We start from the raw sequence: 72,089 nt of genomic DNA, 5'->3' as shown, positions 1-72,089 counted from the left end.
TCGTCATGCGCGCTCATTGTTGACGGGACATACTGTCGATTCAACTCAGGTACGCGGCATGAACATCAAAATCATGTATACAGGCAAGATTTGGGCAGAATATCTCTGTCAAATTCGTAAACATCTCACGGCCACACCCGTTTACGGTCTTTCAATGGATTTTCTTGTATTCCACCGACTCATAATGCAATTGATGAATAGGTTAAGATGTGGCAATATTTAAAGAAAAACAATTTTAAGTGTATTCATGAGAATTCGTAATTCTTACAAACCGACATCAATTAGTGAACATTTGTGTTTACTTTCTTTTTGATGAGATTTTTCATTAATAAAATGATTGAAACTACAGGAGAAACGAGTCTTAACATAAACAAAATCCTGATTTCTGACAATGTACATGACAATAAAATATCAGTTACATCATCAGAATAGATTCAATATTTATATTAAAAAAGAGAAAACATAAATTACCGTATACGAACTTGTCCCTGAACTAGACTGAAGACATAAATTAACTACTGGATACCTACCTGCTGTATAAAAACGTACATCAAATGCATTTGAATACTTGATCAAAACGTCTTGTTATGAGGCTAATATGTATATAAAAAAAGAATCAAAATACAGGCGTTTCCAGTATATTGTGTTAGATTAGCACCCCTGTTCCACCAATGTACCTCCACCAATTTGTATGCGCCCTTAATAAGATGGCACATATAATGGATTTATATCTCGTAGGATATAGGCTGAATATCTGAGTCAATATTGTTTATATTCGTAAAAAAAGACATGATGACCTAGTCACATCAGTTTATGGTCCTTAAATTGTTTTTCTTGTATTCCCCTACCTTATAATGGTCGCGCTGTGACTCTAATTATCACCAAAATATGTTTATGGACAAAAATAGCTAGGTCTAGCTGTATAACAATATGTGTACTCCAAGTCTCTTTACATTTCTGGCTTTTGAATTACTTTAATTCCTTAAATGTTAATAAACAAAAATCTAACAGGCGTAATTTACTTACATTTTTGGGCACTGCGAGTGTTTTTCTCGGTACCTCCATATTCAGTTTCACGTTTCAATTGGTTATCTATATACAATGTGCAAGCAACAGTTTCGCTGTCATTCGACGGTTAAACTGTTCAATTTATAGTATTCACAGTAAAATGTTTCTCCCCTGTAACTTTTAACTACTATGGGCCTACGGGCTAGGTCTTAAATAGCGCGAGGACCTCCTTGTATCTCTCTCTGTTTTTTTAATATCCTCCTATCTGGAAATGAGACAGCCAATGTATGCCATTTAAAACTTGCGTCAACTGTAGTAAACAATAGTCGTTACAGTACACGGCGGGTGAAGACATATTGCAGAATATGCATAAGCGGCGGCAGACCTATTTCAAAGGTATCATTTTGGATTAAAAGGCATATACTTAAAAAAAGTTGCGATCCACTACTCATGCAGGTATATGTTAGCTTGTTTTGTTTGTTTTCATGTATATATATGTGTATACTCTTTTACAAGTTCACTTGTTTCGCATTATCTCCACTATCTGGATAGTTGTACGGTCTAGCTGCCTCGATGTAGTTAAAGCTTCATTGTACCAATACCAATGTTCTTGTTATACCATGTCACCGGTCGTTTTTTGTTCTCAAAATTACTTAAAAATTCAGGTTCCCAGACCGGGGTAGTATTTCCAAAGGACCATGATGAAGGGTCCGACGATAATACAGGACGACTCAATTTAGCTACGAAAATACCAATCAAAGTTTTTCCTAGCTCCAAAATATCAACTCTATCATGCTAGCTTTTAAAGTTACTTTATGAGCTGATAATGGACTCGAAATAGAGATGCGAAATAAAGAATGTGAATGTTATTTAGTTATTATACATTTCAAGCAAGGTCATGATATGTATGTCGGACAAGATATTTCTACTTTTGCTTTGGTTAAAATAACATATTAAAGAAAATGCCGTGTACAATAAAAAAACGATTATGTAGACTTCTTGTTACGTTCACCTCTAGTAGATTTGATTTGCTAGGTAATGCTTATTATTTGCCCGCAATTAACTATCACCTGATTGGTCAAACACGGTATACAAAGAGGTCGTCGATAAACTCTATATTTCTGAGAAGTGAGATATATATCACCTAAATTAGCGTCAAGCTTCTTTCCGAGAAGTGAGATAGATATGACCTCAGTTAGTGTCAAGCTTGTGGCCCACAGCTATTCTGAATAACACGTTTAATCATAGATTGGAATTATTAGTGCAGACTGGGCAAGTTATGTTTATTTTAGGGAATATTTTTGAACATACGGGTAGGTCGCGCCAGGTTCTGTTTGCATCAATGATTTAGTAGACCATAATTGCCAGATACTTTCGGGTCTCTATTCATGTTTCATGTTCGCTTTCACACTTATGATTTAATCGTTTGCATATGGGTGCTGTCTTTCAAATGTCAGGAATTATTACAAGTACTGTTGGCAATGTCTTGGCATTGAATTAATAAAAGTGTCATAACTGCCATCTTAGCAATTTCAAAATGAAATACACCTGACTATGCTTTCATTTCTTTCACAAAACACACAATCAGCAATGATGTGTTTGAGTCATTAATTAAACAGCTATTTTGCAATTACTGTTAACGAGGTTTAGTGTTATCAATACTTCGAGTAATAATTCAAAGAATCTTAGGAACGCAACTTGTATATAGATAGTTTTCTATACATTGGCAACATGTAGCAAGTCATTCACAAACAATAAATAATAAGCATATATGTTGAAAAATATCATCAATATGTTAATTAAAGTGGATGAACGAACGAATAAATTCTACAAAATTGGAGGTCCCCAAATATACGACAAATAACTATTTACTATGTATTTATTGTTTAAGCAGTGTAACCGAATATTTGGTTAGTTGTCTTACAACTTGCAGCATAATTGTTTCATAATAAGCATGAACTAACAGCACATTTATTGTACACAATTAGTTGAAAAATACAATGAGATATATACTTAAGGAACGGTTTGATAAACGTTTGTTTCTATGAAGCTGAGGTTGTTGCTATATCCCTTCAAAAAAGAATAAAACTGTTTTAAAAATGTTTCAAGTACTGCAAATAATTGGATATTTAATTCTTAAAAAAATGTTGATGAACATACTAATAGAGCAGTATTTGCATGGATAAGCCTGTAGCCAAACAATAACGACATCATAACGTTATGCTATTGGCAGTATTTACGCCATGATGGAGAGACTCAGTTTTGAATTTGTTTGTGTTTGTTTATCTTCCTGCGTATCGGAACGGTAAAAAGTAAGCGTAGCTTTAACGTGTCAAATCAATTAGTGAAATAAAGTATAAATGTATTCACTTATATGCTCGCTAGTTTTTAAATATTGTCCTTTGCACCAGGGTTCAATATTGTTACTTCACCCACTAGTATTGTGATTAAAATTATACACTCGAGCTGAATCACATTTTCTATTTCAGTAACATAGCCTGTTGGTTTATTAAATAATACAACGTTGAACCATCTTTATCAACGTAAAATAACAGTTGAAATAACAAAGAATACCACAGAACCAAACATTCGCCAACACAGGTCACATTTATGAATGTTTGTAATAAATTACCCGATCTCCTGCTTTACGTATGCACACAATAACACATTTTATTTTGACTTACTGAGAAATGATTTTGCTAACATTTGCAATTGCAAATTTAAAACAATATGTCAGATGATAATATCAGATTATGATATTTGTCAAAAATATAATTATTGTAACTGTTTTATGAATGTTGATATACAATAAGCATTACTTTATACACATATAAAGGAACAACACATACAATTATAAAACAGTTACCTTATTACTTTTATAAAAATAGTGCAGTGCCATATATACGTTTTCGTTTGTATATATTTATAACTAAAATAAATTTTTTATCATGCAGCCATTTTGTGTTTTAGTTAATAAAGTGATTGTAAACTGTCTTTAGTCTAGATGTATGCATACATACTCTACACTAGTCGTACACCGAGTCAGGTGTTCCAATCCAGACATTTGCATCTGGTAGTAAGCTTAATCACACGAGATACTCAATATTTTGTGTTAATAATATCTACAGATTGCAGAGGTTGAACATGATTTCTTATGCTTATTCAAAAGTTAAAACGTCCAACCCTTCCATTTTACGACAGATCATCCAATCAGATGTATCGTAATATTGATTCCAAACTAAATATCCAGCATATAATTTGAACGCAGGTGCATAATACTGTATCATATAAGTTTACACCAAATGTTATTTTCTTCATAAAATTCAACGTTCCTTATATACTACACATTCCTTTCCTCATGTGATAACACATGACCTTAAATAAATTATCCCAGGCCTTTTCATGTTCGTCTGTCCACACTGTTTCCAAACTGGCCTTAATTGAGCTGATGAACTGGGGACCCATCAACTGAAAACAAGCAATATATATTGAAAGGTTAATTGTTCAATATAAAACAGCATACAATGCAAGAAAAATGCATGCATGAATTCGAATTCTCGAAAACCGATTAAGTTGTCTATACAATAACTCTTTTCTTTAGTGTACCTTCTAATGTCTGTTACCTCAACAGTTAAATTGATAAACCATTGAACGAAATTGTTAAAAACTACCAGTCTTTCTAGTGCGGCGTTCCAATGTGAGTGTCATGGCTTGATACAAACACCGTAAACAGCAGGAAGGAGAACCTCCACTGAAGGCTACTGTTGTTTCACAAGTTTTTTTTTTATTCTAATCGAAGTCAGCATGATAATAGATACCATGCATGATGCCATTGTACTGACCAGCTGACTGAGACATATAACCTAGAACAAGTTTGACTTCTCGTTATGACAGGGCCCGTTCACATTCTGAGAGGCTAAGTTGAAAAAAATATCAACAATTAAACTCTGCAACTTACATCAATGAATTCAATTTTGACAGAATAGTTCTTGTGCCGAATGCCCATTTCTGTCATAAGCTCTTGTAACTTGTCCCTGTTGTCGAGTCTATAAATACACTTGTTCACTGTTCCCATTACTCGTAGCGCATGCGCACGAAGTATTGCGTTATATTCTAGGTCGGATGTGTTAACTGCCCGGAATGACATGAACGCATCGTGCACATCTGGATGGGTTTCGAACAGACTGAAAGTATAAAGAAGTTTGATGAGATGATTTAAAGGTACTTCGAGTTTCTCTTGTATAATAAACAATGAAACGTTGACTATATACTAGAAACAAAGGCACCTTCTGTTTTAATATAGTACGAATTTTTCGTTTTTGTAGAAAGAAAACTAATCATTTAATTAAGAGAGGATATTGCAGTACGATCAAACCGATATATTTAGTTGTTGAATACGACTTTTAATTTATAATTATTTGAATATGTATGACTTCCTTCAATATTATATAGACAACATTATGCTGCATTCGGGGTAATGTTATATAAAATTTTCATATTCATAATATATGTTTCGACAGCAATGTATATATAATGTTGATAAATCAAAGGCTTTTGAAATGTCATTGGCTTAAAGTTAAAAAATGAATATATTCATTCAACTCTAACTAGTTACAACAAACAAGATTACCAACAAGTACGTTTTAAGAAATCAACATTTCATTTCACGAATGACAGGCGCTTAAAACAAATCTTCGTAATAACTGTAAGATACTTGAGCATGCAGCCTTATGTCAGAAACCGTCTTATCAAAAGAAAACACAGAATTAATGCGATAAATCAAAACATAGGTTAGTGTTTGACATTTAGGAGATACTATCTTTTATCAGTTTCTTGCAAGGAGGGATCCGGTAAAATTATTCTTTCTCATGCTAACGAACAATGGCACTTTGTATGTTTATCAAATAAGCGACACTGTTCACAAGCTTCTATTTTTGGAAATATAGTTGCTTCTCTTTATAGAAGAGAAATATATTTTTATTTTATGATTATATCAATTATATCATTTAACCAAAACCATAGTCAATTCGCATGTCATTTAGCCCAATTAATTGATGGGTAATGTAGACAAATTATGATCTTGTTACGGTCGCGGTTAAACCATACAGGAAAAATGTTATGTGCTAAACAAACCAAATATAATGTATATGAATGCTTTCAGTTAATTTCTGCTTACAATCAGTTACTCCTCATCCTATAGTCAAATATCATTGAGAGTGTTGTTACCTTTTATCTAATTAAAACAGTGTATATATAGTCTTCACCATGAGGCGCACAAGTTCCATGGTACTAATAAGGCACACATCCAGATGCCTTTTCTAAAGTATGTAAGTAGATTAATTTGTTCAAAAGTATTAGGCAATAAATACCTAAAAAATCTGGATAAATTAGCTATGAGGGCCTTAAACATTTGTATCAGAAATAGGTGAATAACAATTCATCACCGAGACTGTCCTATTAAAGATACTTGGGTTGCAACACTGATTTCAATATTTATGATGTTAACAATCAACATACTTTGATAGTGAAAGTAAAATAATAGAAACATTTGCATTTTAAGCGAGCAAGTTAAAAGGTCATTTCAAAAATGCACTTGACAAAAAGCTCAAATATAAACAGCATATTTCCTTCAATTCAAAAGAGTTACATGTAATATGATACATCTCAAAAATAAAAAGTAAGTATTAAACAAATTATGACAAAAATATATTATTTCATTGTGGCCATGGAAATGAGTCATATATACGAGTAAATAAAGACAAACCTACCCTACAAAGGTAATAATTCCAACTTTTGCAACATCCTGTTGAACTGTGTTCCAGCAGTCTTTAAGAATCTCAACTTCACGCTCACTAATTTCAGGCGGTAGAATTTGAGGATCAAAAGTTGAACGAGTTTTGTTATTATTTCTACTTATCACGCGGGATTCGTAATCATCCGTTTGTATTGATCCGGTCAAAGACCTTTTAATGCGTTTAAATAACGACATTTTTAAAACCTTTCTCCGAAGCACTTTGTGTTAACACTTGCTTAAATGTTATCACTCAGATTTAAAAATAATAATACCGCAATTTTTATACATCATATATTATATAATATGTTCTTGCATTAGTATGTTCCCTAACTCATATCTGTCTTTCTAATGATATTTTCCAATACATACATCATTTCATATCCACCGAGTTTTCGTGTGTGGTTATTGGATTTTGCAATGAGCTGCGTTTTCAAATAGGTATAGGCGGATAGTTGGAATGCTTGTAAATTGCTGACTGATATTCGACTAATGGTACTGTTTCATTTGAAATTCATCGACATTGCCTACTGTAGTCAGAACATTTATTTTATGGCGTATGTTACGAAATCCATTAACACACCGAAATTGGCTTGGATTAGTACTAGCTTTACACATACTATACGGGTAGTAGGCGATAACATCAACGTCTAAAGTGTGCAAGGGTCATTCAAAATAAACGAAGGCATAGCACATGAACTACTTAACATTCATTTCGGAATATTTTTCTCCTAATGTGCAGATTAAAAGAAGGCCCAAGCAAATAAATTAAATTTAATCTTGTTTACGTTTGTTCAAAAATATGTTGTTGTTGTTTTTTTTAAATCGGACTACAGAGGAATTGAAACGGGCTCTAAACATAACATTTCCAAAGCTATATCCATTATACATCCAGGTTCTTTTTTGAAATAATATTTCTATATAAAGCAAGTCGTTTTTTGATGGGAATCCATTAACGCACGGTGGTGATTAAGCTGATAAAAATATTATGTAACTTTTATTTATGACAATAAACAAATATATAATAGGTATCGTTGTATGTACGTTTTAATCAATTTAGAACAGACAACTTAACATACATTATCTTTTATAAGTAGAATCATACAAAATCAATTATTTGCTCGTAGCCATTTCGACGCCATCCATTTATATCATTGACTTACGAAGTAAAAGCTTAGTTCTCAGAACAATTTTGTTTATTGTTATATCCAATAATAAGTAAATGCCTTGAGTCACATAGTTTTCTTGATAGGTACTATTATTGACTGACGATTCTGCGTTTGCATTTATATTATATTTTTGTGTGGTATGGTGCCCCCCCCCCCCCCTAGTCTGTACAATGATGCCTTTATTATTAGACTAAATGAGTAAATAATGCTTAGCTTTGGTATGGCGAGCTGTGTCTGATAACTGATTTGAATGCTTTTATCTTACCTCCTAGGACCTAGCTAACAGTGTTCCACTGGCTTCATTCCGTCGTTTTCAGGCTCTGTTGATATCAGGTCGTTGAGAACTTGAAAATAATTTATCAGTTTATATATTATTCTTTTGCTGTAGTCTTTATTGTTTTCGAACGGTTGCGTAATCAGATTAGGCTTCTATTTTTTAATGAAGTATTTATTGATAAATTTTCGGATAAGTGTGAGATTGTTGCAATATTTATTAGTTTAAGCTCCCAGCTGACTAGGGTTCAAGTGAACTCGTGTTGCACTGACTTTCCAAAGGGGTTAATCCAATCCTTAAATGGTAAGCGATGTAAATGAGTGATTGGTTTCTTTGTGGTGTTGGTAAATGTGTATGTAGTGTTCGGTTTTTTCTGTACTTGTGTATGAGCTGTTAACATCGTTGTGTCTCTGATTCATTTTCGATTTTGCCCTTGTCTTTTGTCCTTAAACTGGGTTTATTTTTAATTTTCGACTTCTTGGATCAATCTGAGCATTCAATTGTTAAAAGGAATATTAAAATACCAAAAGGTCAATGTGTTCAGTCTATACTTTCTTTCACGTTCTTTACAGGAACACCACCGTGCTCCATATGTTGTATATTATGAGAAAACAGCAACATCTGCGTGATGTGTATTTACGTATTCTTTAATGACCTTAGCATATATGCTTGATTAAAAAGCATTGAAAAAACACGTCGTATGTCATAATGTATTTGATTAGTAAACCACCGCGAAAAAGACTAAAGTGTTCTAAACATTTCATAAATAAAGGGATTGAACTGAACAGAGTGGCTTCAAGTTGATACGCGTCGTTTTATAGGAATTTTCCTGAAAGAAATTGTTGAATGTAAATTAAATACAACGTTGGTAAAACGGAAACATGTTCAGGTATAATCATTAAAATTAACAAGGCTACATCAATCGATACAATAATATTTTTATTTAAATGATTAAATCTTCAATTAAGATGAAACTATAAAATCCTTTATTCAGCTTTAACTTAAATTGTTTTTGTTTTTTGTTCACGATATTCCTTTGCTGTAAAAAGGTTATTTATTACTGCATATTTTAGCATTGCATAGTTTCTGAGCTGCACTGAAAGCATTTGATTATCTCTACTTTACGTTTTTGCAATCAGAAACCGTTTACTCATAGTCAAAATTTATGACTACACTAATTTCTCATTGCCTTCGTATTCCTGTCAGTCCACCTTTCCCGATGTTTAACAAAAGATTTAGGGCGTTATTTTCTAACGTGTCATATATAGTGTTTCATTTTGGATTAAATTTAAACATTGTTATAGTTAAGTATAAGTCAAATTTAAAGGTAAAATAATACACATTTTCTATAAATAGTAACAATAATAATTATCGTCTCGACCCGTGAGATTATCACGGCACGTCAGGGCGAATAAGGCATAATTGCCTGACGAAGACAAGAACGTGCACACTGACGTCATTTTCACGAAAATGAACATGGCCGCCGTATACTTGGTAGGCAATCATTTAAACATCATCAAAAGCTTTAAAGGGATTAAAATGGAACTATTGGTGCAATAATAGTGAAATTAGTTTTTACATTAATGACACCTTCCGTGTTTCTGTAACAAATTCTACACGAAACCGTTCCAGATGTTTACATTTGGTAAAGGTCATAAAACAGTGAGACAAGGAAATATTTTGTTGAGACGTTATGTTTATATTTTTTTCGCTGAGAAATGTTGTTTATTCCAGTGAAATGGCTACAGTCATTCAAGCCGAGTTTGAACCAAAAACGGCATAAATGTCAATTTATATTGTGTAATATTTTAGGAAAATACCACTTAGTCCAATTATCAGCATACTATGTATACCATTCGAAGCGAACACATAAGTGCGTAAAATGCTTATTGAAACAGTCAGTCAAGTTTTCTACTCTGACATTTAGGATTTTAAATCTTTTGATTAAAACAAATATTCGAGGAATGAGGACTATCTGCGTTTCATTATAAAAGACTGTAATACATGTACAAACGGCAAAATTTCATACAGGAGATTTTGTGTGCCTCAATTTATCAAGAACACCTGGCTGTACTAATGTAATTGGTAGATTCAATTAATTCCCAAGCACACACAGAATAATTAAATGTAGTTACTGACGAAATTTCAAAAACATACTCATTTATATATCTAAGAACATTTTTACAAAACACATAAACCATCATGTCGTCAACAATAATAATAAATCTTAATTTTGTCAAGATTGTCAATAAACAAAACAAAAGGGTCTTCGACTTGAAGGTATAAAACAGGTAGGTATTAGCTTAACGCCAAAACAATTGCTCTAGATGAGTTGGCAATTGAATATATTTCAGTATTTGTTAACCATGTTCTCATTTGTTTAAACACATCGTGTAATAACACCAGGGTACAGACAGTTTCGTAGAATATGGAGTTCATATATATTTATTATTACAAGAATTCGTGCACAGTAGAGGAAAACCAATAGACTATATTTTGATCATTCATTCTCTGCATCACATATAACAATATAACAATATTTGAGGCCAAGAATATGTCTTTAAAAAATTAACATACACATTCATAACCAAAACACCATGAGAAACAGTCTTACAAAGTATATTATCCTATATATACTTGAAGCTCATACTTTCGCTTGCTATAATTCAGTAATGGGGTCACATTAACGTGTATTATATTTGACATGGGAAAAACAAGAACCAATTAGACGGAAGAAAGGCAATGAATACGATCGACATATTGGTACGTTATTAAAAAAGCTCATAATACAAAGAAGATCATAATCCCAAGTGTAAAATAGACGCCCTAGAATATGAGATTTGATTCGAAAACGAATTCCAATATATAATATCGGCTGGACGAACAGGTTGGGGTAATCATTACTGTGATAAGAAAATTAGGTCAATACAATCTCGGGAAAAAATAATATTAGGAATCAAGCAAAATTATTTTACCAGGATCTGAGAGTTAACTCCAGTCGTTAAAATGTAATTGTGATAAAAAGCGAGATAAATACAGCAGTCTAGTGTTGCAACAATAAAAGCGTGTGTTGTGCAACAAAAGAGTAGTTTGTTGTTAGCATAGTATAACATTTAATTGTGCAACAAATTAGTCGTGTGTTGATGTCATAGTATGACTTTCAATTGTGTAGCAAAACAGCCGAATACTTTGTCCATAGTATAACATTTGATTGTGCAACCAAAGAGCAGTTTGCTTTTGCCATAGAATAACGTTTGATTGTGCTACAAATCAGTTGTTTTTTTAGCTATGGTACTCGATTGTCGTCATAATTGCGAATTTTAGCAACTCAAAGTATGGACTTTTATATATGTTTTTATTTTTTTATTAAACACCCGTGTTCATATCTAATTCTTAGTTAATTATACAATGTGTATTCAAGAAGAAAAGGTTAATCATCCTTTGATAAGATACAAGGAGTTCATAAACGCTCATGTAAAGGCGTTGATTGTGGTGTATTCGGTCTATCCGTTTTAATAGTTACTCTTTTGGAGGATAGCTACAGTTTTGTATTATATATTTAGTATTTTATGGCTTGGATGTAGTCTACAAATTGTGACATTATGTTTTTTTACTCAAGTCCTACTTGACATGTCTAGTATGCTGTGTCAATCTAAGCTTTCATCTTTGTTTCATTTATGACAAAAAGTATGATTGTTACCAGCTTCAGGATACATAAGCATTATATACACCCAGACTCAAAAGCAAATTAACACAGTTCGGTTTTTAAAAATGCTACTTCTGTTTCGTGTTGTTTATAGCATGATTCTTATATATTAACACTATGTTATTACACCTCTGCGCTAGTTGTTACGTATAACGTGTCATTCTACGTCAATAGAAAGCCATACAATATCTGTACATCACTCTCGTTGCACGTCACAACTAATGCCACTATTTTCATTTACAGCCAAAAAAGAATATGACTCCGAATAATTTGCATTGTCATGGATTTTGTGCTTCACGTGGTCTGTATTCTTAAACTACGATTATTTATGATATGATATAAAACATACCTAATTGTTTACGATTATTATATATATTATATTTAACACGAAATTATAAGATAAATATATCTAAAACACATATCTTACGGACGTATTAAACAGAGCTTATTATTATACTTATAACATTATAATTAGTATTTTTATAATTATCATTATTATGATAATTATTATTATTATTATTATTATTATTATTATTATTATTATTATTATTATTATTATTATTACAAAATATAATTATTATTATATAAAATGAAACGACACGTTGTTTGGCAGAAAAAAAGGAAAACAAAAGGTGATATTGTCTTGAAGTGACGAAAAACAAATATTCTTTTAAATATCTTGACACAGCCACGTTAAAACAATGAGGACATATTTGTTCTATAGCTAAATAGTCCCTGTTAAACAATGTATCATTCATTCGAAATTGAAAATGTGCATCTTATGATGTTTATAATCAAGTTACCAGTTATTTTTAACATCCTCATGTATGCAAGATGGCACCGAGAAAATACAGCTCCAATTTGATTGAAATATGCATAGCCACCGGACATTACTCTCTGTAAATGAAGCCTCTGTAATAACCATATATACCTCACAAGTAGTGCAGTTTATGTGATTATCCTGCACGCTTGTTGTCAAATGTTTTAAACATGGAATAAATAAATAAGAGATTGTGTGGTTGTCAGATAGCAATATATTTCATTTCTTGAACACCGAAAGTATCAATTTCTTCCACCGCTTAGCATCTCGTGAAATATTAATGTGCTCACTCAGTTGCATATAGTGTTGTCTTACGCTGTAACAAATAATTATCCACTATTTTTCAAGCACCAAACATATACATTTCGAATGTATATAAAAACACATATTGATACCATGATAAACCCAAGTCAATTGTTATCTCGAACCATTAACCTTCATTTAATGATGAGTGTAAACATCAGTTTCTAATCTGGTTGGAAAGCTGAAAATCGTCAGTTGGATCTTGATTACTTGATAACTTCTGAACGAGTTTTAATTCATCCTGCAGAGTATTAAGATCACCTCTTAACGACTAGTATAAACAACAAAGCCTGAGAACATTATGTAGTCATTAACGTGAACTTTCAGCACTTAGATGAGCCATGCGTAAGTTTAAACATACTGAATAAGTGTATATTTCAATCAGAAGCTGGCAGTTTTCTTTTCTCTAAAAAGTTATTCGAAAATTAATCGTTAGGTTTTATTCAAAAACCTTTTCAACATTCAACCTATAATGACACATTGGTATTACATTGACTAAAATAAGAATAAGCACATTCTCGTCAAGACTGTTGCATTCAGTTTCAGCCCTTATACATGTGCGAAAAACTACAGAAACAAGCCTTATAGCCAAAGGTTAAAACATGAACCGAATATTATAAAGGATCATTGTCTGATGTGTATAAAGGCGATTAAATGTGTCTTTGGGGTTTACCAATAACGCTCGTTTGCATTCGATTATTGTACGACTGATGTTTTACACGCCACGTGGTTTTGTTCGATATGTAAACATACATTTGATTGTTATTTTGGTAATCTTTCAGCTAACCAAGAGTTTCCAAAATCGACAAATAATTCAAAACCAAGTGCACGATGGTAGGCACACTGTTAAGGAATTCGTATGTGAAAGTTAATATAGAAATAATTAGGAGCATAATCGAGGCATTTGTATCAGCAATTGTTTTCTTATTTTTAATATACGTTACACATTTTCACACTGAAGAAGAGACTTATACACAGCGATAATTTAATATAAACGATAGTATGAATTGAGCTAATGGAAAATAGTACATAAGACACGGATTTTAAATATAATTCAGAAGAAAACGAGGATCTTGCTCTTGCTTATATAACAAATGGTTGACCTTATGAGAATCGACGCAAATGAGTAATCATGAAAAGTCATGATAAATGTCAGCCTAAAAGTATCATTTTAGCTTCGTTTACATATCTGTGTCCCTAAGGTGAAGTTTATGTGGAATGTTTTAGGAAAACGATATTTTAACAGACGAATCCTTCTGTACGTCATTTTGCTTCACCCATTAAATTGTTACTTCAAAAACGGTTTGAAACAGTGACAGTTCTGCGTTTGAAATTATTGTAACTATTTTAAAGTGTGAAAACATGTTATGCATCTTAAATGACCACGTATATTATCGTTATTATGAATTATCTGTATCCCAAAATATCGAAGTGTTTTACCGCATTGTGCAAGGTGTTGTTTTGAAGGGTTGTGACCTTATTGCATTATAAACATTAATTTGCAATGGAATGTCGTTGCTCCTTGCAGGTTCGTTCAATGGTATATAGGTAGCCATTGGAAATATGTTAGCAATAACATACATTCACATTTATCCCATATATCAAAATAAATATAGCTTCGCCAATACAGCAATTCGACTGTAGGGACAATCCGTTTCTTTATCAAATTTATTCTGTCATCAATCGAGGCCTCTAGGATAATATTTGTATATCATGCTATAAACAGACAGAGTCTTACGTAGCAAACACCAATAAACCATCAAATTCCATTTTCGTAGGATTCTAAGAAATATGATTACAAAATATAGCTTCAAAACGTGATATTTATCGTGTTTCAATCTTGAAAATATGCGATTCAAGGTCTGCTTCGTTTATAACGATGGAACGTAAAGTCAAGTTGAAAAAATGTTTATATTAGTATAGATTTTGTTCATTGAATAAGATAATCACCATTAAAAATGAACGCTTTTTGAGTAACAGTACATATTGTTTGGCCAAAGTTCCAATATATATCGGAAATACATACAAGTAGACTAAGATCTTTCCGAAAAATATATAATTATGGTAAAATAGTTGACATTTTTGTAATTATTCAATGTAGGTTTTTTGATATCAAGGCAAGTTATCATGAAGCCATCTCGTTTAACAGAGCATTCATAATTATATCGTTTAAACAGAACATTCATTATTATATCATTTTGATGTCAATTGCATTAGTAAATTTCTCAATCACTTAAATGTCACATACAGATATTATTTTACGCATGACACAATACATGGTCTGCAGTCGATGATGGCGTTAAGCAATTAACAATAACGCAAGATTCAGGAGAAATATGCAACAAGAATAGAACCATTACGAGACAAAGGGACCGATACTGTTTCAAAAAAGGATCCATTAGATTAAACTGTATTTGATAGTTCGACCACTTAACAAACGGGTGCATCGACTGTTGACGAACTTCATGTATTTAGGACATAATGTGTAGAAACTATGAAACAACATAAAATAATCGTGAACGATGTATGTTAAAACTCTATAATACAAGCTTTATATATTTTACTTGATTCTTGAAAACGTGTGTACGAGTTATAAACTGTTCAAATGATAGCTATTTTGTGTATTTGTACGTGGGGTTCCATTTTCAGTGTGCTTTGTTATGCAGGTATGTTCAAAAATGGAATGTACTATCCCACGTGGATAGATAAACGTACAACTTTGGAGATATGTGATCATGATCAATGACAATTCAGTGCAGTATTGTTGTGTACGTTTGAATCTTATTATATACTGACAAGTATATGGTTTTAGTGTTGACAATTTCCAACGTACGTATTTTTATGAAAAATGTCAGTACATGATAGTATAAAGTAGAGTTATTAATATGGATGTATAGGTGTATTCATCAAATTAATATTATCTTGTTTAACAAAAGTTTGTCCAGGTAAAACAACTACAACTATGGAAGCATTCAATAAGCCTTGGTTTGTTATTGCAGCAATGGAAAAGGGGATATGTTTATTAATGATTTTCATCACCTTATTGTTAGGATGCGTACTGTCGCAAACGTTTGATGAATAAAAACATTCATATCTTACATAAGCGGAAATAATTTATAACTGAAGTTGTTTGAACCAGTTGATGAAGTTTAAAAAGACGAGATGTGATCTTCCAGAGGGCAAAATAATGAGGTAAGGAGTTTTTTTAGCGATTTTATATCTCTGAACATTAACGATCAAAACCATTAACTTGCATTGCAGTTAAACATCACATTTTATAATCACAACATATGATTGGTCCAACATCTTAGTTAAAGGCATACAATAAAAATGAACATCAATGTACACGAAATGTTTTTGATCAATTATTTTGTAAATATAACCGTACTTAGAAGTTCTTGGAATATTCCTCATAGGCGGAAATTCTGTCAAAAATTGGCGAATAAAATACAGGTAATGTACGGTTTGATAAGAACTGTGAAATTAAGGATATTGCCGTTATTATTTGGATGAAAATCTTGATTTATCTGATGGTTACCGTATTCAAGGTGAACAAAACGAAACTTGAATTGATATACTGTTTACGTGTATGTGTTTCTCTAGGGCATTAAATCTGGTGAATGGCTTAAATGGATCATTATTCAATTCCAACTAATCTAGGTAAGACTAATCCATTTGTTATGTTGAATATCATCCTATCACGCTCTTGTCTAGTCAATATAGATAACAGAATAATGCATTTGCCTGAAGCAAAGGATACGATATTGTTTTGTAATGAACAGACTGGATTTAGAAGTAATATGAGTTGTTCTCTTCATAGTTATGTATGCATTATGTTATAGATAGTACGTCATTGAAGTCAATTGAAAGACATGAATTAGATGTTTGTGTTAGTAAGCGTTCGGTCGTGTACAAATAGATTGATGGTCAATAATAAAGAGTGGTTGGCATTGTAAAACAAGTATGTCCCTCATTGAATTAAGCTTTTCTGCTAAAAAACTATTTCATAAATTTGGATTGTTGTGAACATGGCTTTGTTTGCAATTAACCTTAAGAGGCTAAATTATGGTGTGAAGAATAAGTCTCAATACTTCTGTATCCTTCTGTCAAAGTTCTATAAACTTGAAAAAGGTCTGATATAAATAATTCGCATATATGTTGTCTCGGATTGGTGTCATATATGGACCATTAGTTTTAATCAAATCAAGCCAAAAGTTATTTATTTATTGCTCCAGGTAAGTTGTATATCTATCAATAAATTGGTAAATCTGCCCATTTGGCAATCTTTATGAATAATAAAACATGTTGAATGTGTATTGCCAATCCAGTTCCCTTTAACTGTTTTTTAATTGGTGGTTATATTAAATTTCATGTGATAGAAATGTATTAGAACTGGACTTAAATCTCCCGTCCAGGATAAATTAACTCGGTATGGAGATGAAAGAAACCACAAGGAACAATTTGACATTTCGCATTAAAAGGCCCTTATTGCGGTATGACATATGATATGCGTGTATTATAGACGAGATTAGCGATGTTAAGTTATTTATGAGCATATGAAACAAAATAGTCACATAGATTTTGTCATTGATCTGCCACACTTGCCTCTCATCGTCTCTATCCTCAAATTAGTAACCTTTCTCACAAACACCAAATAAAACCCGTTTTAATATTTTTCATTAAATTAAGCGCTAGATACCGCATTCCATTTTTTCCTTTACACAAACCACACTGTTTATAAACCAGTTTGCAATGACAAAAATATACTTCATATAAACTTCTAATTTCTGTCTTAAATACTTGCATTACCAATTTCCAGACATTTCCTTTCACTTTGATTATGAATTGCCTGCATTATGCATGTATAATAAGCATGTAAATGTTTAATGTGTGATCACGAAAACACCCCTCTTCTTTGACTTTGTTAAATGTTGTACGTGGTTATTATATGATTTCCGGTAGTTTTTAGAGATTTATCAGTGTAATAAAAATTATAATCGAACAGTAAAATAATATTTTGCTATATTTGATATATATTTGATATATGTTTTAAGATTTTAGCCCAAACTTTATTTCAAATCAAATTTCAGTGCACACAGGGCTGGGACAAAACATTCAAGGATTCAATTTTCGTTACGTTTGCACACAATTTGGCGCGTTCTTCTGAAAAACTACAATAAACTGTCATTTAGAATCCTTTTAAGGCATAAAATAAAAAGAGAACTTGTTTGTTTCAGTGTTAGGCTGCAATATATTGTACCTTGTGAGCACCAGAAATATTTCACATATGGCTATATTATTCGTAAACTACTGCTGTTTGTGCTCATTAAGTGAACTATACTTCGATCGTACATTAAAACAAACAATTATCCTTTATTAATTTATATCTTTTGAATGCAAAAGAGTTGAAATTATACTTTTATAATTGTCATTGTATAATGAAAATATATGCATATGTAATCAAATCATTAACTGTAGTTAAGCGTTTATTTGTCTGGAGGTCAAATGTAACGAAACAAACTATTTGTATTGAATATAGCAAAAGGTGAAAATAGAATCGCACATAATATTGCAGTGATGGACATGATATACGAGTTGAACACTAACGGTTATGAAACAAAATAAAACAGAAATGGTTATTTTCAGATATAAACTTAGACTCCTGCTGGAAGTCTGACTTGAAAATGGCTTCATGAATTGTCCGTTAACCATGCGAGGTCCGCGGGAAACATGTTATTAAAGTATCTGCTACACTCAGAAAAAAAGACATTTTTCCTGTACAAAAAGCTTTGTAAATCAGCTTGTATTAAGATAAACTTAAGATAAACTGTCAACTTTGCATGTAAACTCATGGATGAATGGCTCCCAGTGTAATGACGGAGAACTAATTGAACCTCTAAAAGTGAGCATTGAGACTATATATGGAACAATATGTGTAAGGACCAGCGCCTTTTTTACAAATACGATGTTGTTTATAACCAATGATCATATAAAAAGGTAGATACGTTACGCAAAGCGATGAAAGAAATACATTAAGCTAGTCAGTTGAAGATGAAACACACATTTTGTTTGATTATGACTTCTTAGGGGAAATCGAGATGATAGTTTAACATTTTCGTTAGAACAACTCTAATAAGGTTACAAATCAGAGGTGTGGACCAACTTAAATGGCATCTGCTATTTTACAAATTATTATAGCATATTAAATTATATTATCTTTGTTCCTGTTTTGAAGGTTTCATTTATAAGCATTGTTTTTTTCGATCGATGTATACATACAAGATTGCATGCAGTTAACAATACCAAGTCAATTAAACACTGTACTTTCTAACGACTAATTATCCTGTGTTTTATTTATTTATAATACTTATCAGATCAATCTTTCACTATTAAATAGATTAAATTTGTAATTGTCATTTTGTCAAATTACCATCATATTTCAATTTTCCTAACCCTCTGTAAACTATTTTCACATTGACCTCATCGAAATCTCTCAACGATTAATTTCAAACTGTTTCAGAACCAATATATTTTTTACACTGGTACGGATTCCTATGGCATGTTATGTTTTATATATATATATAGCTATCATATGTAAATAATAAACTAATCATTTTGTTTTCTTAATAGTTTCATATCACTGACATTGCACATTCAGATTATGACGTGAAGTGAGTATTGAATTCTGCAGCCAATCGTATACAGGTTAAAACCTGTATTAAATTTGTTTTGGTTAAGTTAGCAGATACGTGTATCGATAAGTCAATATCTATTCAATATAGTCGAAAACCGATTGGCTCGAAATCCCAAGGACCGGCCGAAATAATCTTAGCCTCGCGAATATCGATACAAGCGGGAATGCTTTTATGGCAAAATAAAAGATCGGTCATTACCGTCAAGTACGAGCCGATGAGAAAGGGTGAGTCTTGTTTCACTTGTTCTGATGTCACCTTGTTAAATAAAGATTCCACTGTTGATTTAATATCACGCACGGTTGATGTTCCATTTACACGTGTTATCGATAGCATAACACTGACCACACCGCAAACGGTCAACAACCCGATTTGTTTTAAACACATTTTGAGAATGACATAAAACTGTGAAATCTGGCCAAAAGATATCCTTCAAATTAGGTTTCCAGAGTTGTGCAATTGGCAGCTGCTACGTAATTGCAGTTGCTTAAATATAAACAGAGTATACCTAAAACGTCTTTGAGCTGCTAAATCGTAAACAATATATTTGGATATGATCATGCTTATGTCGGCAAGAAATAGAAAACACCACTTCCGTTTGGGTTGAAGTTTGATATTGTCACAGAATGAAACTACAAAAGTATCAAGTAATATTAGCATGGCCACTATAATGACAAACAACATATAACTGACATACGAATTGCTACAACTCCTTCTACATATAGTCGCTCACGTCTGTTTAACACATTCTATTTTAAACATTTACAATTGTGTTTTCAAAAAGGTAAAGTGAGGGAATTGGTATTCTGGAAGAGATATTGTTTGGAATCTCAAAGTACTGTCGGAATATGAAAACAGGAGTCTCGGTATAGTTGAGACAGATCATTGGATTAAACAATACGTAGGTATACAATTTTTAAGAAAAATCAGGAAATTCATTGTGGTAATGGTTAAATGAAAAGAAGACGTATGGTATAATGAAAAAATCAAAATAATCACAACATTAAAGAAAATGAGAGTTGAAGTTAATACTATGTGTGGATTATGTTACTGTGTTTCTAGCTGTTTATACAAGCGTAAAGGTTCAAGTTGGTTATTTATTGGTTGCAATATTGAATACGTTTGGGGTACCAAGTATAACTGTTAATTTGATGTCAGTGGTTGAAGAACTCTTGCAATGATAATATCATTCTAAGATATTGTCAAGTAAAATCAAGATATTAAAATATTAACAACGATATCAATATAGATATAGATATGCGAGTAGTTTTTTACAACAAAGTCTGTACAATGTTATGATTGTGTTACCGATTGCATGAATTCAAAAATCAGTTTAAAAAAATGTTAATTTAATTTATTGATCGCTTGATATCTTAATATTTAATTGAAATGTTGTGTCTAACCAATACATTGTTATACCGTCGCAAATGATAAAATAATGTTTTTTTCGAATATCAAGAAGTGGTTTCTTTGTTTTCTATTACTTTCACTCCCACTATAGGAACGGTAACAAGAAGAATGGGCGTAAATGTTATAATATATCAACGTCGATGATTTGTCACGCTTTTCACTTATGCAGACTATTGGTTGAACGTTGTCGTTGCCAACATGGTACAGCACAGATATGTCTCCCGCAAACCTTGTTCTGGTACCAGTAAGTATTAATTATCTTACCGTGTTTTCCATGTGATAGATCACGGGATAAATGTTATGAAGAAACTGCGCATTGATTGTCATTCTGGAGTCGAAACTGTCAATTACCTGTTCCGATTCCGCTCTCTGTTGTAAAATAGTAAACACATACTCAGGATCTTTTACAGGGATAATCCCAAGGAAATTATTGCGACTTCTATAAATCAGTGCAACCTAAAAAATGCCGTTCATAGCTTGAGAGGTCAAGTTCGAACAATCCGTCAAGCCCTTATTGCAAAACATAAAGTAAGCTCAGATTTCACGGTGTATTACCTGAATTGGATCTTATGTTAATTAACCTATAACCGACATAAATCCCCAGAGAACACATTCCCTGACCGTTCACAGTCAGGTATCTGAAGGATTATTAATAATATAAATATCTTAATGACTATTTTATCATTCTTTTTTGCTGTTATAGGACATTGTTGAACGTGTGGTTCTCGTTATGTGTCTACTAAGTACTGAACCTTGTAATGCTTCTAAACGGGGTTGTCACGTTCGAGCCTCGTGAAATACTTCGAGATAACGATTATTCGAAATAACCAAAATACAAAATTTGTATAAATAAACCGGAACAAAAAATTGAAGCATCTAGATAACAGAGTACGACATATCGAGTTTCGACTATATCTGGAATTGTATTTAGGAATAAAAGACACACAATTACTATCAAATATATATATATATATTTATATCTTTGATTAATGAGAGAATGTTTACACGATTCACTGGTATAACTATTACCTTTCGATGTAAGTCTTCTGGTCAGTAAAAACTGTTTTGCTTTCCACTTTCGACTTAGATATCATCAATCTTCTAAACCTTTCAGAAGCAATTTCCTAAAGGCAAACCGCAACTTCAGAAATAGAAACAAGCAAAACGTTAAATACTGTACAGTAATGAATGCGTTTGCGATTAAATGAGGTAGGCTGAAACTATTCAATACAAAATAATGCAATCACAAATATTTACATGTATTTGACAGTTACATGTTTCCAGTTATTGGCTTGTCAAACGATATTGCTCAATTCAATACATTGACATTAATCGGGTAATTACGTATGCAATAGCATATGCTGGCAACGATATTAATGTTTCTTCGGGGAAAACTTGATTTAAAAATCCATCAATAAATAAGGAAAATATAGTTCAAGCACTTTATTGCACATTATCAAGTTTGCATATCAAAAGATTTTTACATTTTATTTTCATTACTAGTAAATTAAATATGAGTTCTGACGCTAAAACACATTAGTCTGTTGACGATGTTTACGAAAGATTCGAAACGGGTTTAAAATATTACTTAATAAGCAAGCCAAGTGTATACAATGTGTTTCAAATAGGTTTACAGCCTATATAATTCTGAGTCTTTGTTGTTTTCGTGAAAATCATTGTTTCATGATTTTAAAGACGAGGCGAGTTTAACGGAGTTTAGAATTCGCAAAGACTTTATATGAACAAATGAACTTATGTGATATTTTGCACCGTTTTCAAATCGTGGCAACACCAATTCAACACCAATTCGCAATAAAGCACACATATTTTTTTAGCAGGCTTACGCAATGAGGATTTTTATCGCCGTATGTAATAATTCTGGCAATATATATCATGTGATTACATAATAACAAAAACGATCAAAAGGCATTCATAAGTAAGGTATCATCGATAACCTACTTAATGGCTGTGATTACATTCCTTGTACAGTGTGTGACACAATTTAAAAAAAAGCCTTTTTATTTATTCATCGTATCAAATCGTACATACGTTACGTACTTTGATATGTTGTTAAGACCGTTGTTCTCAACTACAAATGATTGTTTACTTGGCACGAACTTCCCATTTCCAGAGCACTTGTTATTCTACACAATAGGTTCACAATCATAAGATAGAATATATTGTATATCAGTATACTATGCATAACAAGGTAAAAAAAATATGGATATTAGTTTTAGAGTTTGCATTGAACTGGTAACATTTAAGTTTCCGCCCAAGATGAAGAAGTTGACTGGAGTTATTCGCACATATAATTTTCGTTAATGTTTTATATCTCGTATAGTTTTAACTCTTTTAAAATCAGAATAACTTTGCAAGAATAGTTTAATATGTTGTAAATGTTATTTACACTTTGATATATGCAAACACGAGTGAAGGTCTAATGTTCAAAACGCTGCCCTCACATTGTTCTGTAAGACGCTGATCATATACTACACATCCCCCTTCCTTATGTAGTAGCACATGAGCCTGAATAATTTCTCCTAGGCTTTCTCATGCTCGTCTATCCAAATTGTTTCCAAATGCGGCTTGATGGAGCTTATGAACCGAGGACCCATCAACTGCAAATAACCCAGAAAATCAAATTAAGCACATGCAACGGGCATTGGTATTAACATCTAAACTTAAGAATTTCATGCTCGTTCTTCATTGCTAACATAACGTTGTCCAGAAGGTGAATTAATTTATCTGAAATCAATTCCTCTATGGGTGTGTTTGATATGGTCTTTAGGCTTGACATTGTATTGTGCCATTTACATTAACAATATATAATGTATTATAACCACGTGTGACGTACATGCAACCAAAATTGTTATTGTGGTAAAGCAGTATATGTTGCAGGTATTGGAGCACCAATGTCAACGTTTGTTTTGGTGCGGGTGTAAGGTTGAGTGCACGTAGACATGTTTACAATGTCAAGGCATTCCAAGATAACAGCATTGCAAATAAACGTTTTCGGCTAATTTTAGTTACCTATGGACACAATGCGGCCAAGTAACTGTAACAATGTTCACAGACAATAACATCGGGATTAGAGCAGAACAACTAAAAATTGAGACCTGAAAAATATAGGTAATTGCGTTTGGCAGGAGAGCACATTAAACAAAATGTTGAACATACGAGATAGACATGGCGGGTGACAAAGTTCGGTTAGTCAGTGTTATAAATAACTAATGTTTAAGTTCGTACATTTTCCATTATTTATTGATCGTGCCACAGCGACATCCTTAACAATTATTTAAAACGCAGCTGATTTTTATTGTAGTGTATCATTTGTTGTTAGTTAATGCTTGGGAAAAATGTAAAATGGATTGTAGGACAAACATAAAAGAAGATAATGTATTATAAAGTGTTGGTTACATTCTTTACATAACATTTTTTTTAATTGAAAGTCGTTTGAAATCAACTTACATCCATATATTCAATATTCACGGAATAATTCTTGTGCCGAATTCCCAAGTCTGTCTTGAGCTCTCGTAATTTGATGTTGTTGCCAAGTCTATTAATACACTTATCTACGGTCCCCATCACTCGTGGCGCATGCGCACGAGGAATTGCGTTGTATTCGAGGTCAGATGTTTTCACTGCTCGGAGTGACATGAAAGCATCAAGAACTTCTGGATGGGTCTCAAACCGACTGTAGATAAACAAAATATATTAGTACCTTTTGTGTGATTCATTCTACAATATAGATGATTAAAGCCGTATTTATTCGAAAAACCTATATCGTACATGTAATTTACGTTCTAAAACTTAACGTTATTCAGTTTATGTTCTGTATAAATGAATTTCTATAATGATTAGAATGGTTAGAAATAAAAGTTTAAATTCTGAAGTTTTTTCTGTTATATATTTTTGACATTTACATCCTTGACCAAATTTAGTATATCGTTTAAGGGTTTGCAAAATAGTTATCTTTACAGTTTGCATGTCAATTTCTAAAAGGATTATGTAATGGAAATGACAATGCCGTAAACTTTACCCAGGGTTACCAAATATAAACTAGCGTTAATGGGAAGAAATTTGGTTTTGCCCTCCCAGATGAATCCATACTTTCTTCTTAATATTTATCACAATCAAATAATGAACACTAATTGCATAAAATAATTCATACAATAAAACATTATTGTTTGGTAAATACGATGAAAGAACTACAATTAAAGTTAGTTTTATATTTGATTTACAGAGAATTAATCCATGGAACGATTATTTCATGAACTCAAATGTCAAACTGTTACGAAATCAACAAAAGCATCAGATTCCTATCAACTAATACAAATACGGTTCTCAACGAAACACCTACCCCACAAAAGTAATAATTCTAACTTCTGCCACATTTTGTTAAATTATTGTCCAGCAGTCTTTAAGAGTCTCAACTTCTCGCTCAGTTATTTCAGGCGGCAGTTTTTGAGGATCAAAAGTGGTTGAAGATTTCTTATGAATACTCCTTATCACAGCAAACTTCTTTTCACTAGTTGGAGGAGATCCGGTCAAAGACTTTTTAATGCGTTTCTTTCCGAAATTTCTGTAATTGTTTCAAATTATATCCAACCTTTTTGTACAGCAATGTAAAATATTATAGTCTAAATTCATTAGACAAGAACCACTTATTCGAAAGGATGTAATACTAGTTCGTCACTGTCCCTGTCATTTCCCAAGCAAAATAATGTCAAATAGTGTACGCCTTGTGCTGCTTCTTAATATTTCCAATATATATTCACTGATATCAAATAAGACGTAGTGCGCTTGTTTATAACAGGCCGTTAGAAGTATTCTCAAGAATCTACGGAAACAAACACATTTGGTCATTTTTAAAAGCGAGCTATTGTTACATGGGTATATACAATTGTAATTTGTCAGAATTGTCCCAGAACAAAACACGCGACGCCGCTCTTCTCTGTCAAATATTTGGCAGACGTTGACCACATTGTACTCGTAAAATATAAATTGTACAAGGAGTATCTAGCATTTAGGCTCCAACATATAGCATCATGTTTAACACAATAAGTTGGAACAATTTGGTTGACAAAAAATGTGTCGATATTTCTTCATCGATATCGCAGTGCTGGTTTTAGCGCTTTAAAGAGGATTATTATTTTTTTTTAAATCACATTGATTTCTTGTGTTTATTTATGATTTGAAACATAAATAATATATATTTCAGTCAAAATTTAAAATCCATTTAAAGGTGTTATTTTTATAATTAGCATTAGACAACGCGATCAAACATCTGGAGTTCGTTTCCAGTCGTCACATGAAATTAACTAAAGTATTACAAAAAACCGTGTGTATTTTGCCTAAGAATTGATACTTTCTGATGTAATTCAATGCATTGGCGTCTCAAGATGTTCGTCTTCTAGGGAAATTCGGTTAATCACATATATAACTGTGTGATTCCTTAGACTTTATTTAGCTCAAATCAGCAAATCAGAAATATTTGTTTACTGAGAAAACATGACAAAATGGTGACATATTGACGTTTTTGGGACGGATTGCACATTTTGACATTGTAAAGTTTGTTTACCTACTTGCCAGGCCAAACTAAATGACAATCTAAAGCAATCGGCGTATAGCATTTATTACATTTAACCGAGCTTAAGCTTACAAGGGCATACCATTATATTTGCGACACGTTGAATGCATACAGCGCGATATATCATTATTAAATATTTTGTGCAATCACAACCAAACCATGAGAATTTCCACATGACTGTCCTATCGTAAGTTTGTGGATATATAACTTAATTCTTAAATGTAAAAGGAGACATGAACTGTTAAATTGATGTGTGTTTTAAACTCAGTTTTTCATTGTTTGATGTTTTATTTTAATCTGCAGGGTGATCTAGATTTATATATATAAAGTTACTTGATAATATAATACACTTATTTGTTCTGTATGTAATTGTTAAAAATGTTCAAGGGTTCTTATTTGTTTCTTTTTTAGAAAATGTCGGAAACGCATGGTTTTCATATAATTTGATCGGAATGTTTTGAGAATTGTTGTACTATGTTCTGAAACATTCTTTTTTAAGAAAAATTCTCTTTTCAGAAAAAGTCTCTTTTCGTTTATAAAGAAATTGTTGTTGCTTTTTACAAAAAAAAAATTGAGGATTTTCTGAGCACAGAAACAATTCGGAAATCATTGATGATGCACTACTCAGTATTTTCAATTTTAAAGCTCTGACCGTTTTTCGCCTTCACCTGATTAGTGTTATTCCAATTGCGTCTGCATCATTGAAAGTTAAGTAATATGTAAGTGATCTGAGAATGTCCACTATACGAAAATGACTTTCTTGTGTACTTTCATTTTATCCAATCACATGAATAAAGTTTGCATGACATTTGGCGTCAGAATTGTGCAAATTCCGCTCGCTGCCTAAATATTTTATATCTGTACTCAAGCGATATTTACATGTCTGAAATATGTCTTTATGTTTTTCGGAAACATTAATTCATGAAAGTGGCAACTTTGATTCCAGGAAAGTGTTCGTCGAGTGAGCCCAAACGTGATTGTTTATCTTAAATTCAGTCATTCATTGTTTGTTATTCTAGTTTAATCTGCATGGTTACTTAGATTTATTAATATATATATATATATATATATATATATATATATATATATATATATATATATATATATATATATATATATATATATATATATATATATATATATATATATAAAATATTATATTCGCAATATGCTTATATAAATATGTCCTTTATGTAATTGCCAAGACTTGTTGAAATTGTTCAAGGACACTTATTTGTTCCATTTTAAGAAGATTTGTAATGGAAAAGTTCATGAGGAGTTTTTAATAATGTTCTGGAACATTCTCCTTTGCGCAATTTTCTCATATCGTTGGTAGAAAACAAGTGTTGTTTTTAAAGGTAAACAATTCTAAAATCTTAATTAAATATTTTTTTGTGGATTTAGTACTTAAAATATCACCACATTATTAGTTCGGAATTGATTAATGATGCCGTACTTATCAATTGCAACTTTAAATGAAAGACAGTTTTGTTCAATTCAACTGTTTATTGTTATTTCAATTGCGTTGATATCATTGAAAGCTTTGTTATGTGTAAGTGATCTGAAAATGCCTAGTATATAGAAATGAAATTCTATTGTACTTTCATTGCACTTTATACAATCGCATGACTGAATTTCGCTTGACATTCGGCGCCAGAATTGCGCCAATTACCGCCTCTGGTTCCGCTCGCTGCTTAGAAATCCTATATCTGTACTCAAGCGATATTAACCTGTCTGAAATAAATAATTATCTTTTACGGAAACATGATTTCATGGAATTGGAATTGATTGCGGTTTCTTGAAAATGTTCGTCATTAGATTTTCATGCCAAAACCGAGTGATCCCAAATTTGATGGTTAAACGTTTAAACTATAATTCCTAACATTCTATTTCATGTTAAACAAGAAAATAAATAGCATCCAAATTCCCAAACCTTGGGATAAAGCGTTCCTGAAGGGAACATATGTTACAATGTTTTACTGTGTGTTATACCTTTAAAGCTATGGTTGCACAAACAGTATACAAAAGGATAATTTCGTTCTCTATCAAACATGAGTTTAAGATGTTATTATTGTATAGTGTTTACTGAGTTGTTTATTTATAAAGGCCGAACCTACCTGTAGACTAATCCCTCTATAATTTGGTATACTAATAATACATAATGTTGGTAATATAAGAAGTAAGATTTGACGGGTCTCTTTTTAGGAACTTTGTTTGTAAAAAATGCATACACCGCTTACTGTAAAAATGTGGGCATGTTGTATTTTTAAAAGATTTTTATATTTATTTTCTTTGACTATTTATTTCCATGATCCTTTCAGATATGGCCACGGTATTCTTGTTTTTTTGTACATATTAAGAATGACTTGTACGACAAGAAGTTGGAAGTGCTTTATGCTAGCATCAGCGAGCATACAACTACAAGTTTAAAATGAAAATTCTATCAATACAGGTATGTTCATGTATGAATAGGTTTTAATCGTCGTTCATACTTAGTTTACATTAAGCAAAAAAGTTGATTTGCATGAGGTTTACATATTTTTGTTTGGAATGTGACACAGCTATTTATTCCCATTATAAATTCTTGTTTTTGATTAAAACGCCGAATACCAAAAATGATGTATGATCGTCGTTCATTTTAGTGCATAAAGTTGCACTGCATCAGCGTCGTTATTTCCAAACAGTAATAGCTTCCCCAAATTATTTGACATTCGATAAGTTATATGTCTCTAGAGGCACGCGGCATGTCTGATGCTGTCTGTGGTTATTTCTGTTATCATAAACGTTCTGTTATAATGCTTACTTGCATGTAAAAGTACTAAATAATTTGATGATTTTATATTTCATTTGGAATATTTCGTTTAACTTTGAAGAGGAAATTTAACTTTTATACCCTGGTGTTCTTTGAAGAGATATGTTGCTTAATTGAGATGTATCTATGTTGCAGTCGAATGGATTTTTATAAGTCTGGGTTTTTTTCAAACACGAAATACAGAATTATACTAATGTAATATCGGTACAATCTGTTGCAACACTGGTGTTAAAAATTCAAATATATACTGGTGTTTCTGAACGACAATATCAGTGCAATAAATCATAAACTATTAAAAATATTTACAATGAATGCGATAATTATTTGGTCAAATTAACCAGGCGTCCCTTATCACAAGACAAAATTTAAACGTTAAATACCACAGTAAATATATGCCATTGATGTAGGGAGATGGTTGATCTAATTATGGGCTTACACTGATCAGATACGAAAGTTGGTACACTTCATTGGTCAATGTCTATAGCATACTTTTAAGTATATCAGTATAATGAAGAGTTGAAGTCTCAGCTGACCAGATATAAAACTATCACAGTTAATATCTACCTTTAAAAGTGAACCAAATTTGCTCATATTGATATGATCAATGTTTAATTTCCCAAAACGAAGATTGAATAAATAATTAACATTGTTTTGTATACTATTTGCACCTGCCAAATAATTATACTTCATTATAATTGAAATTCAACGGAATCCGTAATGAAATTTCTCCCCCGTCGGCAATATAAGTTAAAAAAAGATATTTAACGTGAAATGATTTGATTTGTGTTTTAATTACTTACAAAAACGGGAGTATTTCTGTAATGTCGTGTTACATTCAATGAAAGTATCCCAAAGTGCACCATGAAATTTGCACAATTAACCCCGTTTACAACTGAAATGTTTTATGCATCGTATTACAGTGTTACTATTTGAATGTGAGTATTGCGGTCTACCCGTTGTAGCTGACGCGATGTAAACTCAATGATTATGAGTGGCGTACGTGCAATAGTCGATGAAAAATTTACCAGTAGTGGTAATCCCTTACGTCCCTAACATCTTTGATGATGAATTAAATATGTATTGATAAAATTAAATGCGTTTAAGTAATAATTCTTTCTGATAATAAGGGTTTGTGCGATGCAGATTTCACATAATTATCAAGCCAATTAAACCATCGTGAATATAATCGTGAAAGATAACTGCCTAAATTGTTAGGGTCGATAATTTCTCAAAATATGTGGACTATATATGCATTTTTTAATTAAATAATGTTTAAAAAGTAAATCAAAAACAACGTTAAATGTCTGGATCTTTCACTTAAATGTTTACCCCAAATCTTCAAGGCGCTTTTCTGTTGTTATTTTGTTCAAACAAATGTTAATTTCAGCAGAATATTGTATCTCATAATTGTCGGATCAAACGGACATATTGTTTCACTACTTGAAATTGCCAGAACATGTATAAATAGGATCTTTGTATCAGACACATTTCGAGTAAACTACTGCATTACCTATTTAACAGCCGAATGTTATTAAATAATTATTCGGTATCCTTGCACTGTTTTCAATATATTCCAAATTTTTCTACCTTGTTACAGGGTCCGAATATACAGTATGGATCCGTTTTATTGTAAAATCCCATCTTTGTATCCGTTGTTTGTTATTGCCCATGATCATAACCAAAATCCTGATGAGACGGTTTATCCTTGCATGACCTAGATGCTCCTACTATTCCACGACCTAAGGGTATTGACAAAAGTCCAATTTTCTCGGATGTTTGGTGTGTACTGTTTCTCTTAAATTAAAGCTAATAAAAATATGCTTAAAAGTGTTGTTGTTTTATTTGAAATGTTTCCTTTGGTATTAACATAATAAGTGTATATGATTGCTCTTTCCTGTAATTCCATTCCTAAGTTCCCGTTCCGATGTGGTGTTCTGTGTTTTCTGTCTTGGATGCTCCTTTTTTTTCCACGACCTAAGGGTATTGACAAAATTCCAATTTTCTTGGATGTTTGGTGTGTACTGTTTCTCTTTAATCAAAGCTTATCAAAATATGCTTAGAAGTGTTATTGTTTTATTTAAAATGTTTGCTTTGGCATTAAAATAATAAGCGTATATGATTGCTCTTTCCTGTAATTCCATTCCGAAGTTCCCGTTCCGATGTGGTGTTCTGTGTTTTCTGTCTTTAATCTCCTGATCCGGAAGAAAGGTTCCTGTCTGCTGAGGATTGTGTTGCATTCAGTGGTAAGATAATATTGTGTTCGCGTTCGTTTGTTTTGTTGGTTGGAAGAGAATCCTTGGTACCAATTGATTATTGTTATGTATGATACAGTCAAATCGAAAGATAAACATGATTATGAAATAGGTGCACGTTATTTGTTCAACAAGGGTGATAGTGTTTTACCACTTTTCTTGCCGATGTCTTCGAATGATTAAGAAAATAAATTCATATATAAAGGCCTTAAAGGTACTGGCTTTGATAATGCTTTGATTTAAAGAGATCTAAAAGGCGTAGGTACAAACAATTGGGTGATTATTATAACATAATGGTGGAAATCGTTACTTATCAATGATGATAGGAACTTCAAACAGTTGTTATATCATTCTGCAAATCAATAACGAACATCATCATAACAAACCGATTTAAAGTTCACTCACAAAATATTTGCCTGGTTGTCTTGGTTTATATGTTGCCTAGTTTTATACAGAACTTGGTAATGTTAAATTATGTTTTGACATTAGTGAAACAAGTATTGAAATATAGCTTCATGCAAGAATGCCCTATGAGATAAAACTTGTCAAGAAGGGTAATATTTTACAATATTGTGTCTAAGTTGTGACTTCAGCCAAATATTGAATAAGTATTAAAAAAATTTGATTGACTATGATTGTCTCATTGAATCGAGAACGTGACAAACACCGCAATCAAACAATTTAACTTGAGTTTATGCACTAATAGTAACTTATAAGATGATGAGTAATTTATAAGATGAGGAGAATAACTTTTTTTTGGAATGCAAATGTTATTATGGACTAAGAATAAGATGTATAGACAGCGTACTACAGACAATGTATCGACTTTGAAAACTCATAATATGCTTATATACATGGCTTTTGCATTTAGAAATTGCATATTATAGTTTATATAGTTCACTCTATATTCTGGCTTGAACGTTAATTTCACTTTGTGGCAATCCAGATCTTTGTTAAGTCTGTTTTTTATTATTACATTGAGCATGGTTTGCTCCTACTCGGCACACCAGCGTATCAAAACCTTTATGATACCCTTGACATATCAGCTGTATAAATCTCGTACTCATGAATGATTGATAAGGTGAAATCCAGCGGCTTGATTGGTCCCATGAGACACACCTCATGCGGTGCGGAAATGGCCAGAAGTTACGTAATCTCGGTTCAAAATAATCCAATGAGATTACCTTTTTGTTATCGGCAATTTCATTGGTCGGAACATGCTTATGAATATTCAAGATTTACGAAGTTTCCCTAGCCAAATTGCCAAGGGTATCATATAGGTTATGATACGCTGGGGATACGCGAGGATGTGTTTGCTAACACTATAATGTGTGTATACTATAGCAATAACTTTAAATCGAGAGTGTCTGTTTGTTGATATTTAGTGTACGCGTAATTCACTGCTGGAATAATATGTGGTTCTTAATATAAAAGCATTGAAATGTTGACACGATTAAATGAGTGTAATGATTTTTTTAATGCAAACAGCGTTCATAAGAAAACATGTGCCCTCTAAAATTTAATTATACCAATACGAATTGATCATGTAATTTATGTTGTTATTAACCCTGATGATAAAGCATTCGTTAATGATAATGACAACTCACAACATTAACATCATCTATAATTCATGCATCAATTTGTGTCGGATAAATATACGTTTTCATTTGATCAGGTCAGTACTGAAGTCAATAGCTCACAGCCGCACTCACTATTTCTTAGATCGATATACTTACCATAGCCCGAAGCCGTGTGTACTACTTGTGTAGATACGTGTTAGTGTTAATCACATTTGGAGCAATCAATCGACCAGTTATGTGTACATTTTACATACTTAGAATGTAATAAAATAAAAGTACAAGCACACGTTTCAACTAAATACTCGTAAACACGTTTTTCATTTTATCTGACAATTGTCGCTATGGTTATTATTACATGTACATTTCTTGGTTCACAACCTCTTTAGTATATTTGACGACTGTCGTGTTCGGGATGGTTAATTTATTGTCGGTCACTTTTTGTTTATTATGTTGCTGTTACAAACATTTTATTTGATTTGTTCTGTTGGAGTCCATTGCAAATTATGTTTCCTTAATGGACGTTCAGTTTATGATATTCAAGTCTTCTTACAACACAATCGACATAATAGGCACTCCTATTTCCAACGCAGAGGTTGAACTAGTCATCATGATATATAATGTTGTAGTCCTTGGAAAAATGTGGATATTAACATTACGCTAATAAATATGTGCCATTGAGTTGAATATATTGAGGAAAAAAGTTTTATATTGATATTGACATTACATGACTTAGAGGTACATGAATATACACATTCACAGTCATCTCAAAGAGAGAACAACGAATAAACCCCGAACTTGAGTCTTGCAGAACGGCCATTTACGTTTAAAATTACTAAAAAACGTAAATATGATTATCAAACTTGAAAACTATTCATATTTTGCAAGTAATCGAAAGTGGCAAAAAGCTGGCCTCTCATGCATTTAAACGGCGATTACTGGTTTCTAAGAAATTGAAATTAATTCTATGTTATCATATTTCCATTAACAGATAATGATAGTCCAAGTTGTACAAATAATTTCTAGGCAGATGCGGAAGCTGGAGAGGGTAACTGACAAAATTGCCTCAATTTCGACTCCAGTATGACAGTGAAATATCTCTAAATCTTAATCACAATAAAACATAGAGAAGTGTGATATGACGCTTTTCTGACGGCCGTTATCAAATCGAGTTCACCGTGAACAATATATGTTGCTTTTCAATTATGAAATACTGTAAAAATATTAAATTAACTTCAGTGTGTACATGTCAGCACTAACCTATGATACGGCGTTGGAAAACAATACCGGTGATATAATCCTTTTTTGTCTTAATTATTCCAAGAAAAAGCTATTAACGCATCGCTAAATATTAATTTATCTTCAACCCTACCAAGACGAACCTACGCAATAATATATGATCTCGCTTCACGTGGTATAACTATTCATTGTTGGATAAATTGAATGTAACGATTTGTCCTTTATTCAGAAGAAAATCTGTATAATATTCAACATTGAAAATAGAAACACGAAGATGCAACATTAATTTCCGACAGATTGGTTCATGCTACTTTTGATTGCGTATATATTTTACAATTAAATCCTGACGTAATCCAGACATCAAAGAGAAATAAATAATAATGCAAAGACGTTTTGACGATTGGTTTTATTTATAAATTTATACTATAATGGAATCTTACAATCGTGCTTCTATGTGAATAATCATGATGTTGGTTTGTCTTTTATAGTAAATATAGTATCAGGTCATTAATGGGGAAAAATCTAAGAATAACAGGAAAAACAGCTTAACACAGAGAAAACGCTGCCAAGTTCCATATAAATTTGAGACGTCGATATCATATGTTGAATGTTTGTTTTAGAACAAAACGGTCTTGTTTCTATTCCTCACTAACACACGCCTTAGGTAGTGTCTTTGGCTGTCGAAATTGCTCCGTACTTCGCCCACAGCGAAGAAATGTATGGTATCGTCGTGCATTGGAGCTTGTTCACATGACTGTGTTTACGATTTAGCAGATACAGTCAAACAACTGTAGTTAGAGAATTTTATTCTGTTAGTATTTGAGGTACTTTTGTTTCGAATCAGTAGTTAATTCAACAAGCAAGCGCAGCGATTCATTGAGCGAATTCTTTAAGCTAGACAAACTTAATAGATGCAATACATCAAATATTATTGGGGAAGGAAAATGCATTAATGAATTATATATTTTCACTTCACTAAAACAATTTCAATTCATATAATTGTTGTCGTAATTAGATATGCCTTTAACCAATGTAACTGCTTAAAAACGCTTAAATGTGTTGTCCACGAGATTATTGAGCAAGATATTATTATTTTGAAGACAAACGGACTATTCGAAGATGTTTCTAAAGTTCAGGTGATCACAAAATTAAAAACTATATTCCACAATAAATAGAATCCAACATCATGTTATTTTGTATTGCATTTTGAATAACTTTGAACTTAACTGCATTTTAGTAGACTCACAGGATATGTGATGAAAATATTTATGTTATTGTGTTTACATAATTATGATCTTCGTCTTAGGGGTAAAACGTAAGGTTTCCTGCAGACCCTTTTAGAAAAATGAAATTAAAAATCCTACAATATATTAAACGACTCGCATGCCTCGTGCTATGTGACGGATAGCAAAGGTAGTAAATCATTTTAATGTTGAGACCTTCAACCTCATGACGCCAATATACCAGGGTACAACTTTGGTAAGCATCAGATAACAAGAGCCAACATTTTTAAAAATAAAGAAACATATGTTTTAGAATGTGTACGAAAGGTGTAGGTCCTACTATTTGGGAATGTTGACCGACGTTGTTATCGCACGCCCCGTAAAAAAATGCGTCTTTTTACGCATGGCTAAATGTGTTTGTTGATAAAGTCGTTCTTTTATGTATAAACTTGATAAAAAACAACAGCATGTACTGTAAGAATAAAAAACAGCAGAGCAAATAACAACAATGTTTCAAGTCCGCGTAAATACTGTGTCGATTCTTTTGACAGTTTAGTAGCGCTTTGACGTTATACAATACGATAATGAAGTCGATTGTCACGGATCAAAATGCAGAGTGTCCAGATCATGCTTAATTTCATTCCGGAATTGTTTTCTTGAAAACCAGTACTCTTTAGCAAATCAACAAGCAAATTTATTCCACAATTATTGCATTGCTTTCTTGTAAGACGTTGCAATGTTTATTAGTTTATATGCCTATGCGGTTAATGTCACATTCATGTTCAGAGATTGCAAATTATATGGTTTTATTTGTATTTGATGTTTTAAATATGTGTTTTCTAGTATCATGATTATCGTTATCGTTGTCTGAGTCGTACTCCTTCTTCTCCTCCTCCTCCTCCTCATCATCATCAGCAGCAGCAGCACCAGCAGCACCAGCATTAAATAAGTACATGCAAGCTCAAGCTTAGTAAAAAAACATTCATCAATAATTTTATGTTCCTTATTTGAAAGGGCAATTGTAATACATTATGCATACTTTGTTAAATTGGATGTAGTCCAATTTACAATCAATTAAATTGCTTCATCTTTCTTTTTATACTAGGCAAAACGATGAACATCCAGACATTAACTTACCAGGATAACACAACAAAAATACAAGGACAGTAATCATGACGTCAACTATACAGGCATTAGGTAAGGGCCCAAATGACACTGAACAAGAGACACAAATTGTAAACACACCACAAATATTCCACTTAGACATACAATAATCATTATCATACATAATGGGATAAACGCCTTTGATCGGACACTTATATACGAGTTAACTGAAGCACGAATTCACGTGGTCACAGTTATATGTTTAAGTATACCTGCTTATTTTCCTGAACTCGTTGAAACAAGTGTGTGTTATATGTCCTTTTCTACTGTAATGATCTCCTGAGGTACCGAGTTGGCTCACCAATGCTCATGTGTAATTATTCAGTGATGAAAACACGTTAATGTCTGTACAAAATATATCTTGAACACTGCATATTTTATTTGGCATAAAATATCACTTGAACGGTAGAAATGCAGATTACAACAAACTATGTAAATAAACTCCACGTTAGCGTTGTCTCGTTATCCCATGTACTAACGCACTCGCTAGAAGAGCATTATCATTCCTAATTGACCTTGATTCCAAACCAACATTATGTGTATATGAATGCATCTTTCACCAATATGTTTTATCTGCTACACCAAAAGTTTGGATTTGGATAAGTTAATTAAGTCAATTGACTATCGAGAAAATATCCTAGTGTTAGGAATTTAGCAGACGTATTTTACCACAATCAAATAGTTAACTTCAAACTATGAAATAGATCATTGAACAATTCTAATTAAAACTATTCCTAAGTTTGTAAAGTAGTTATTTAACTCGCTGAAAAAAATAATATAAGCCTATTTTTTTAATCAAGTAATACTACAATTACATCTCTTCTCGTCAAAATTGTCGTTTGTTGTTCAACGAAATAGCTGCGTCTTCTTGTCCGACACGATTATTTGTTGTGCAGCGAACAAGCCGAGAATATTATTGTACGTTGTGCATCAAAAGAGCTTTGCAAAAAGAGTGGTGTGTTATTGCCTCAATACAACGGTTTGATGTGCAAGAAAATTACCGTGTGTTGTTGCACCAATATATACTTGTTTGTTGTGCAACAGAAGAGCCGTGTTTTGTTGCCTAAGTTAACTGTATTTTCATCAACAGTAGAACCGTGCAACAAATGAGATGTGATATTGCAATAATATAACGATTTATGTTGTGCAACAAAATAACCATGTGTTGTTCTGTTTCATTAAACTAGATCCTAATGCGTTCGTGGTTTCTCGTTTCCGCATGGCCACACATGTTTGTTTACATATTTCTTTAATTTCGTGCTATACATATATTTGTTCAAATATCCAGTAACTCCAGCAATAAACTGAAAGTAAGAATCGATGAAATATTCCGCCAAGAAAACCTTGAAGACACGAAACCAATTGTTGTCTTAAATTTCTTGACAACATTAAAACAATGAAGATATAATGTTTATTTTGTTAAAAAAATATTGTAAAGCATTGTCTTATTTCTTTGAGATTAAAAGAATGAGGTTGAAAATAAAATAAAATGTGACTTAAAACACTTAAAATTTCTTTTAGCGCACAAGACGGCATCTAGAAAACTCAATTCAAATGAAATGTTTAGTTAAGTTCAATTCACATCTACCGAAAATTACTTTAAGTGAATAAAAGCTCTCCAATTATCGTAAATCAGCTAATATGTACGTCAAGACTAATGCGATTAATGTGATTTTCAAAGAAAATGTTGTCAGGATACTTAACTGAGGCTTTTGTAATATTGTTTGTCATAAATAATGCAAGGGCTTGTCATAAGTATTATCTTAATGCGTTCTAAACGAATTATAAATGTATTGATTGCTTTAAAGTATTCAGTCTTTTTGAATTATTTGCAAACAAATACAGCTAATACATGAGACTTTCCTAATTATTTGTAATGAATGTAAACAAATCATTTCCATATGCTTTAGAAATTATTGGACTGCTTGAAATCATCATTTGATTAAAGATCTTATTCGTCAATTTTCAGTTCATAAAGCAAAGTATTAAAATTTAGAATATATCAGTAGGACAAACAACATTTTTTGAGAAAAAATGCATCAATCCATATTTTTTTAACAATACGAAACAAGACTAATCATACATAGATTGAAACAAATATATATTTATTTCTAAATTTCAAACATGAACTGGCAGCCAAGTGATGATTTGTTTAATGATTATTTCTGTAAATTAAACGTGAGTCAAACGGATCATGTATGATACATTGCTTAAGGAGTTTTGTTATGCAGATAATTGACATACATTATACTGTTTCTGAGTAGCAAGAGCAACAACAATACCTTCAATTGAAAATGGCAAGTAAACAACAACAATACTATTAATGACCCATTTAATGTTTTTGTTTTATTACTTAAAGCTGCACTCTCACAGATTGAACGTTTTGACAACTTTTTTATTTTTCGTCTTGGAACGAGCCAATATTTGCGAAAATCCATGGAAACCAGTTATCTAAGACGGCTGACAAAAAATAAGATTGCAGATTTTTATATTTAAGTTCAAAAATAAATGTTTTATGCATTTTTCTTAAACCGTGAGTAGCGGTTTATACCATAAAACATGAATTTTCGAACGGAATTATGAAAATCTATGATGTGATTTTTTGTTAGCAATCTTATATCATTGGTCTGCAGATATTAACGCAAAAAAATGCACTTTCCAAGATAAAAAATAAAAACAGTTGTAAAAATGGTATATCTGTGAGAGTACAGCTTTAAACAAGCTGTTTTTGTTTCGAAAATGATATTGCTTATCTTGTTGAACTAACAAATGCTTAACCCTAAGTAAATCGATGAGGAAAAGCAACCGTGAGAAAGATACAATTATCAAAATAAATATAATTAGCCTAGAGTAGCATTGTTCCGTTCGGATGTAGTTTCGTTTGCGTAAGTTAATGTGTCAGTGTAAAGCTTAAGGAAGCAAATATTTCAGCAAATCAGATTTGCCGTTAGTCCTCATTTTTTATTTATGTTAACGTTACCAACAGTGTGATGTGGTTTCAGGACTGCATTAAACGTCACTGAAACAATTTGCATATTATCGTAATTATGTATTATGCGTTGTTGAAATACCGGTTTGTGCCAGGTTTGACAGATAGTGTTTTGCATTTGCTTTGTATGGGAAGTGTAACAGGTGACTGCAGTCTCTAACATTGCCCTACTATAATAGCTATGTTGTATTTTAAAAAAAATAACACCTGCATATTTAAATATTTAAATACTAATCATACTGCACATTTGAATAGAACGACATACGATAAGGGCACACTATTATAAAAGGATACTTCAAAAGGCTAACAAATACGATGCTACATTAAATATGATATTGGCTTTATCTATGAATTACCTGAAAATAAAGTAGTAGTCTAGCCATGTTGATAACTAGTGTAATAATAATAAAATGAAGGATAAAGCCATATCGTGTGGGTTGATCTTTATAAGGATATCGTATAGTAATATTTGAAATGTGAGTGCTATTGTCATTACTTATCTAATCAGAATAGCTCTTAAAGCAAGTATATTGGCAACCCATTTGTGTTTGAACACTGGCTAATAAGGCATCTTAATGCCTGATCATAGTCAATATCATGTTTCTTGACATATTCCATATTTTGTTTCTTGGCATAGTTAATATTCTTAAATGTTTTGAAGTCTAGAAAAAGTTCATGTTGTGGAAATACAATAATAAACTACACTTGGAAACAGAAATAGGTTGTTTTATGAAAATGTCTGTTAAATACCAAATATATTTTGCTTAACATGCCTCTGTTGTCTCAGCGTTAAACTGTAAATGCAGGTGGTAATTGAGCTCATTCAACATTTAATAATGTAATCAAGCTAATGTTTTCCGTTTTCGTTATTTACTATAGAACCGTATTAAGTAAGACGTTAAACTTGTTTTTCCTTATTGAATTGCACTATAGATACATGTTGGTGATATATATGGCATCACACAACACATTGTAGACATGCACATGTTTGACAGACCATTTTAGGATTGTACCAAATTTACACGCAAATGTATCTCGATGTTAGATCACACCTCTGACACTCGTTGAATCTTTCCAATACCAATCTCTTAATCAATGAACAATTCCTCTCAGTAGTAAATCTTGGTATCATCATCATTCGAAAACCTAGGTAAATATACCTCTTTACATCACCACTGCTTCAGTTTGGATTTTTACAGAGAAGGTGGGCAAAAGCTCGCTTTAGGTATTTAATTAGATTTAGTTTAAAAAAGGTTGTTCATCATCCACGACATATTTCGGAATCATTTATTCATGGAAAAAATCACTTTCATATGCTCTTATGGTGTATAGTCTTTTCGTTCATGACGTGTCTGTTTCAAAGACTCAAGGACGCTTTGACAGCAAGGTTAATCAGAAATAACATATTGTTACAATAACGTAACGTTAATAATCTGCCGTAGGTTAATGTTAACATGAAATTCGTAAGGTTACAAAATGGTCATTGACTTTAATGTTTTAGTTCATAACCGATTTGAATTCGATCTCTTACACTTTAAAAATATAAAAATAAAGACATAAAAGGAAAGTAAAGTGACAAGTGGCATAACCAGTATTTAAACAGTAAACTTCAATGATGTTGATTTTAGCTCACATCAAAAGCAAATTTATATAAGAAAATATTAATGAATGAAGTTTTAATTAAATTTAATGATTACCATTGAGTTATTTTAAGGCATAACGCACAATCGTAAATAATGCATTATCAATGCTAAACATTTTTTCTTGCAGTAGTTTTTTACCAAATGATTAATACCAAAACAAAATATATTGTACGTTCCTGTAAGTTTACAAAGTAAATGGGTTAAGTATAATGATTTTTTCTTCTTCATTTTAATAGGTTTTAATGTTCCATGTTCTGAACTTCAGTTGAAGTGAAAGGAGATATGTTCAATCACAGAACGATTGCTTCCTTTGTATGTAATAGACTCAATCATCATCAAGAGATGGGCAGACCTAATCACACAATGTTTATATAGCCTACAGAAACATAAAACGGATTGTCCATGCGTTATTGTGTGTCACAGATGGACAGTTTCTATACCAAACTGAATTTTGGAAAAAACATTCGTACACTCAAAAAAATACGCCTTTGTCTTCATCAATTTTATACAAAATCCGTCTAAACCGTTTTTACATACACTAAAATGTTATAAGTTGGATTTTTGCAACAAACTAGCAGCTGTTTGGATACAATAACTAGTCTTAGCACAATGCATCCTACTTAAAAAGTATGTTTTGCACTCATGTGTCATATACTGTGTGTTATTGTTTAAAATTAATGATGTAATATGATTTTTATATAAGTTGTTTTTATCCATATGTCGATGGTGGCATTTTCACTTTCAATTAGGGATCATGTGATGTATAGATTGTACTGTGGTTGGATGTCATAAACATGTACTAAAACGCAAGAAAATGCGTGGATAAATTGGTGCAATCTAAGCGGGATATTAAACTCATATCGGCTTGAAGTATCCTACAAGTATAGAATTAATTGGCTGTCGGTGGTGATATAATAAGAGGATCGTATCTTTGTGACCAATTTTAGATATTGTTTGATGATGAAACAATGTTGTTTACAATAAGGTGTACGTACTGTTATCCATTTTAAGTATACGAACTGTATACGAACTGTTATCCACTTTAGGTGTTCGTACTGTTATCCATTTTAAGTGTTCGTACTTTTATCCATTTTAGGTGTACGTACTGTTATATATTTGTTATATATCTTAAATTCATTGTTCGTAATTTCATATCATTCTGAATCAATCGCAGTTTTTGGATGGTGATGTCGGTTGTCATAAGTCAGAGAACACCTAACAATTTCCTTTCCTTCAGTAAAACAATATTAATGTACAACATGTGTTCGGATTTCAGAATGAAGATTTATTTGTTAAGTCGTCATTTATATTTGCTTTTTATTCCCCGAATCATGTTTCCTCTATTGATAGATTGAGGCAAGCCTAATCTTGGTATCCGGAATATCGTCCGTATGAGCCTAGTGTTCGAATTGTGTATCTCAATATATTGTATAATAAAATTTCAGTCGAATATCTTAACGATAGAATATATGTGCTTGGCCAGGAACTTTTCATTGTATTATTTTTTCAAATACAGGCTTACATTGTCAATCCTTGTTTACAACGAATATACATTCTCTGAATCTTCCACGTGTTTGCAAAACGACTTTATACAGTATCCGGAAATCGAGTATTCTTGGAAACATCGTCGGCAAGTCTCAGCTGTTTTCCAATTCATTCATTCCTCCAAAAAAAATCGCAATTCACACATGAAATATTTGACAACAAACATATAACATATCGAAAAACTTTCGCGCCATACTGGTATTACAAACGATAATCAATAGCCAAGCTACAACATTTGCACCCAATATATACATAAGACATTTCTGCATACATGCTAACAATAATCTCCTGGTAATGGTTATTACCCATACTGAAGTTCATGATCACTGGACAGGTATAACCGATACACATGGACTTCAAATATTTCGAAAATATAATATCAAATATGTATTAATAGGTCAACCGATATCAACCATTATATACACCTCATATTATCTGCTTTAATGCATGTTTAAATAAACCGAATTCCTATTATGAAACACTTTTGGATAAATTCACGTTTGAGTGTATTCATATATTTAATCAAAGCTATCTTTTACTCGTTTCATCCGGTGAAAACGGTGATTGAGATCAACTGCTCTGCGCAGACGGATACAGAAGACTAAACAGTGTTTAAATAATCTGAAGAACATGAAGACCTTCAAAAGCATTTAGACAAGACGTTTATTTTTGATCGTGTTTGATCATCCTCAACGAACAATTTTATGTGAATGGAGAACATTGTTATACTGAAGGTAAAGTGTTTTCGAGTATGAAACACGGTTTTCCTTCACTTGCAATTGTTGTCTTTTTGTATTTAAAACCAAACAGAAAGAAGCACGTGAAGCTTAGCATTTTTTCATGGAAGTGACGTTAAGACTACTTAACGCCGTTGGATGTTTTTAAAACTCGCTTCACAAATCATTGACGTTATTTATCCAAATTCACATTCGTTATCCTACATATCAAAGGTCAAGCTCATACTTATCGGTTAAGGGAACCTCAAAAAGATATTGGTAATAATCCGTGTATCTTTGTCATTTTCAATAAGATTTTGATCGAATTTCACAATTTTGTACAACATAGTAAACATATATTTACTAAATCCCATGATAATATGAAAAGTTTTAAACAAAGAAAACTCAGGTAAAGTCAGGTAGCAAAATTTTATTATAAACATGTCAAAAAGCACACACAATATATTATATCCATTAAAAGACGTCAGCACAAATGTCAGACAAACAAACATAGTAACAAACATATCATTTCACAAACCTTTTCGAAAATGTCATGTTTGTTTTCCGTTCTAAAAAGAATATTTATGACATCAATGAAAAATCACTGCGATTTGTCTTTTAGTAATTATTAAAAAAAACATTAATCAATTTCACGTGGGAAGCAATTGGATCTTAACCCACGTTTCACGGATTATGTATCTGATTACTGAAAACAAATATTGGCATTCCTATAGCAATATTAATAAGCCATAAATCAAAGCTGCCACAACAACCAACACATAACTGTTTAACTATATAGTATTTCCAATATAATAAAACTGTGGTTTCATTTATTAAATAGGTTTATGAAGCTGTACAATAAAACCATTAATGCCGAAGGTGGAAGCATGCTTTATTTTATCAATTAAGCTTCAGGCTCAAACTTATCGAAATTTCTTAAGTGTATCAAGCTTATTCAGCTTCTTTTATAATAAGATTATCGTCGCTATAGTTATGCTTTTACATATTAAGATAACACATCTTATCAAAGGCTTATCCTGTATTAAGGAACCTAGTAAGATTTTCTCGAGAATTTGATTTTTTGTACACTTACAAATATTCGTGTTTTACATATAAAGGAAGAACTCTTTTAAATGGTACATATTGCAATAATATCTTTACTGCTATGAGAGACTTTTAATGGTATTTTTTAATACGAGGCCTACAATAGAATATTTTCAACGGGACAGATTTTACTCAACAAATGTGCAGTGATTACTATCCACCGAGCAAGGTCATAAAGCATAAAGGGGTATACCTATTTGATTATTAATATGGTAATTAAATGTTTAATACTATACTATCATCCTAAGTCTACCCTGCGTCGCTCCACCACTTTAAAATGTCAATGTGTACTTTGAATGCCATATGAAAAAATGCATATAATAAACCAGAATGCACCATTTTAGACAAAAGGTAGTCAACATTGCCTTGGAAGGGAAGGATTTTGGTAGGTGCCTACAAACTCACTATACACAGCTATAAGATGTATTTTGTTCAAAAAACAATTAATTGGACGATTGGCTAATGTAATAAGGATTTCAAAATAGTTTTCATCTTAAATAGAATAATTAAATATCTAATACTACGCTTCTGACTACATGTGTGAGTTGCTTCATATCTTTTTTTTTAAGCTTCATTTCCACTGAAGTCTACTAAAACCTGCTTTTAACCTCTTAGACGAATATACGTATATTATATCCATCATGAGGTAAACAACATGATGTACACTTCCCTTAATACCATTCTATAACCTCTTATCCCTATAAAAACAACAAAATCAATACTTTTCAATGGTATTATTTTGGAAGTTTTAGTGAAGCGATTTGGAAAACCGATTAACACATACAGCATAAACTTACAAAATGAGCAAAGTATGTCTAGTTAACAACGTGATTGCAAAAGATGGAGCTTACGGACGTTGTCGACTTGCCGAGGGAAAACTGAGATAAAACCTCCCTTCTGGGGAAAACTCAGAAACCTAAGCCCGTTTGTCATCCTGATTTACAGGATTTGTCTCGTACTACTAGATGTCTGGCCTCATAACCCGTAATCACTTTAACAACTAGGTATAAAGTACATATCATTTATATGATTCATGTACACGTACTATATGAAGTTATATAAGTGTCGATTTCAACGCTATGTATACAAGTGAGAACAAATAGATCATTCATATGATGAAATTGCATAATAACATAAAAAACTTTCACCTTAAACATTTGCTTGTAAAATTTTACAATCAATTGTATCAATTTGAACGTATCGGCTTCCCAGCGCTAAATGCCTTTACATTCATACGCAAGAAATACACGTGCATATGAAGCACTCGTGCTTATTAAACGCCATCTAGCGGTTATTCCATTACAAACAAGGGAAAATAATTTTCATCTAATTCGTTTCACTCAAACGAAGAAAATATTTTTATCCCGAATTAATATGGATGATCCTGTTTTTTGTCAAGTTAAAAGCATGATATCGCGCGTTTCCAATTCCGTTAAATAATATTAAAAATGTTGTTTAGATCAAATATGTTAAAACCGCAAAAACAGGAACATCTCAAACACGGCAATGATATGTATGCTATGATAAATAGTGTGTCTTATGACTATTATATGTGTATATATGACTATATTGCCTTTTACATTCAGAATTGTAATATCTTGCTCAGTTATCCTAGAAGGTGGCTCATAATGATTAAATTACGTTGCTATGTGAGTATAATGTTATTATGTATATATTTCAGAAACAGTATTTTTTAACGCTTAATCCGATACGATTGTTGAGAACAAAGTATTAGAAAGTGTCAATCACTGTTTCTTATTTCCGAATTTATGTTTATTATAATACCACTTGTAAGAACACTTTGTACGTTAAAAAGAAAATCAAACTACCAAACGTTTGAGACTTAACTAATAATTCACTATTGTTAAATAAATACAACGATAAAACTCGAACTTAAACTCAAAAGCAACGATTGATTGAACGTGTTTAATGATTCGCATTTGCAATAGAATCCTAGCTGATGATAATTGCTTTTGATACGATATTACAAACATTATAATATACACAAATAAAAAATCGCTGTCGACAGTTTATTTTATATGCTCAATCGTGAGCAAAGTTATTTGATCATGTTTAAATGTGAAGTCAAAACCTATCTGACATTTCCAATAGTAAAGAGAAGTTTACGTTGGTGTTGATATTGACTCCACATTCATTTACGTGTCTTTAAGAAAGTACCAAAAGGAGGGCGATTTTTTTTAACATATCACACAATATCCATCACCAACCAAATGCTATAATTGACATTGATAACAACTGACCAAAAAGCAATTTATGTTTTTGATATTGAACGGAATGAAACGTAATATATATTAATGCGTACCAATATACCCCCACTGTTTATCTATTTGTCTGTGTTATGTAATATTCCTAATGGTTTGTCTGCTCAAGTTTCGCTATTTGTCATTGTGGCATTTAAGGATTATTATCGGGACGAGATGTCATTTGGAATACAGACATCATCAATAATTTCAAAAGTTCAGTCTTGGTTTTGCTGAAACTGTTTATTGATGGTTTTTATGATTCATTAAGACATGTCAACTGATAGGGAAATACAATAAAATACAATACACTGATTTATTCATTCTAGGTGAAAGCAGATGCAAGTGCTTAAAATTTATGATAACAGCAGTTAAAAATTAATCTAACTCAAATATTAACCCTGTCACCGTCCTTGGATTCAGCGTTATTCTATTTTCAAGAATCTTTAAGACACATTTTTATGATCATGAAGGTTCTGTTTTTTATAACTACATTTCAACTACGCCCAACTTATATCTTTTTCATACATTGAAGTTTTCAAATAAACAAGATCTTTAAATAATTTGAGAAATATGGTTAAAAATATCAACAAACATACATGTGTGTGAATTTGATAATTTTGTAAGTCTTCCAAGAAAGAATTTAAGTGACTAGGAAGAATAAATTGGTCAATCTTGCAACGCATTAAAAGGTCTCTGAAATTAGATTTACTATGCGTGAGCAAGTCAATACTAATGTTTTTGTACGTAATTTAGTTGATTCGGAGATTCCGTAAGAGAGTGCACTCTGTCTCAATGTCATATTGTGAGAACTTCATCTACAGTATTTACTTCAGTTAGAAAATAATAGTGTAGTTTTTTGATGGTACGAGATACATAAGGCTTGTTCCAGACAACGTAAAACAATGTCTTCATTTAAAAAAAACACTGATTTGTCCTAAAATCACTGTATGTTTTGATTGGCAAGTCTTGTGCAAATAACACCCAGCTTAATTTGAAAAACACACCAATTAAAACACAGTTAAATATATCATTTGAAGGATTATGCGTTGGTCCCTGAGACTTATAGGCAACATTTAAAAATGGAAGGATATTGGCTAGACCAATGAAGAAGGTTCTTAAACTAAAGTACAGTTTTTTGGCACTAGGTTGTCGTCTAAACAGATGCCAACATGAATAACAAACTCCAGTAACTAACGTGAGTTGAGGAAATCAAACGAGGCATGCATTAAGTTGGCAAGTTATTCCTGGATTAAAAACAAGTAGAGTTTTTTTAGGAAGCTTATCGTCTGGCGGATGAATATTCCTTGACCAACAACGTTTCATTTATTACCATTCGTTAAACCCACTTGCTTACATGAACACATTCCAAACTATGTATTATTGTTTGTGTGGTAAGTATTGTCAGTCAAATACAACATAACCAAAGTCATTTGATGAAACCAAAACTTCAGCTTTAACTGTTTTATATCCTAGTTGCAGACGTTGAACATAATTACCTGTAGTTGTATTGGAATCAGTATCAGATGCAAGCAATTCATTACTAGTGAAAATATCAATTACCTGTTTGCCAACGAAATTTCCACTTGTTGCAGATTCGTATCTGATCCTCACTAGGATTATCCACACAACAACCACTAGTATTTTTACTGTTAATAATGTCATCTGGCAGAGTCAAGCATATCTGCAATTTGAAAATGATCAGTTTCCTGGAGTCATAAACTTCATCTAGATTGAAAAAGGTAGGTGTTATGATTATCATACATGGCTTTTTTTACAGGTAAAACTTTTTGTTCGCCTTTTGTGCTAGTTTTTGGCATATAATGCACATTTTTGTACATATAAAAAATTCAGAAATTAATAATACTAATAAGTATCTCCTTCGCAAAAATCTACATTAATCAATTATAATCTTGATTTTGTCATGTTTCCAAATCAAAGTGTGAACAACATATTCAGCAACACTATGTACTCAATGCCGGAAAAACTCACATACCATTCAATATGTTGGTATTAGGCAATAAAGTCGTATACTAAGAAGTTGTTGGTGTACTCTAATTAAGCATGAAAGCAATGAACAATTTGCATTTTCCATAGATATTTGTTGTATTTATAAGCTTCCTTAGCTAGCAAATTGGTAGGTATTTTACAACATAAGAACATGACATGATTCATCTTGACTTGTTAACCTTTTAATTATGCAAGAAGTATACGAAATAAAACATTTGTTCAATACTTTCGAGAAAAAAATACTAAAAGTATAATTTAGTATTTTTGAGTAATTACTCAAAAAGTACTTTTGTACTTGAATGTTACCGCAACGAATTTCACCTTGAAACACCGCAATGCGAAAAAAAACAGGTGTTAACATACATGTATGTAATAGCAAGGGTTTGCACAAATCAAACAAATGACGGATAACAATACAGATGGAGAATGTAAACTCTTTAATTTGCGTTAAAAAAGTGCAGGACGATAACGAATCACAAGGTATTTTTACATATAAACTTGAATTGTGTCACTGACCTTTGGTGTACATACCTGGATGTAATACGAGACACTACATCATGTCATGGAAAAAATTTGTGCCATTTTAAGAAAAAAAAACTTGGCATCTCATGTACATACCTAGGTCCTGAAACTATCATCATACTCACTGAGGCGTTACAGGTTCATTGAAAGTTGAAAAACGCTTTGATTCCTGATATTTTTATTGAGAGGTTTGCCTTCCTCTCATGTTTTCGAAACATGATCATGCCGCACACAAGTATGATTTTGAATCTGATGTCTCTGTTTATAATGTATACCAGTATGTTTTGATGTAAAAATGTCATGGCACTACATTGATTCGATAAAAAAGAACAAAAGTAATATTACTGTAACTAGTAAGAAACAAAAAGATAATAAAATGAGTATAATCAGTTTCATGAAACATCTTCCATGACAATAGCAATAGCTTAAAAATGATTGAATGATTTTACAGTATAAGGAACTTTCAAACCGTTGAAAACACTATAATTTAACGAAATGCAAAACGCAGGTTATGTGTGAAGATATGAGCTTTATCAGGTGCGCGCTGGTGCAATCTGGAAAAATAATATTCTCAGGCTAACAAACAACAATGAAACAGTGAACGCTTATCAACATGCAATAGAGAAACATCAGTTTTGCAATGAATTATTTTCAATGGCTTTGCCATTTCAACAGTACGGATTAGATTGCAGTAATCTATTTTACTAGTTTGTTTAACTAATCAAATGCATGAAGTAGATGTTTGTTGTATTTTGCCTCTCATTCAGACACACTTATGTTAAATGATCAAAATAATATGAAGGCCTAAACCAAGCGATGAATTAAGCTTGAACAACTTTCTGTTTGTGGTCGTTATTCTCTAGTAATTCTCTACTAGATAATCAGCGAAACCTTAGGCCAGCTTATCATTCTTATATTTGTGGTGAAAGCTAAACAATCAACAACAACTTCTCCATTTGTACATTTAACACTCTTGTGTTGGTGTTGTTGTTGATGTGTTTAAGTAATGTTATTCCTCTTATGATTTGTCATGATATTTGTTTAGCATGTTAGTCTGTTATTAGTCATGGTCGAAATGTTGCCAAACATTTTTGTCGGTTTTGATCACAATTTATCCGCTACTAGTCTCAGGAATATTGACGTTGAAGTTCAGATAAAACAAACTACATGTATTAAAATATTATAGTGTCCTCGCACCAACATGTATGATATATATGGTAGTCACGTGACAAATGGGACTTTGGTGGAAACATTTTCGATTTTGTAAAAGGTGATATATGTTAATAAGCCTGTTTGTGTAACTAATCAAATGCACGAAATAGATGTTTGTTGTATTTTGCCTCTCATTCACACACACTCATGTTAAATGGTCAAAATAATATTAAGGCCTTAACCAAGCGATGAATTGAGCTTTAACAACTTTCTGTTTGTGGTCGTTATTCTCTAGTTATTATTTACTAGATAATCAGCGAAACCTAAGGCCAGCTTATCACTCTTTCATTTGAGTTGAAAGCTAAACAATCAGCAACAACTTCTCCATTTGTACATTCAATTCTTGTGTTGGTGTTGAAGTTGTTAAGTAATGTTATTTCCCTTATGATTTTTCATGTTATTTGTTAAGCAGGATTTGTTTTATTTGAATTTGAAATTTGTCATAAATAAAATGATGGAAACAACAGAGACACAGCAACTGTCTAAACGGAATCAAAGATCCTGTTTTCAGACAAAGTTCATGACAAATATCAACGATATCATTAGAGTAGACTTAATATTTATATAAAGAAAGAGAAAACATAAATTGCCGTACACGAACTTGTCCCTGAACTAGTCTTGAGACCTTAAACAACTACTGAATAAATGCCTGCTATATGAAACCGTATATCAAATGTATTAGACTACCTGATTAAACCGTCTTGTTATGAGGCCAATGCAATGCATGACCGAGAATATCAATAAAATAAGTGACATTACCTACTTTTTTTAAAAATTAGGTCCTGTAAATGTCTAACAGTCACGAGGCAAAGTTTTCATGTTTACCGTTTATGTAACAATACCGATATAAACATTAACAGACACATGTTGTCTTCTATGTCAAAATGATTGTTCATGTATGTCAATTGAAGTATGCAACATACAGGCTTATCTAGTGTTTGGCGTTAGATGAGCACCCTTGTGCCATAAATTTGGATGTATCTCGACCAATTGTAATGCGCTCTCATTTTGGACAGAACATATTGTGGATTCAATTCAACCACCTTATAATGGTTGCGCTGTAACACCAATTATCGCTAAAATATGTTGATGGGGATGTTATCTTAACCAAGCTGTATAACAAGCTGTATAGTCCAAGACGTTATAGAGTTCTGGCTCTTGAATTACTTCAATAACAAATTTTAATAAACAAAACCCGACACGCGTAATTCGCTTACATTTTGCAGCACTGCGAGTGTTATTAGCGGTACCGCTAAATTTCATGATTTAATTTCAAATATGGTTATTTCTAAACATACTAATTTTATAAAACCCATCAATGCACTCGATAAACATAATGTTGGCACGGATTCGATTGATACCTTGGCCCCGTTTAGCGATCTTCACGGAAGACAATTATTTGCGTTGCGTCTAAGGATTGGACCTGCTACAACGGCATTGGCGGTCCAGATAAGTGGTGTAAATTATCATCAGACAATGTTTCTGGCACAATGTGCATGCAACAGTCTCGCTATCATTCGACGGTTGTATAGTTCAATTCATAGCATCTCCAGTAAAAATGTTTCTTCCGTGTAACGCTACATTACTATGGGTCAACGAGTTTAAAATAGCATGAGGACCTCTTTGTATTTCACTCTGTGTTTTTAAATATCCTCCTATCTGGAAATGAGACAGCCAATTAATTCCATGTAAGCTTGCATTTACTGTAGTAAGCAATAGTCGTTACAGAATCACGGCGGGTGAAGACATATTGCAGCCAATGCATAAGCGAGGGCATACTTACCTCAACAGTATCAGTTTAGAGAAAAATGTATATACTTAGCGCTTGCGAACCACTACTCATGCTGTTTTTTCATCTTTATGTAGATATATTTGTGTACTCTTGTACAAGTACACTTGTTTCGCAGTCTCTCTACTATCTGGATAGGTGTACGGTCGAGCTGTCTCGATGTAGTAAAAGCTACATTTTACAAAAAATTCTTTACTAATGCCAGGTCTACGGTCAAAAACACACTTCGAATTGTGTTCACAAAACATAAAAAAAGGTTTCAGGGTCTCAGACCGGGGTAGCATTTTCATGGGGCTTTGGTGAAGGGTCCGACGATAATACAGTACGGCTTATATAGCTACGAAATACCAAGTGAGTTTGTCCTAGCTCCAAAAAGAGAAAATGGGGAAAGATTACATTAAGAGTGTAAGTAAAAAGCAATATCCTCACAATTCAGCTAGCTTTTATAATGACTTTATAAGCTGATAATGGACTCGAAATAAAAATGCGGAATAGCATCTGAATGTTATTGGGTTAAAATATATTTAAAACAAGGTCATGATATGTATTTCGGAGAAGTTATTTCTACTTTTGCTTAGGAAACAATAACATTTTGAACAAAATGCCGTGCACTATAAACAATTCGATTATTTAGACTTATTGTAACGTTCTACACGTGTAATTTTGCCTTGCTCTATCATCCTTATCATTTGCCCGCAATTAACTATCACCTTATTGGTCAAAGAGAGCTTGCGTATGGGTTGACGATAAACTCTATCTTTCCTGGAAGTCAGATATATATGGCCTTAGTTAGTTTCGGGTTTATGGCCCACATATAGTATGAATAACACTATCAATCCTAGATTTGAATTGTACATGCAGACTGGGTTAGTTTGATTTATTTTAGAGAATATTTTCTAACATACAGGTAGAATATTTAGCAATAAATCGTCTTCATTTCGTAACAAATCTCGTAGTAAGTCTGTGTTTGCGTCCGGTTCTGCTTGCATCACTGATTCAGCAGACCATAATTGCCAGATACTTTCTGGTCTCTATACATGTTCGCTTTCACACTTTATCAGTACGTCGAGTATTAATTCGAAGAATCTTAGCAACGCAACTAACTTTATAAATAGTTTTCTATATATCGGCAACATGTAGCAATTCATTCACAAACAATAAATAATGTCAATGAACACACTTATAGTGCAGAAATGGCATGGATTAGCCCTGTAGTCAAACAATAACGACATAACTACGTTATGCTATTGATAGAATATGCTCCATGTTGAAAAGTGTTGAATTTGTTTTGGTTAATTTAACCCTCTCCGTATCGGAACAGTTAAAAGTGAGTTAAGCTTAAATGTATCATATCTAATAGTGGAATAAAACATAAATGAATTCACTTATAAGCTCGCTATTTTTCAAACATTGCATCAGGGTTCAATTATGTTACTCCACCCACTAGTCTTGTGATTAAAATAAAACAATCGAGATGAATCGCACTTTTTTATTTCAGTGCCTTTTGGTACAATTAGTATAACAACGTTGATCCATGGTTATATACGTACTATTACAGTTGAAACTACAAAGAAAAACACTCAACCAAACATTCACCAACACTAGACACTCTTATAAACGTTTGCAATGACTTACTCGATCACCTGCTTTACGAATGCATACAACAACAGATAGTTGCTTTTTGTCATACTGAGTAATGATTTTGCTAACATTCTTTAATAATTTAATGCTAACAATTTTAAGACAATTTGTAAAATGATGATAATTTATAACATTATGATATTTGTCAAAATAAGTATGTGTATATCAGTGTGTCGGTATCATGAATGTTGATGGACAATAAGCATTACTAAATAAACTGAAAAAGGTGCAACACAGACAATTCTGAAACAGTTGTTTTATTACTCTTGGTTAATAGAGTTTAGCGTCAAATATATTTTAATCGTTTGTATAAATTTATAATTGAAATAAAATTAGTATCAATCAGGCATTTCATCTTTTCAATGAAAGTGATTGAAAACTGCATTTAGTGTAGGCGTTTGCATAAATCCAGACGATTGCATCTGGCAACAGCCTTTATCACACGGAACACTTAATGCATTTTTGCAATAGCATCTACAGATAGCAAATGTTTAACATTATTTATTATGCTTATTAAAAAGTTAAAACGTACAATATTTCCATTGTACGACAGTTAATCCCATCAGATGTATTGTAATATTGATTGCAAACAAAATATCCGGCATATATTTTGTACGCATGTGCATAATACTGTATCATATAAGTCTGTACCAAATGTTATTTTCTTCATAAAATTCAACGTTCCTTATATACTACACATTCCCTTCCTCGTGTGATAACACATGAGCTTAAATAAATTATCCCAGGCTTTCTCATGCTCGTCTGTCCACACTGTTTCCAAACTGGGCTTAATTGAGCTGATAAACTGATGACCAATCAACTGAAAATGAGCAGTATATATAGGTTAATCGTTCAATGTAGAACAAAATAAAGAGCAATAAGTATGCATGCATGAATTTGATTTCTCGAAACCGATTAAATTATCTATATAATTACTCTTTTCTATAGTTATTGATAGATGATTGAACGATATTGTTGAAAACTACCAGTTTTTCCTAGTGCTTCTTTCCGAAAACGATGTCAGTATCAGGGCTTCATACTAATACCGTAAACAGCAAGAATGAGAAACTCCACTAAAGGCTACTGTTGATTCACAACAGTTTTATTTTTTTCTAATCGAAGTCAGCATGATAGTAGATACCATGCATGATGCCATTGTACTGACCAGCTGACTAAGACATATAACTTAGAACAAGTTTGAAATATGACAGGGTCCCCTTCACATTCTGAGAGGCTAAGTTGAAAATATATCAAAATTAAACTCTGCAACTTACATCAATGAATTCAATTTTGACGGAATAGTTCTTGTGCCGAATTCCCATTTCTGTCATAAGCTCTTGTAATTTGTCCCTGTTTTCAAGTCTATAAATACACTTGTCCACTGTTCCCATTACTCGTAACGCATGCGCACGAAGTATTGCTTTATATTCTAGTTCGGATGTGTTTACTGCCCGAAATGACATGAATGCATCATGCACATCTGGATGGGTCTCGAACAGACTGAAAGTAGAAAGAAGTTTGATGAGATTATTTAAAGGTGTTTCGAGTTTCTCTTGACTAATAAACAATAAGACGTTTTCTATATACTAGCAACATAGTCAACATCTGTTTTAATATAGTACTAAAGTTTCGTTATTGTAGAATGAAAAGTACTCATTTAATTAAGAGGGGGTACTGCAATACGATCAAACCGATATATATTTAATTGATGAATACGACTTTTAATTAAAATATATTTGAATATGTATGACTTCCTTCATTATTAAATAGACAGCATTATGCTGCTTTCGATTGGAGGGGGTAATGTTATATAAAATGTTCATATTCATAATATTTATATTTTGAAGGCAATGTATATATACTGTTGATAAATGAAAGGCTTTTGAAATGTCATTGGCTAAAAGATAAAAAAATGAATGTATTCATGCAACTCGTACTGGTAACAACAAAAAGATTACCAATAAGTACATTTTAACAAATCAAAGTTATATTTCACGAAGAACAGGCGCTTAAAACAACTTCTTCGTTATGACTGTAAGATACTTGAACATGCAGCCTAATGTCAGAAACCGTCTTATCAAAAGAAAGCACAGAACTAATGCGATAAATCAAAACATAGGTTAGGGTTAGACATTTAGGAGATACTATCTTTTATCAGTTTCTTGCAAGCAAGGCTCCTGTAAAATTATTATATCACATTTTAACGAATAATGGCACGTTGTATCAAATAAGCCAATGACATTTTTTGGATATATATTTGCTTTCATTTAAAGACGAGAAATAATATTATATTTTCAAAATTATATCAATAATATCGCTTAACCAAAACCATAGTCAATTCGCATGTCATTCAGCCTAATTCATTGAAAGGTAATGCAGACAAAGATGATCTTGTTACGGTCGCGGTTAAACCATACAGGAAAAATGTAATGTGCTAAACAAACCAAATATAATGTATAGTAATGCTTTCAGTTAATTTCTGCTTTTGTTACTCCTCATCCTTATAGTCAAATATCATTGAGAGTATTGTTACTTTTTTATCTAAATCAAACCTGCGTATACTTCACCATAAGGCTGACAAATCCCATGGTGCTAAATAAGGCACACATCCAGATGCATTTTCTAAAGTAAGTAGATCAATTTGTTCAAAAGTATTAGGCAATAACGACCTAAGAGAAATCTGGATAAATCAGCTATGAGGACCTTATACATTTGTATCAGAAATAGGTGAATTACAATTTATCAGCGAGACTGTCCTAAATGGGATATTTTTGTTGCAACACAGATCTGATGTCAATATTTTAAATTATCCTATTGAAATATAAACAAAGATTAATTAAGTTTAAAAAGTTCATACTGCTGTTTGTTTGGAATGTGGAATTAACAACATATTGATTTGACTTGACGCAAGTAGTTGGTTAATATTCAACATATTATGAAAGTGAAAGTGAAAAATAGAAACATTTGCATTTCAAAGCGAGCAATTTAAAAGGCCATTTAAAAGATGTTCCCGAACAAACCCTAAAATACATACAGCATATTCCTTTAATTCAAAAGAGTGCATGCAATATGATACATCGTATTAACAAATATTAAGTATCAAACACATTCAGACAAAAATTTAGTAAATATATCATTGTCGCCATGGAAACGAGTTATTTATATGAATAAATGAATAAAACCCTACCCGACAAAGGTAATAATCCCAACTTTTGCAACATCCTGTTGAACTATGTTCCAACAGTCTCTAAGAATGTCAACATCTCGCTGACTAATTTCAGGCGGTGGTTTTTGAGGATCAAAAGTTGTAGAAGTTTCGTTATTATTACTACTTATCACGCGAGATTTGTAATCATCCGTTTGTATTGATCCGGTCAAAGACCTTTTAATGCGTTTAAATAACGACATTTTTAAAACCTTTCTCCAAAGCACTTTATGTTCACACTTGTTTAAATGTTATCACTCAGATAAAAAATAATACCGTGCATAATGTACATATTATATAATATTTGCTTGCATTAGTATGTTCCCCAACTCATATTTGTCTATCTAATGATATTTTCCAATACATACTTCATTTTATATCCACCGAGTTTGCGTGTATGGTTATTGGATTTTGCAATGAGCTGCGCTTTCAAATAGGAATAGTCGGAAAGTTGGAATGCTTGTAAATTTCTGGCTGATATTCGACAGATGGTACTGTTTCATTTGATATTCATCGAAATGTGCCTACTGTAGTCATTTATTTTATGTCGTGTGTTTCGAAATCCATTAACACACCGAAATTGGCTTAGATTAGTACTAGCTTCACACATACTATATCGGGTAATAGGCGATAACATCAACGTCTAAAGTGTGTAAGGGTCATTCAAAATAAACGAAGGCAAAGCAAATAAACTACTTAACATTCATTTCGGAATATTTTTCTCCTAATGTGTAGATTTAAAGACGGCCCAAGCAATTAAATTAAATTAAATGTTGTTTCTGTTTTTGCAAAAATATGTTGTTGTTGTTTTTTTAAATCGGACTACAGATGAATTGAAACGGTCTTTAAACATAACCGTTTTATATATATATACAGTATACATCCAGGTCTTTTTAAAAAATAATATTTCTATATAAAGCAAGTCGTTCTTTGAAGGTAATCCATTTACACAAGGGGTCGTTTAGCTGATAACAATATGATGTGAATTCTATTTATGACCATAAACGTACATATGATAGGTATGGTTTTATGTACTTTTAAATCAATTTGTAACAGACAACTTAACTTTAATTATCTTTTAAATAAAAAACACAAAGAACAGTTATTTGCTCGTAGCAATTTCGGCGTCATCTATTTCCAGCATTAACTTTGGAAGTAAGCTAGGTTCTCAGAACGTTTGGTTACTGAGCTTGTTTCTGTAGGTTTTCATATAAATATGACTTTTCAACCTTCAAGTTGTTTAGAGAGCTATGTCTGCTGTGTTTGTTTTTGAAAACTAACAAAACTAATAAGTACACAACCCGTTTTTATGTCAAATGATTAAATTTGCTACTAAGATAAGAATATAAAATCACGGCATTAGATTAAATAATGTCGTTTTTAGTCACGATATTCCTTTTCTGAAAAAGATGGATATTATTTATAACTGCATATAAGCATTGCATCGTCTCTGAGCTTCACTTGCTATAATTAAGAAATACAAGTACCAATTAGATGAAAGGCAATGCATACAAACGACAAATTGATACATTATTAAAAAAGCTCCATATACAAAGTAGACCATAATCCCACGTGTAACTCAATAGAATATGTAACTTGATTCGAAACCGACGGTGAATGACATACACATTCTAATACATGATGTCTGCTGGACGAATAGGTTGGCGTTATCATAACCGTGATAAGAAAATTAGGTCCATACAATCTCGGAAAAAATAATATATAAGGAATGAAGCAAATTTATTTTACCAGTATCTGAAAGTCAATTCCAGTCGTTAAAACTTAATTATGATGAACTAAATTGTGATGCTGAATATCAGTAGTCTAAGCACTAAAGAGCGAGAACCCTCATGTTAGCAATTTTGAAACTGGAACGTTCCGTAAGACAATGCCTTCATGGACACCTAGCCGTGTGACTCATGATGAAAAATAAATTTAACAACATTTTTAGGAGTTTTTGTAATAACACTTTTAAAACAAATAATATATACCGTATAACCAATAAATACAGCCGTCTAGTGTTAAAACAAAAAAACCGTGTGTTGCGCAGCAAAACAGTTGTTTGGTGTTGCCATAGCTTAACATTTAATTGTGCAACAAAATAGCCGTGTGCTGATGTCATAGTTTCACTTTTAATTGTGTAGCAAAATAGCCGTATGCTTTGTCCATAGTATAACATTTACTTGTGCAACCAAAGGGCATTTTGCTGTTGCCATAGAATAACGTTTGATTGTGCAACATAAGAGTCATTTGTGCTGTGGTACTCGATTTTGGTCATATTGCGATGTTTAGCAACTCAAAGTATGAATAAATACTTGGACTTTTTATAAAACACCCGGGTTCATATCTAATTCTAAGTTAATTATACAATGTGTATTCATTAAGAAAAGGTTAATCATCCTTTGTTAACATACAAGGAGTTCATAAACGCTCATGTAAATGTGTTGATTGTGGTGTAATCCATCTACCCGTTTAAATAAATACACTACTGGAGGATGGCTGCAGTTTTGTATGATATATTTAGTATTCTAAGGCTTGGATGAAGTCTAAAAATTGTGACATTATATTTTTTTTACTCAAGTCCTACCTGACATGTCTAGAATTCTCTGTCAATCTTACCTTTCATCTTTGTTTAATTTATGACAAAAAGTATGATTGTTACCAGCTTCAGGATACACAAGCATTATATACAATCAGAATTCAAATCAAATTAACACAGTTTAAGGATGCTGTTTCTGTTTCGTGTTGTAGAAAGCCATACAATAAATGTACATCACAACTAATGCCACTTTTTTCATTTGCAGCCAAGAAAGAATATTACTCTGAAAGATTTGCATTTTCATGGAATTAGTGCTTCACGTTGTTTGTATTCTTAAACTAAGATTAGTTATGATATGATATCAAACATAATAAATTGTTTACGATTATCATATATATTGGATTCAACATCGAAATTATAAAATATATATATCTAAAACACATATCTGACAAAAGTATTTAAAAAAGCTTATTATTATACTTATATTATTATGATTATTATGATTATTATTATTATTATTATTATTATTATTTATTTTTATTATTATTATTATTATTATTATTATTATTATTATTATTATTATTATTATTATTATCATCATCATTATTATTATCATTATTATTATTATTATTATTATTATTATTATTATTATTATTATTATTATTATATTATAATTATTATTATTATTATTATTATTATTATTATTATTATTATTATTATCATCATCATCATCATCATTATTATTATCATTATTATTATTATTATTATTATTATTATTATTATTATTATTATTATTATTATTATTATTATTATTATTATTATTATCATCATCATCATCATCATTATTATTATCATTATTATTATTATTATTATTATTATTATTATTATTATTATTATTATTATTATTATTATTATTATCATCATCATTATTATTATCATTTTTATTATTATTATTATTATTATTATTATTATTATTATTATTATTATTATTATTATTATTATAATTATTATTATTATTATTATTATTATTATTATTATTATTAAACGACGCGTTGTTTGGCAGAAGAAGAGGAACACAAAAGGTGATGTTTTCTTGAAGTGACGAAAACAAAATGTTATTATTAACATATTTGTTTGAAAGCTAAATAGTCCCTGTTAAACAATTAATCATGTATTTGAAATTGAAATGTTCATCTTATGATGTTCAGAATTAAGTCACTAGTTACCTTTTACATCCACCAATATGCAAGATGGCACCGAGAAGATATAGCTCAAATTTGATTGAAGTATGCATATTACCACCGGACATTACTCTCAGTAAATAAAGCCTCTGTAATAACCATACTAGATACCTCACAAGTAGTGCAGTTCATGTGATTATCCTGCACGCTTGTTGTCAAATATTAAACATTGAATGAATAAATAAGAGATTGTGTGGTCAGATAGCAATATAATTTACTTCTTGAACACCAATTGTATCAATTTCTTCCACGGTGTAGCATCTCGTGAATTATGTGCTCACTCAGTTACATATATTGTTTTCTTACGCTGTAACAAATAATTATCCACTATTTATCAAACACAAAACATACATTTCGAATGTATATACAAACACATATTGATACCAAGATAAACCCCAGTAAAGATTTATCTCGAACCATTAACCTTCGCTTAATGATGAGTGTAAACATCAATTTCTAATCTGGTGGGAAAACAGATGGGCAGCTGGAAATCACCGTTTGGATCTTGATTTCAGGATTACTCCTGAATAATTTCTAGTTCATCTTGCAAAGTAGTAGGATTACCACGTAATGACTAGTATAAACAACAAAGTCTGAGAAAAGCATGTAGTCAATTTTACTTTTAGCACTAAGATAAGGCATACGTAAGTTTAAAGTGTACATTTTCAAGTGTTAGATATATTGTTCAATTGTTTGAAAGAAGGACAAAATCAATCATGATGCTTGTTCAGGAAGTTGTATAAAGCAGGTAATTTACATACAATTTACTGTAACGAGTCCATGATTAAGGAGCACAGATCCAATTAAAGTATAAGAAGCTAGCAATCGGCTAGAAAACAACAACAAAAATAACAATAATGGCAAATGTAATCGTGCATATTGTTGTATTAATGCAAACTGGTAGTTTTTTTTTTTCAAAAATACGAATCGATACATGGCTTTTCAACATGAGGGAAGAAACAAAACAATAACAAATTTTTTTTAAAGTAAATGCATAAATTAAACAAAATGAAGAATTTACTCTTTGTGTCTTTCAAAAGATTTTACAAATGTAATCGCTAGCTTCATACACAAACATTTCAACGTTGAACCTAATGTAAAGACACATCAATATTATTATGTTGACGAAAAGACAAATACGCACGTACTCGTTAAGAAAGTTGCACCAGCGTTTTTCCACTAACCGTTTGTTATTAAGAATCATTGTCTGATGTGTAAAATGTCGGTCAAATGCGTCTACCTGGTTGACCGATAACGCTCGTTTGCATTCGACTATTATTAATACGACTGTCGTTACACATACCACGTGCTATATGTCATATGTAAGGATTATTTTGATATTGGTATTTGGAAATCTTTCAGTTGATAGTGAGTTTCCAATCACGATATATAATTCGAAATCAGAAGCAGGAAGACCGTATACGGTTTAGGAATAAGTATGCGATATTTTATTTTAAATAATATCGAAGCTCAAACGAGGCAGTTGTATGAGTATTTTTGTTCTCATTTTCAACATAATTATCATATTATAACACTGATGAGAAGAGTTATAGCAGTGCTAAACATGAATATAATGAATGATGGTACCACTTTAACTTATGGAAAACGCACATGGAGCATGGATTCGAAACAGAATTAATTTAGGAGAAAAACAGAATCTCGGTCTTGCTTAAATAACAAATGGTTGACCATATGGGAATGAGACAGATAAGTGATCATAAAAATGTAGAATTATCATGATGAATATTAGCCTAAAAGTGTCATTATAGCATCGTTTTCATAGCTGTGTCCCTAAGGTGATGTTTCTGTGGAAAGCTTGAGGAGGAAATATCAAGGCAGATTATTTCTTCCGAAAGTCTTTTTGCTTTACTTATTAGTTTGTTACTTACCAACGATTTAATTATTTATATTGGTTGATTGTCGTTGCTCCTAACAGTTTCTTCAATGGCCAATCAGTAGGCAATGTAAATACTAAGGATTTTATTTACAATAATTATGAAAAGAATTTTTTGGACACCATGAAATGAATACGTTTTATGTAAAACTAATATATCTAATACCCTTTGAAGTGATGTCTATACGAATTTAAAAAGCTATTACAGTTGAATTTATCTAGTCGGAAATTTGAGAATGTTGAAATATTTATGCCAGTGCCAGTTAAACAGAAATACCTAACAAACGACATGTTTTTATAGAAAATATTCTATTCCAATTGTATTACGTTAGAGAACACTATAGCAGCCTTAAAAGGAGACAACGTAAATCATAACATATACAATTGTCAATATTACACCTGATATTTAAGTTATTTCAAGCAATGTTGTAACTCATACTAATATGATATTTACTATTTAGCATGTACTAACATGCCTTTGTTATCTCAGTCTGAAACCTTCAATGCAGCCGGAGACATTTGTAATTTGGCATTTATGTTTTTTTTATACAAAACATGTTGCGTTTATTTATAGCTTACGTTAGGATCGTATTAACTAAGACGCCGCAGTGTCTCAGTTATACGTCTCAATACATGTTGGTAACATATTTGACACCACAAGACAGTTTACATGTACAAAGTTGTTTTATTGACTGTTTTAAGGTCAGTCGCCAATGCACAGGAGAATGGTTCAAGTCCTTAATTCATTTTCCTTACACGTGTTATTTTTTTACACTGCCGATCCTTCAGAAATCAAGAAATTCTCCCCATGGCAAATCTTGTTCTAAACATGATGATAAAACCTAGATATTCATCACTTGTCCTATAACTCATTCTTTAGTTGAAATTTGCACATGAAAAACGATCGCGAGATTGCATTGAGCCTTTAATTAACTTAAGATGTTGTTTTCGTACCGAAATAGTCACATACGTTAATGTTTAACTTTCATATGATGACATACTAACTTATTGGTAATTTAATTAAACAGTCAAAAAGATTTCTAGGAAATGTTTCCAGTAAAATGCAATATGCCTGTCGTGCATGCATTCCATGGAAATCTATTTTTGCTTTATTGCATAAACGGCGATAAATCAGCGTGTCCGTTAATAAAATCAGAGGAGACTATCGTTAGACTCCAGAGTTCGTAGTCTGCTGTCTTTTAAATGACTTATATATTTGTAAGACTCAAGAATTCCCGTTGACAGCTATTTAGATAAAACATACAATTATTGCCTTTATCTCGGTGAAATATGCAAACCTATGAACATCACTCTTCAAATATAATACATAAATAACTGCCTTGTTACATGGTATTAGTTATGACATTTGGTTATGTAAGCATGTTCTTAGTACCCTGTGTACAGGTAGGTTATGCTATCTAGACAATCTGTTTTTGCATAGTTATATGCAATCTGTTAACTGCCTGTATTGGGGTCAAAACGTGTCCTTGACATTTATGTCAACTAAGTTTCAGTCACTTTTCCGAAGTTTTTGAAGAAAATATTGTCATTCGAAAGCGAAAGGGATATTTGGTGACATTAGAAGTTATTTAACACTTTAACTGAATAAACTTGATTTGTTTTGCATCAACGGCCTATTAAGTTAAGATAATAGCAATGGATAGTTTCCTTGAGGCATAATGCCCCATAGTAGAGAATGAAATGCGATACTTGAACACAAATTTGGTGTATTATTTTTCATAATGAATTTAATCAAAACATATATACAAAATGAAAACAAAATTGACAGTGGTGTAAGTTATGTGGAATAATACAAATGGTAGGTTAAATGCCATTGCCTTTAACTTCGGAGATATATAATTAAGCATCGATTTTAGATTTTTAGAAATTCGAGATATGATTATAGACAGGATCTTAAATTAATTTATGAGGAAATGTCAGCATTGAGATATATGTTAGTATTAGTCAAAAGAAGTATCTAATGACCACACTATTTAAAAGTCAATATTTTGATACTGGAAATCTCAATTGTTATGAATAGGAAAGTCAATTTGATATTTGAAGCTAACTTTAAAAAAATTCATATATCCAATAAAACACATTTTATATAAAAGATGATACATACTATAGCAACAGTCTTCAACTTCAATACTCCAGCAAGTACTTTGGCTTGGTTAGATGCTAAATAAGTATATATAGGAATATACGTAATTTCATTTTCGATTATCTACGTGTCATACATGCCATTCTGTTGAGATTTTCCTATATAACGTGTTACCCTCCTGCAGCTTTATCTTGCCAAGCTTATGACATGTTCCTCCTTTGATCCCATAAATACAAGCTTATCTTGATCAGAATAACAGAAACACATTCTGTCATCACTAACAGATTTAAACTTTGAATTGTTTAATTGGGAGTTTTCATTCTTAAAAGCACTATTAGTGGAATAAATAACGCAATGTTAAATTTAAGGAAAGAAATTTAACCTACTAAGATATGAGTACGGCTGAGGATAATAACGTACACTATTTACACTCAATCATCCTTTACAGATGAACGGGCATGGTATACTTATCATCATATTTCAATATAGCCTAGTGACACAAAAAAAACTATTATCCATCCGTCATTATGCGTCTCTGATGGCCATTTTTTAATTACAAATTGTACAAGTATTCAGAGATAATATTCGTATTCTCATCATCGGGCAAATATATACGCAACTCGTCTATTTCTAATCAGGAATAAGCACGACGTTTTTTAAATCAAAATTGTTTGTTATGTTTTGGGTTTCATTTGATGATAGTCAACGACAAAATTGTGTGCTGCGAACACATAATCATAAATATTGTTAACAATTGCCCACTTGACAGTTGTTCAACATCTGTGCCCACTTGTTCTGAATATGTAACCTAGATATGACTAGTCACGTCAAGGCTTGTTAAGAATACCATTTGTACATTGATGTCCGTTTGTATAATTTCGTTTGACGAACAAAGTATCATTAACGTGAGTAGCGTGAATGTAAACCTCTCTTTTAAAAATCATCCACTGCTTTGCTTCTAACAGCACACGACTCAAAGTTATCGGTTTTTGTTATTAGAATCTGAATTGGTCAATATTCACATCATGTCAGGCCTACTATATGCCGTTGGTTGTTGATTGTGATATACAATGAAGACCATATTGCTCCTGAGACAAAATAATGCGGTTTAATGGTTTACAAATGTTGCGATAACAAAGAGGGCACTCGATTAAATATCACTCTTTTATGATATATATTTTTTTTTTAATATCTTAATTAAATGTTAAAAACTACAAAAACAAGCTCAGTAGCCAAAAAAGAAATTGGTGTTAAAGTTACTGAAATTATTCAATCCTTAACTGCCCTTAAAATGTTTATTGTCACTATATTCCTTAAACAAGTACGCACAATAAATCATTTCTATATATGTTGTAGGAATAATAAATTCGTTTCGTAGGCCGTTGACGTAACAGTGCTGGGGACTTATTTCATTAAAGGAGATATGCTATGGTTGGTTTCAAAACTATTCACTTCAATGTAACATTTACAATGTCATGAGTTTTGTAGTTTGAGCATAATCGAAGGATGAATTGGGAAAACGACATTAACAAGCAGACAATTGATGTCTGCTAAACAACCCAAGTGATCATGACATAATAAAAATTATACATACGTATGTAGCAAGTTGGGTTTGACAACCAATACACGTCCACACTTCTGGGATATCGTTTATCTATTTATCCAGTTGATTTGAGCAAGACTGCGTGACAGTATAACAACATAAATAAAAGTCCTTTGAAAAACTAAAGCTGAGTTAAGTTTAATATTGGTGAACTAGTAATGTGGTCTTGACGCTCGTAGTTCGAGTGATAGTATTATAATGCCTTTAAGCCGCTGAAAAGTTGTGTGTCCATTATTCAATGTCAGTAGGGCAAAGCCGTGTGCCTTAACACTTAGTTGTCCTTGTCCTTTACATTGTATTATTAATTCATATTTCAGCCTTCGTGTCTAGGTGGAGGATTGATATCTTCTCTCATATATTTACCATGACCTTTACATTGTATTATTAATTCATATTTCAGCCTCCGTGTCTAGGTGGAGGATTGATATCTTCTCTCATGTATTTACCTTGTACTTAACATTGTATTATTAATTCATATTTCAGCCTCCGTGTCTAGGTGGAGGATTGATATCTTCTCTCATATATTTACCTTGTACTTTACATTGTATTATTAATTCATATTTCAGCCTTCGTGTCTAGGTGGAGGATTGATATCTTCTCTCATATATTTAGCTGTCCTCATCCGAAAACGTCAATAATTACCTTCTCATGGTAACGTATGACGCGATTTTTAACATCCTTTTCAATTAAAACTTCGAGTTATTATTCACCGAATTTTTTTCAACAAGACGAATTGGTAGACGGTAATCATCATTAAACATGGATGAATACGCGTCAATTGGTTCTACATTCAAGGAAAGAAAATCACATTTAAAAAAGACTATCATCACTTTGTGTTATACCTGTCATAAACATACACTAATTAATCCCATAAAGCTAAATAGACATAACCTAATTATCCTATTGATCTCCCTTCAATAGAGTTACCATATGTTCCTGATGTCATTTTAGATCCGTTTCCTGTCCCTTAAGGACAATTTTCCTATGATAGACTTGACCCGTTCTTAATATGCACTGATAGACTCGGATATTTGTTCCATTTTTATCGTTTTCGTATGCATAATACTACATAGATTGTTTAAACATTTAGTAGTACTCTTTGACTACTGTTTGATTGGCTTTGACATTTGAGTTTGGTAAACCTGCTTTATCTTTTGATATTAATTAAGGTGGTTTTTGATAAAAGTAGGTAGATATGATGCATTTTCGTCCTCCACATAAGCGAACTGTCCAAAATACACTCTAAAACATATCAAATTATCTGTATAAAACATTTCAATTTGTTCCTATTCCCTTAAAATCATTCTTCTTTAATATACACGCTGTATAACTAAAATTCACTTAGACAATGCGAAGGAATACTTATTATTTTGTTATATTATATGCGAACGGTTTTCTGCAAGAAAGTATGCGTTAAGTCAGCACTGAGTATTTCATGTCACGCGGTTAATTACAGAGGTTGGTTTTGAAGCTGCTGTCATTTGTAACCGTTGCTTCAGCAGCGTTGCGTCCCTACAACTATATGACGGCCATTGTTCCGAACATGAGCCGACCACACACACTCACCATGCACATTCCAAACGCAATTGATCGTAGTCGAGACAACACTTCAAAATATTAAAAAGTGTATAAACTACTTTTGTAATAAAATATAAACAATGTTAAGCTTACAAATTTATCATAACATATAACATTTGCGGGGAGGGCAATTTTCTGATGCTATTTTAACTTGTAGCCCAACCAATTCGATAATTACATTGTCCGTCGAAATTATTTATTTCCCGTGCGTATATTAATACCAAAGACATTGTTATAATGAACATAAATCTATTGTGACCAAACTTAATTATGCTTTCATTTCAGGGTGTTTGTAGGTCGGATACCGTAAAATCTCACATTGCAAGCTCCGAACTCACCCTTTTTGACATAGTTCATCTGAATTAAGGACAAATAACAGTACATTTTTTTAAATTTCATGTCGCCATTTTCTGCTTCACAGGGTTGTGAATCGACATTCTTGAGACATATTTAGTGTGAAGAAATATTTAGACGTACTGTGTATAAACATATATATCGAAGCGTCATTACGCAACAGGTCGTACGTCTGTTTTACGGTCAAAACATCATTTAAGGCGAAGCTTAAACACTCGATGTAGTACTGCGATTTTAATATGGAACCTTCGCAGCCCGGCATTTTCATGTTGACATGATAAGACTACTGCAATAAGCATGACTATAGTATCACACTTACTGACTCCAGGTTAATCCATTTAAATGATCATGATAACACTATGTATAAAAATTGTATTCCTATATATATTTTGAACTTTCAATTATGGTCCGATAATAAATCGAAATGCTTGGTCCGATTCGATTCGAAAATCGATAAAAAATGGCGTCCGATTTTCAAACACTAAAAACAATACTTGTTGCTGTGTTGCCTCCTGTGACATGAACCCTGATCAGAAGTATACTACAGGACAGCACATTAACTGCACTTCCAGAAAAGTTGAATGTAAAGACATAGTTTCTCCAATCCTGTCTTTAATCGAAGTTAACAATATGTTTTGTTTCATATTTTTTAATTGATATCAAAGAAACAGCGGAGCGATCTTTTTTTTAAATTAAATGTGACATGTTTCTGTTCAAATCTAAATGAAATTATTGGCCTCTCTATATTAATACATGAAGTCACTAATTGCATATTTATATGTCTTACCATTTACCTATAGTTGTGTTTAATCACAATGTAAAATCACTGGAATTACATTACATAACACCAATGCAAGAGCGTGTAATGTAAAATGTAGTAGCTGACGCTGATTGTTCAGCTTTTAATTAGGTAACTACTAAAGCAAGGAAGTTGAGTTTAACTTACTGCTCTTTTGGACCTTCTTGATATATTTGACCAATACCACACATGTTTCCTACTATGTGATGAACGAAATCATTCTAATAGAGAAGATTTAAAAGTGTACATCAAACGTCTCATACTTGCAAGGGAAGGAATAAACACATTTGTATAGCAGAGAAATGCTTCGCAATACCTAACAATAATTGCCAATGCCATTTAAATCCAATTATTGCAAAACGGAGATTATTGATAAGCATACAAACATCCCATGTGTGTTTGCCTAAAGATAAATGACTGTAACAGAGTGTTCCAAGTGCGAAGGCGATAAATCTCGTAAATTTCGGGACACGTAACCTGCGTTTTGCATTATCGCCCTATTTTCAGCATCTTAAATGGTGAGAAAGTTACTATCTTTAGACTATGCTGTAAATCACTCAATCATTATTAAGCCATTGTTATAATTAGCGCTAGTTTATCATGCAATATATACATGCTTACATATATTTTATAATCAATTTGATTTTAGTAGTTCGAGATTCGTTAAGTTTGATTATGCTATTTTGTATCAAATCTAAGATAGTGCAATTACAGTTTTTAACTTCTGTATTCACGACAACAATAATAAAAATATGATTCAGAATATATACAACATGAACAGGGATATAAGCTACAAAATTATCATGTAGAACACGCAATAACATTGCTGTTGATATCGCATGCTCACTTTGTTCCTAGGTTCGAGAACTGACCAATTATAAAGATACTTAAACGTGTTTTCACTAGAAGCCTAGCCTAGGACGCTTAGGAAAATAATATCCTTGAAAAATGCAAACATTTTAAATTTCATTTCGCTGTTCTGATAAATGTCTGTCGTTTGAGGTACTGATTAAAGCTTAACGTCAATCAAGTGTTTTTATCTGTGCAGTCGAGTTGTCTCGTCTTGACGTCCATTTTATATAAACATTCAGATAATTATCTTGTCTAATGTATTGCAAATAAATTTCGACTAACAGTGAGCAAACCGGATACATTAATGTTTTAGCATTCAATAAAAGCAGTTATCATTACTGAATTATCTAAAAGTTTTCTATTTCGGGGTTTGTATATCTGTGCTAGAATTTCAAACATCCTAGTATTGTGTAAACAGCTGAAATTTTAATGAGATACCTTAATGTGAAATTAAATAGTTACGAGTGAAAACATAACAACACTCTGGTGTTCGCGTGGATTTATTGACAAAGGTCTGGATGCAGTCTTATTGTTTATTGGCATAAAAATGAACTGTTTACGTTTACATTAAGGTAGAAGAAGTTGTATTTATGTCTAGCATCCGATATGTTGGATGTCAATACAAATGGTATGACAACTGAGCGATATGACATTCATGCTTACTTAAATTACATAAACAAGTTCCAATCATAGTATTACCACGTCATGGCCTTATACTGACGTGTTGGCTTAGTACAGACCTTATGTTTAGAAATGTTGCTGAAGCTGATATGAAAACTTAAAAACATAGATAAAGTACTGATTTATTCATGGCATGGTATTAACATCATCTGTTACAAACAAATGCAATTTATATTCAACTTGTTCGATTTCCCTAATAATGTTACATGTTTTATGTTCATACCGAATTTGGGATGCATTATGCTAGACATTAGGTTGATGATAATGCTTCGTATCAAAATGTTAAGCATTATTGATATGATGCTGAATCATATTTATATGTGAAATAGTGTAATTTATGTTACAAAATATATACACAATATACACCAAATGCAAAGAAAACGTTTAAACTGTGATATAAGTATGTATGTTTCTTTGGTTAATGGAGCTTCAGAGAACCAGTTTATGTTCCATGTTGTCTAACACACCAATCGCTACTAGTAAAAATAAAACCCGATATACTTGATTATAATTGGTGTATATCGTTTATTGTTATTATAAAAGCGTTATTTAAAATATCAGAAGTTCTCTCGAAGTATTGCTACACCGACAATCCCTTGTATTTAAGAAGACGAATACGTTTACAGTAATGGAGTCAAATCTGACCCGGTGTTAATACTGGATGACGAGTTTCTCAAAACTTCAAACTATCGAGTGTATCCCAGATACCAAGACCCTCAAAACAGTACTGATTAATTTTTCAGTATTAGGTATATTTGAGGTCAGAGGTCACTATTG

At 31.9% G+C, this 72,089-nt stretch overlaps 2 protein-coding genes and 1 pseudogene across 2 annotated transcripts; all 3 read right to left on the bottom strand.

The window, feature by feature from the left end:
• Positions 1 to 2,898: 2,898 nt before the first annotated feature.
• LOC128203053 (cytoglobin-1-like) lies at positions 2,899 to 7,153 on the bottom strand. The gene is made up of 3 exons (XM_052904308.1): positions 6,777 to 7,153; positions 4,967 to 5,192; positions 2,899 to 4,476 (listed from the first exon to the last, which is right to left on the bottom strand). Exons 1-3 carry the CDS (start codon positions 6,995 to 6,997, stop codon positions 4,342 to 4,344), a joined length of 582 nt encoding a protein of 193 aa, XP_052760268.1. The 5' UTR covers positions 6,998 to 7,153; the 3' UTR covers positions 2,899 to 4,341.
• A 16,509-nt stretch (positions 7,154 to 23,662) lies between these two features.
• Positions 23,663 to 29,020, bottom strand: LOC128246188 (uncharacterized; annotated as a pseudogene).
• A 25,349-nt stretch (positions 29,021 to 54,369) lies between these two features.
• Positions 54,370 to 57,975, bottom strand: LOC128203052 (uncharacterized). Its single transcript, XM_052904307.1, has 3 exons — positions 57,650 to 57,975; positions 55,737 to 55,962; positions 54,370 to 55,282 (listed from the first exon to the last, which is right to left on the bottom strand). Exons 1-3 carry the CDS (start codon positions 57,868 to 57,870, stop codon positions 55,148 to 55,150), a joined length of 582 nt encoding a protein of 193 aa, XP_052760267.1. The 5' UTR covers positions 57,871 to 57,975; the 3' UTR covers positions 54,370 to 55,147.
• Between the last annotated feature and the right edge of the window lie 14,114 nt (positions 57,976 to 72,089).

Source organism: Mya arenaria, chromosome 9, assembly GCF_026914265.1.
Source record: "Mya arenaria isolate MELC-2E11 chromosome 9, ASM2691426v1".
NCBI lineage: Eukaryota > Metazoa > Mollusca > Bivalvia > Myida > Myidae > Mya > Mya arenaria.
This window is presented reverse-complemented; position numbering and strand designations above follow the sequence as displayed.

What these genes read in the sequence shown, in the direction of transcription:
- LOC128203053 (XM_052904308.1), bottom strand. Translation starts at nt 6,997, where the DNA reads ATGTCGTTATTTAAACGCATTAAAAGGTCTTTGACCGGATCAATACAA. An exon ending in GGAATTATTACCTTTGTAGG is followed by an intron (nt 5,193 to 6,776) that starts GTAGGTTTGTCT and finishes TTATACTTTCAG; the next exon opens with TCTGTTCGAAACCCATCCAG. An exon ending in TCAAAATTGAATTCATTGAT is followed by an intron (nt 4,477 to 4,966) that starts GTAAGTTGCAGA and finishes GCTTGTTTTCAG; the next exon opens with TTGATGGGTCCCCAGTTCAT.
- LOC128203052 (XM_052904307.1), bottom strand. Translation starts at nt 57,870, where the DNA reads ATGTCGTTATTTAAACGCATTAAAAGGTCTTTGACCGGATCAATACAA. An exon ending in GGGATTATTACCTTTGTCGG is followed by an intron (nt 55,963 to 57,649) that starts GTAGGGTTTTAT and finishes TTCTACTTTCAG; the next exon opens with TCTGTTCGAGACCCATCCAG. An exon ending in TCAAAATTGAATTCATTGAT is followed by an intron (nt 55,283 to 55,736) that starts GTAAGTTGCAGA and finishes GCTCATTTTCAG; the next exon opens with TTGATTGGTCATCAGTTTAT.